A 72,089-nucleotide genomic window follows, 5' to 3' on the forward strand; every position below is an offset into this window, starting at 1 on the left:
TTTGTGATCTGTCCCAAGATACAGGGTTGCAGCAGAAGAGAAAGTTTTTAAAATGAGCCTCTGGTCTTTATACATTCTTGCTAATAATTTAATTGACTCTGGTACTCCTGTAATCAGACAGGGTTATAGGTGTTCTCCTCAGGGTTTCTATTTTAATTTCAACTTTTCCCACATGGATAATAGTTTGCTGAATTCTGTTGAGTTTCCTCCAATTTTTAAAAGCAAAGTGGGTGGAATATATTCTCTTCCAAAATAAGCCCTGTCAAGTTCATAAATGTTAAGGTTGTATTAGTAACTTGAAGCTCATTTGCCTGAAAATACGAATATTGAAAGCAAGAGGTAGCATATTTAGAAGTCTCTGTAGTTGAATCTGTGCAGTTGTTTACTGTGGGATATGAAACCACAGTCCACAGGAATTACCTTCTTTCGAAAATAATTTCATTAGTCTTTTGTTTTAGACACTGCTCAGTTTCTTGAAAGTCATTTCTGAACTTTAAGTAAAGCCATATTTTAAAATGACAAACACTTTATATTCAAGTTGTTTTTATATCCAGACACTGAAATTGTTGTTCTAAATATCATCCCCTTTAAACAATGCTATACTTCACTATGAAATGTGCAAAACATTGTTAAAACATTGTTGCTTTTTTTTTTTTTAATATTCAGGAAGACTGTTTTTTTTCCACTAAGAAAAGACTATTTCAAAAGGATACATCCTACATGTTTCATGTGTGTAACAGTTGTGAGATAACATAATTATAAAGATAGAGAACAGATTAGGGGTTGCCAGGAACTAGGGATGGGAGAAGAGATAGATTGGTTTTGAAGGGGTAACACACAGAAATCTTGCAGTAAGGGGACAGTTGAGTATCTTGATTTTGGTGGTTGTTAAGAAGGCATGTATGAGATAAAATTGTGAAGATACACACATGCATACAAACACACAAATGAATGCATGTATAACTGGTGACATATGAATAAATTCTATGGATTCTACCAATGTCCAGATTTTGATATCATACTATAGTTGTGTTAGAAGTTAATTTTGGCTGGGGAAGGGTGCACAGGGTGTCCTTATACATTTCTTTGCAACCTCTTATGAATCTACAAATTTTCAAAATCAAAAATTAAAAATGTTGAACCAATAAGAGGAAAAAAAATACCATGTCTGTCCTGAGAACTAATTAATTTCCTATCTTGGGTCTAGGATTGTGTATAAAGAAGACTCCAATTCCTCACTACACTTTGGGTTCTCTCTACTGCCTCCATATTCCCATTCCACTAGAAATGGTTGCTATTTCTAATTTGTATAAGATTATTAGGAATCACGACATTTCTTTTAATGGGCCAAAAGACCATTTAGACCACAATTAAGGCTCAAGTGGATTCTTTCCGAAGAAAGGGTAGCCTTCTCTTTCAAGATGTGCTCAGTTTTGAACACATAATGAAGACCTTTGGAGATGACTATTCTTGCTGACCTTCAGTCATGGTTATAGGATATAGAAACGTATGGACCTTTTAGTTTTTCCAAAAAGATTGCATTTAATGCAGGAAACTGGATACATACAAAATCATTTGAAGGGCAGAAGCAGCAGAAATAAGGGGATATTACTGAATGTATAGATCCAAATACCAGAAAACTGTTGATGTTACTTCCATTGCTGCCACCGCCACTGCCAGTAGAGTGTGACTGGGCAGTAGAATGTGTGACCCAACACTTACAAACATCAACGTCTATGGGAAATTTCTGTTCCCTACCACAGATGCAGGTATGTGGTCTCTGGCTCCCCTCTGCCTTCCAAACTTCCTGAAGTGCATCTCATTATTGGTACCTAGTTCTCATTCAGAATCCAAGCTTCTAGGGACTCAGACAGATAGTGTTTGGGCTTCCTGTGAAACAAGCACAAACACAGAAGCAGATGGAAACGGGTGTCTAAGGCAGTAATAATATCTCAACCTTAGGACAACTTTTCTTCAAGAGCACAGTCTATCTAAATAAGACTCCTGGGAATATTGCCTAGGAAACCTAGTGTTTTAGTAGTTTTTGGTCATTATGCAAACAAAAGTCTTCCATTATCCATCCTATCTTTAATTTCACACATTGCTCTGTGTTCTCTTTTTTCGCCCAAGTCACATTTTTCTCCTTTCTCCCTAAATTATTCGTCTGCCTCCTGCAATTAAACTTTACCCCATTCCATTGTAATCAAATTGCATTATAATTTTACCTTCTCCTGCTAATCTGAACTTTGAGCCTTATTCATGTTGGTTCTTCTAATTTGTACTCATACTCATGACCATCACTGACTTCCTGAATACCTCCTATTGGTTGAAAACTTTGTTACAGGTACCAAATTTCTATTCTTCCTATATCCTTCCTAATTATTAGAGATTCATAGTTCCTTCTACATTGACCGCTCCACTTAGTTATCCAGCATCCTGATTATACCCCTTACCGATTCAACTTAAAATCTTTTTTTAAAAAAGATTTTATTTATTTATTAGAAAGAGAGAGAGCAGGAGAAAGGGGGAGGGACAGAGGCAGAGGGAGAAGCAGATTCCCCACTGAAAAGGGCCCAATGCGGGGCTTAATCCCAGGACCCTGAGATCATGACCTGAGCCAAAGGCAGATGCTTAACCAACTGAGCCACCCAGGCGCCCCCTCAACTTAAAATCTTAAATTCAACATTGGGCTTAAATATGATAACATCTAAGTTAAGTTCCTTTACTTAGGAATGTTTAGTAATTTTTTCCCCTGTGATGTTTATTTCTCTGGTTCCTAGACCTTATCTTCTTTACCTATTAGTCCCTTTTTGTCTTTATCTTGCACTCTATTCCACTTAGAACTCATGGCCCATCATGAAAATAAGTTTATAACAAAAATCCCCAACTCATTTGTCTTGTTCTTCTTCTGTTGTATTCGTTTAACAAAGCCCAAACTGAGAATTACTCTGCAGGTCCATACGTTTGGGATTGGGATTGTTCAGCACTGAAACATGCTAATTGGTGCCTTTAGGAAATCATGGTCTACAGCTTCAAATGCCTCCCCATTGCTTAGCAATTACTCATGCTTTCCAAGCCTGCCTTCGTTTCCAGTTTTCTCAGAAGCTATTTCAAGCATTCTTTGCTATTCTCAAGCCTCCTGCACCATTCTATTGTGTAGCTTCACTTTATTTTTAGAATAAGTATAAAAATCATTAGATGGGAGGTTCTTAACTTTATAACCTCTATCTTCATACTTACCTATCTCCTCATTCTTTCTTGTTTGCAATATTCCTGAAATTCAGATTCTTTTTTTTTCCCCAGCTGATTCAGGGGCATCAATTTAATCATTTCCCTCTCTGAAAATGTATTTTCAGCTTCTACTTTTATTCCAGAACCTCTGTCTGATCAAGTCTATTCAGCGTTTAAAGAAAAAAAAAAAAAAAGAACAAATAAATCTTTTCTTATTCCACTTTCTTCTCCAAACATTGTTTTCTTCTCTCTTTTACAGCCCTCTTCTTTAAAATCTATGTAGACATATAATCGTAAGTTGTACTAAATAAATATCTTAATTGGGAAATGTATTTCTCAGAGAATCTCTAAAGGGACTAAGTAGAGTTTATTTATTTCTGGATTCCCAACAGTTTGCTCTGCTAGCTGCTTTGGAAACTTGGTGCTAATTATTGTCTCAGAGACAATACAGCTCAATGACTTTTGTCCACTTTGAGTCTCCTTACAGCCAGGTCAACTCCCCCAAAGTCTACTGCGGTCTAATATGGGAAGCTCAACCCGAACTTCATTCTATCTTAATCTCTTCAAACATAAATCATCAAAAAAAGACCTAACTCAAGTTCTTATTTACAAAATATTTATTATTACCACAGTTCATAATATTTTTAAAAGGCCTAGCTATAACATGACATTGACAAAAACTTTTTTTTTTCTGTTGGGAAAAAATAATCAAACCATTAAAAAAAAGATGAGTGACAGCAAGGGAGTACCTAAATAAGAGAAGAGAATGTGACCCCAGATGGAATCTGTTTAATTGTAAATGTGCTATTTTCCTATAATTTATGACATAGCAGCTGATTCTCAGAGAGTCAACAATTTTATGAGAACTGGAAAACCACTTCTACTCAAAAAGAAAAATAAATAAATAAAAACTATCTCAAAGGCAATTGGTAAGTTTATCTGGGAGAACAAAACATGTCTGTAATCAAAAAGGGATGCTCTCAACCAATTAGTTTTATTTTATTTATTTGAGAAAGAGAGTAAGAGAAGAGACAGAGAGAGATTGCACAAGCAGGGGTCGGGGAGAGGCAGAAGGATAGGGAGAGGCAGGCTTCCCACTGAGCAGGGAGCCCAAGGTCAGCTCAATCCCAGGACCCTGAGATCATGACCTGAGCTGAAGGCAGACACTAAAAAGACTGTGGCACCCAGGCGCCCCTCAACCAGTTAGTTTTATTAAAAATGCTTTTGTAGGGGCGCCTGGGTGGTATAGCGGTTAAGCGTCTGCCTTTGGCTCAGGGCATGATCCCGGCGTTATGGGATCGAGCCCCACATCAGGCTCCTCCACTATGAGCCTGCTTCTTCCTCTCCCACTCCCCCTGCTTGTGTTCCCTCTCTCGCTGGCTGTCTCTATCTCTGTCGAATAAATAAATAAAATCTTAAAAAAAAATGCTTTTGTAGTGTTTCTTTAAACTCTGTACATGTTTTCATTGTATATGGAACCATCTTTATGTTTTATCTCTGCACAGCAACAATTATTGCTGGTCAGAACCACCTTTCGCATCTACAATCCTGTACTTTCCTCTAGTGTTGAATTTTTGCAAGTTGAGAATTATTGAAATTATTATAAAAAACATGTTTCTTTTCTTTTTGCCTTGAGGTATTAATTAATTAATTAATTAATTTTTTATGATAATTTTTTATTATGTTATGTTAGTCACCATACAGTACATCCTTAGTTTTTGATATTGTGTTCCATGATTCATTACCTGCGTATAACACCCAGTGCACCATGCAATACGTGCCCTCCTTACTACCCATCACCAGCCTATCCCATTCCCCCATTCCCGCCTCTCTGAAGCCCTCAGTTTGTTTCCCAGAGTCCACAGTCTGTCATGGTTCATTCCCCCTTCTTTTTACCCCCCCTTCCTTCTTCTTTTTCTTCTCCTAAGAAGTAGGAAGATTGGTAGGAGAAAACATATCTGTTTCTTAAAGACATGCTATATTTTGTTGATTATTCCTGTTCAGGGGTTGATATTTGATCATCTTTAAACCTGGAGCCTCTGACCCAGAGCACAGAACTAAGTGGACAGTTTTCACATATCCATCAAATTCAATTAAATTGCTCAATACCTAATTCCCATTCATTTGGGAATTACTACTCACATAGCTTTCAGGTTCTTTTCATACAACCTACTTCCATCTAAACTACTCTTGCCCAACAAAGATTTGTGAGGAATATTTTCATTTAAACTTTTAAACTAACTGAATATTAAAGAATTTTCAGTGTACCTTGAAATATTTTGGGTAGGGTGACCAACTCATTTTGGTTTACCCAGGACTTTCCTAGTTTTAAAGGTTTTATTTATTTATTTTGTCAGAGAGAGAGATCGAGAGAGATTGAGAGAGAGAGAGAGAGAGAGCGAGAGTGCACAAACAGGAGGAACAGCAAGCAGAGGGAGAAACTGTCTCTCTGCCAAGCAAGAAGTCCCATGCTGTACTCAGTACTCAATCCTGGGACTCTGAGATGATGACCTGAGTCCAAGGCAGATGCTTAACTGACTGAGTTGCCCAGGCACCCCACTTTCCTGGTTTTTAAAACTGAAAGTCCCATACACCAGGAACCCACTCGGTCCTGGGTAAACTTAAATTTGGTCACCCTAACCTTGGAACATCCTACATTTTTTAAAAACTATTGAAAAATCCATGTTCCATATATTTATTTCATATGTGCATGTGGAAATGATCAAATCTTAATAAAACTACACTGATTATTTTATCATCACAGTTGACTATTGTCATTATCATAAAACCATTCAGTCAAATCTGGTAAGATGTTACATAGTCCAGAAAACAGGCTTATTATGGATGGCTCCTTGGTTTTTCCCTCAGTCAAGATATTTTCAGTTGTTTAGCCTTGGTTAATTATGCCACATAGGTGATGGATAGCGCTTCTAGTATCAGTGAAGTAATGAGATATTCACTGCTTGTTTTTGTGAGTCAGGAGGAAATATAATATGATCATAGTGATGTGACTACTTTACATCTAGCTCCATATTCATGCTATCCTTCATTTTTCTCTAAGTAAATTTGTGTTGTATTAGTGCCTTTGGGGTGAATAAAATTGCTACAAAGAAATGCAGCATTCTTTGTTCATTCTTTGAAAAGGTGATTTGATTAGTCATTTTGGTCAAATTGGTTGAACTGGTTGTGTGTAAAAATATAGGCAGCTTTGATAAAAATTACTGTTATGTGTAAACAAATTAAGCATGACTAAAATATGAGATCTCTTCAATGCCATGATGTGCATTAAGCCTTGGTGTAAATAATTGGACAGGTAATTTTAGGTTCCAGCTGCTCTAACAGATGCCTGTTGCAAATTGGAATGACTGCTCACAATTGCTTCTGATTCAATATGTCCAACTCTTTGCTTTTGAAATATTTTTAATAAGTACCACATTGCCCTAAGACCTCAAGAAAACTACTGCAATTAGTAGCCCTAGTAAGACCTTTCTTTGTTGGAGACTTTCTTTAATTGACCCAATTTAATTCTGATAGTTACTTTATTTCTTCTACTGTTTTAGAGTTACATCATGCATGAATTTGACAAGCAACTTTATGTTCTTTTCCAGGTATTCTACTTTCTCTTTCATTAGTATACATCGTATATGATATCCAGCCTGAATTAAATCAGAAAATAGTTACTGAATGTTCATTAAATGTATGCTAATATTGGATTCCAAACAATTGGATACCTGCCTTGCCATCAAATAATTTATAATCTAGTTGGAGAGAGAAAATAGACACCTGAATAGATATATAATAAAGTAGTATCTGTATGGTAAAATCTAGATTTCAGAAAATCATATTTTGGCCTGAGTCTGTGATTAATTTACCATGTAACACTGAGAAAGCCTGTAGCCTGTCTGGACTCTTTTGCAAACAAGGCAGAAATGGAGGCTTGTTAAACTAAAGCAATCTGTTTGTTTAATTAGAGTTCTGAGGATAAAGAGATCGATGTGTACTAGTTAATCCGAGATGACTACAATAAAAAGATTTTTATTTGGATCCTGAAGTGGAAGGAAGAATAAAGAAGGAGAGAAGGAAACTAGCATCTACTAAGTACAATATTAAGTTGGCTTCTTTGTATACATTATCCATCAATCTTTACAATAATTCTGTGAGTTTGGTATTAGATTGAACCATATAAATATGGTTTTTGTAAATTACTAATAGTCAAAATGGGCAATTTCATATGGTCTAAGCAAATCTTGTTATACTTATTAAATAGAGACATTTAGTCTCAGAAAAGTTAAAGTTTGCTCAGGGTCAGATAATTGCATCTGACTCCAAAGTCCCTACTGAATCACGTCTTTCCATGTTTCCTATGTGTAGTGCATGAGCCAAGTCCTGAAAGCTCTACTCATAAGATATCCAGAATCTACTGACTTCTCTCAATCTCCACCAATGTCATCTTAGTCCAAGTACATTAATTTCTCCCAAATAATATAGTAGCTGCCCTACTTCTGTGCGGCTTCCTGAGAATCCACTCTCCACAGTGTCCAGAGTGAAACTTTAAAGACTCAACGCAGAAGTAGATCATGTCAGTCCCTATTTAAGAATAAAATTAAACAAGACTAAAAACAAACCAAAACCTCTGATGGTTTCTTACCATGCTCTGAAAAAAATTCAATTATTTTTAACATAGTTTTTTTTTTTTCTTTTCCTTACCATGGCTCCAACATACAACCTAAATAGTACTTGGGACGTGAGCTTTCATATTTTTTGTTCAATGAGTGAAAAGTAGGATTATTTGTTAAAGAGAGTTTTGGAAACTGAAGTAGGAGTGATAGGTTTGGAAACAACAGCAATAGTTTTTGAACTTTATTCTCTTGTTCACTGGACCCGTTACAAGTCTATAACTAGGGTGGTAAAGAAAAAAAAAGTAGTGTCATAAAAAGATTAGTTTGAAAGCAGAGAATAAAGAGAGAGTCAGAGAGAAGAATGAGAAGAGGCAAGAAAACAAAAGGAGAAGTTATTTCAGTAGTCTTCACTGGCTAATGATGGTTTGAACAGAAGAGAAAGCTGCTCGGAAAGAATAAGTAAACTATGGCTTTGAGTTTCTAGGCAGCTGATAAAGAAGAAAGGGCAACGGACACTGTGGACTCAAGATTATAATTATTTTTTTGCCTCTGAGTGACCAGATGATGCTCCTACTAGTGATGAATCAAGTCAGGAAGGGAAAAGGTATTTTTCTGAGAAAAAATACTTTAGTTTTAGATGCTTTGAGTATGCAGTAAAGTGTGAAAGTAAAAAAAAAAAAAATAGAGATATGGAATCAAATCCACTATCTCTTAAAAAGAGCTAGAATACACCCCATCCTCCTCTCCATCCTCCATGCTGGTGTTAGGATAGTCCACACTTTCATTGCTTTCATTCTCTCGCCTGGGCTAAAGGAATGATCTCCACTGTCTCTGGATCTTTACATTGCCTCCACAGTGCTTTCTTAAATGCACATATGTTCCTGCATTTCCTGACTTAAAACTTCCAGTGGCCTCTCTTGTGACCCCTACCCCTTAGTCTACGTTTCCCATAACTTTATGTCCAAAATCCTTAGCATGACCTCTTTCTCTGTCTCTAGTTTAATTCTCTAGGCTGTTCCATCTTTCAACGCTCCATGCCACACCCTCTCCCATGCCCATGAGAAGCCGTCAGTAATTGGTGTGAGTAGGTTTTCCACTCTACTCTCCAGCCCCTACTCTCTAAGAGACACCGGACAGTACCTTTCCCCCAACGAGAGATGTCATGGCCACTCTCTCTGTATCAACTGTATTGTCAGAAACTTTAAGTTATTAAAAAAAAAATTCAAACAGAGCCTCCAAGAAGGAGTGCAAATGTAAGAGTCCAGAAATGAGGTTTTAAGGAAGTTAGAATATTTTAGAACATGAATGCTTCATCCCTGTTACATGTTCCATTTCTATCCAGAAAGCTGCACAATGTCCGAACTCTTCTTGCCCCACAGGGGCAAGGTGGGGGTGGGATTGGGAAAGACGTGAGTCACCCTACAACAGTGGCTTTCATTTTTTTTAATCTTGATTTAGGGAAAAAAGAATATGAGCCCAATATATATGTTATATATGCATATACAAATACATGCTGTATATATACATAGATAAATACACATATATATATGCATATATAAAACTAAAAGTGGAGTTTCACAGAATAATACTTATTCTTAAGTTTGTAACATACACATATTTTCCTTTCCATTTTAGTCCCTTCTATTTAAAACATAATTATTGATGTTTTACTAATGGATTGAGACCAGCATAGTGAAAACCATTACTTAGAGCTTGTTTAACCAATAAATGACTAGGTAATTTACACCCTTTGGGCAATGCTAACTGTGAAATGATGGCTGCCCTTATTTTCAGCATCGTCTGTACAAACATATTTTCCATCATTGTGTGTAAAATAGCCAATACAAGGAAATTATTTTGCCACTTCTAGGCTATTTGTACTCAATTCACAAGGATTACATGGTAAAAGGGTGTTTTAGTTATAAAGCACTGTGTTGCTTTTGCGATACAGAGGTCTAGCTTACATTTAAAAATCACATTTTTGGTAGTAGAGCTTTAATCCAGAGTTCTTCCATAATTCTCCAGTATCCCTTCTTCTTATTTAATTTAATTTAATTTAATTTAATTTAATTTAATTTATTTGACAAAGAGAGAGAGACAGCCAGCGAGAGAGGGACCACAAGCAGGGGGAGTGGGAGAGGAAGAAGCAGGCTCCCAGCAGAGGAGCCTGATGTGGGGCTCGATCCCATAACGCCAGGATCACGCCCTGAGCTGAAGGCAGATGCTTAATCACTGAGCCACCCAGGGACCCCTGCAGTATCTGTTCTTTTACTGCTTTAAAAGAAGTGGGGATCTTAGAGGTTATTTCATCCAATCCATCATTTTATAGATGTTGAAATAGAAACATTAAAGGTTAAATGACTTGCCCCAAGTTACAGATTGTTGGTATCAAGGGCAGTCTTGGATCCCAGTCTTTTGCTGGGAGTTTCTTGCTGCACTGTTTTCGTCGTGTGATATTGCCTCTCCTTGGGTTATCAAAATATATGAGTTAACTGAACTGCCAATGAGCAGGAAAGGAGCACATAAAGGGAAATATTTCCACTCTCATTTATCATGTTTTTCTCTAAGGAACTCAAGGTACTAAATGACTGGCAGGTTTTGTTTAAACATACTTATTATTTGGGGCGGCTGGGTGGCTCAGCTGGTTAAGTTTTTGCCTTCGGCTCAGGTCATAACCCCAGGGTCCTGGGATCCAGCTCTGCTCAGTAGGGAGCCTGCTTCTCCCGCTCTTCCTGCTGTTCCCCCCACTTGTGCTCTTTGGCTCTCTCTCTGTCAAATAAATATATAAAATCCTTTAAAAAAACAAAAATATATATTTATTACTTGTATAAATAAGGTAAACTGATGCAGGTTGCCTGGAAAACATTTACATATTAAGTCTCCAGTGAAGCTTTTATCTTCTTTGAGCTTCCATGATTACTCCATATCTTTGGGCTTCCTTATTTTAAGGCTTGAATCTCTGATTTCTCCTACTAGCCAGTTTACCCAGGACACAAGGCTAATTGGATGGTGGAGGTTTCTAGGCTGGAGGCAGTGGTCACTGGCCACTTCCCCACCCCATCAAGGGACTAATCACTGGAACAGAGGAACAGATCAATGAGAGGGATGGAGAATGTCTCCTGGTGGCAAAGGGTATAGGGAAGGAAAAGAGCCCTATCTCTATAGAAACCCTGAACTCAAGGGCTGATGGAGAACCCTGTAGTGCCATGATGGTAAAGAGTCACCATTTAGATGTCAGGCACACAGTGTGAACAAGAAGCTTCTACTCTTCACCGGTGCTGTCATGGATGAAGAGTAAGAACACCTGTCACCACTGAGGTATTACTGAAGTAAACAGAAACTCTTCCAGCCTGCCTTCAGTGAAAGCACAGGACAGGGAGAGTGAGGGAAACAAGACGGGGAGAGAAAGATAGAGAGAGAGACAGAGAAAGAGAGAGAGAGAGAGAGAGAGAGGGAGAGAACAGTCCTCACACCTCTTAACTACAAACTGTTTCCTACACACTTCCACTAAGGTTAGTGTTAGGGAATAAATTATATCCTCCCTTCCCCAAAAAATGTTACGTTTAAAAGTTCTAAACTGCCAGTACATCAGAATTTGACTATATTTAGAGACAGAGTCTTTAAAGAAGTAATTAAGTTAAAATGCAGTCATTCGGATGGCCCCTAATTCAGCAAGAATGGTGTCCTAATTTGGGCACAGATATGACGAGAGGGAAGATCATGTGAACACAGGAGAACATGACCATCTACAAGCCATGGAGAGAGGCTTCAGAAGAAACTGATCCTGTCAATACCTTGATCCAGCTTCCAGAACTGAGCGAAAATAAAGTTCTGTTTTTTAAGGCAGTGAGTCTGTAGTGCTTTGTTATGGCAGCCTGAGCTGAATAATATAAATGGCCTGACCTGAGACGGGTCGACTGCTATCTGGCCTATGTCAATATGGTCATGCATAGTATTTTGGGGAGATATTTGGGACAGTTGAGCTAGGTGAAGACTTTAGGACCCCTCTATCACATCCTCCTTACTAAGTTACAAGGAAAGTAAACCTCAGACCAAAGTCTCCCACTGTTCAAGAACTCATTAAAAAATAGCACGAAACAATCCTTCAACTTTGTTTTATGATTTCTCTGTCTTTTAGGAAACTCATCACTATTGTGTATGGACAGGTCACTCAGGGATGCACTATTCTAGACAGTATTTAGTGAGCTTATACTCCTCAACAGGCAACTGGAATCTTCTGGTTCAAGGTCTATTCCAAGGAGAGATAGTAAAAAGCTCAAACAATATTACATGCTGTTCACTTAAGGTCAGGGACCATTTCTACAAATTTTAGCAAATATATTTACATATCTTGAATATTAGTAATTTCTCCAATGACCACGCAATTCTAAAAAATAGAGAAAATAATTTTCTTACGGATCCAGATCTAACAACTTTTCTCTGTCAACATTAGCTCTCCATAAAAAACAAAAGACAAAAGTGGGGGAGGAGTCTTTATTCAGAGATTCATAGAAAAAAGTCTTTCTATAACCATAGACATACTGCAACAATGGATTTCGAATTTAGAATGTAAAAGCGGTTGTAAATGATAATGGCTTCTCAATTTCCCTGACAGTCACCAACATACTTTAACACATTGATTTTTCAATGTGATTTCATAGGCCATCAATATCAAGGGCATTAAACCAAACCTTATTGTGTTTTTCTTCTGATAGAATTAATGCCAAATATATAATTGCTAATGCAAAATGTGTAAATCATCACTTTTGGCATCCTACCATTTTCCCTTTAGCATATTTTCAAAAGGAAAATCTGGAGAAAATAAATCCATGGTTCACTTGGAAACGGACTCTTCTTTAAATCAATATTATCAGTGGATGCAGTTAATTTTATGTCTCTTGTCCCCCTATGGATGGGACAGATCCAGACATTATGTGAATTTTATTTTTTAAACTTCTTTATTTCCTAGTGTAAATTTGTGGAGCTTACTTTTGCCAAGTGGTGAAGTTGAGCATTGTCATCTAATGGCTGAAAAATGGAAGTGCCTGTGTTCTGCCATGGCCCTTTTGCCTGATTTTACAAGTTACCAACACAGCAGACAGGAAAGTAGGTGATACATACACCCTGCACTCACTCAGCACCTTTTCTTCAACAGAGAAATGTCTTATAATGGAAGTGTTTACATGATTGTGTGATTACAAATATAGATATTTGAATTGAATTTTATTAGGAAGATAATCATGTCGAGCCAGGTTATTTGGTGCCTCCGTGTTTCTATCCACCAATATGGATGATAACATCTTTATTTACTTCAACATTATATTCAGAGCCTGGAGACTTCTTAAATTTGATTTATGTCTCATAGCTTGCTCTGTATCTGTCTAGAGGCAAGGTATTGCAAAGTAATCTTAGAAGGCCAAAGTGTCGTAGGAACTTTTTTGTATAAAAGTATGACTAAAATGTTATTAGTTCTCTAAATTTGAAATTAACAAGCAAGCATTTATATAAAAGCACAAATAAAAGAAATTGTTAGTGATTCAAAATACAAATTGAGTCAAATTACTTCTTACTTGGCACATCCTTCCCAACTTTTCACTTGCATGCTGTTTTATTTTGTCTATTAAGACCCAACTCCAGAAATGCCATCTACTCTATGAAGTCCCCTTTTCCTCTCTGCCAACTACCTCAGGCAGAACTGACAGCTGAGTTTTCTGGTTTTCTTCAGTATCTTGTCATTCCTCGTTTACAACATATGCAATGTATATTTTAATTTTTCTATTTATCATATACCATCTGTCCATCAATATTCTATGAAGTCCTTGAAGGCAGCAGTTGCATTGTAATTCTTTTTTTGGACAAGAATTGACCAAGAATCTTGGTCTGCAGTAAAGTCTCCATAAGGAGATGAAAGTTTAATGTAGCACTTGGAAGGTTAAATAATAATACCAGAGAAGTTCTATAAGTTCACAAAGGGTTGGCTTTGAAAGATCAGAGAAAGCTTTATTGAGAAACTGGGGAGTGGTGAATGACATGGGATTAGAATACTAGAGAAGAAAGGAAATTGTTCCAATCCAGAATTATTGAGATTTTCACAGTAACACATTTCTTAAGCCAAATAAAGTATCTTTCCCAGAATAAATTGAAAATTACAGAGTACTTCGTAACTTTTACAAAATTGACATATCTTAATCATGGGGACATTTTGGAACTTTCAAAACCAGGAATTCAATCAAAAGAATTTTAAAAAATGGAAGGCGACATTCACTGATTTTCTGATATATATTTTGAACATCTTTTATTTCAGCTTTTCCTTTGCAGAATGGGGCAAGAACCACATTTTTTCCCATCATTGAATTGTTATGGTGGTCATCAATGTGTGGGTTTTACTGGGTGAGGGTTTCGGGCATTTACATTGTACTCCATATACATATACATAGCACAATGTGAGTTGTGCCGGACTTTTGCAATATTGTCAGTTTTGGGTCCCTGCCTCACCTGGTGCTGACAAATTTGGCAGATCATCACTTAATTTCCTTTGCCAATCTTCTCCTTTCCCCTTAAAAGCAGGCACGTGGTGATATATAAGAGGCACAAATCAACGAGCTAATTAGGTAAACTTATGTTGAATGCGAAGAAGGAAAACGATAATTTGGAAAATGAAAAGAATACAGATAACTACAAAAACTGTTTTCATGCTTCAGTGTGATGGTAGACCTACTAAAGTAGTCAGGAATAAGTGGTTCCTTGGAAGCTTTCATTAATGCTTGGAGCCAGAGGTTAAGGAATGATTAATTTATCCTATTATGTGTTGATATTGGCATTGATATTGACATCGATCTATGGCAGGAGTGTCCATTTGCCTTGGGCACCACACTGCTAAGAATGTAAGATTCCTGAGTCCTACTGAATGAAGAAAATCTTGAAAAGCTAGCATATTTTTTATTTGCTGTTAGCCAATATTTCGGCCTTGGCTGGCTCATAAAGTTGAAAAGTAGTCAAGCTTTTTAATTTAAAATTTTTTTTGAATTTATCTTTTCCCCTGTTGGTAGTACTTTTTATACATCCCAACGAAAAGCCTCCATAGAAAAATATGCTCTAATGTTCTAATAATTGCCAATATTTATTGAGCCCTTATTATGTGCCTGCCATAAGTATATATTTAGTATATATTTATAAAATAAGTATATATATTTTCCACAATAATGCTCATAATGCTCATAATCACTCTTATCATCTCTTTAGACAAGTAAGAGAAATTAAGATGAAGGGAAGTAAACTAACTAGTTGGGATTACGGTTGACCCTTGAATTTATATCCAAATATTTTTTGGTGAATACAGAATAGTACTGTAAATGTATTTTCCCTTCCTTATGATTTTCTTAATCATGTTTTCTTTTCTCTAACTTACTTTATTATAAGAATACAGTATTTAATACATATGTAAAATATGCATTAACTGACCTTGTATGTTATTGGTAAATATTCCTTCCATTCAACAGTAGTCTATCAATAGTTATGTTTTTGGGGAGTCAAAAGTTATACATGGCTTTCTAGCTGCATGGGGGTCCAATGCCCTTAACTTTCATGTTGTTCAAGGGTCGACTGTAGTCTGTAATGGAATACCCCACATGAATACTCCTGCCTGAGCTCCGTGATAAAATATCTTCAGAGAAAATAATTTATATAATAGGCTCTGTAAAACAATAATTCTACATTGGTTGGTATTGGAGGATTCAAGGGGATATTTTTTATTTTCTTTTTGATTTCTTCTTTCATCTATTAGTTGTTTAGGAGTATATTGTTTAATTTCTATGTATTTTGCTTACCTCTTGTTATTGATTTCCAGTTTCATACCACTGTAGTTTAAAAAGATACTTGATATGATCTCAATTTTCTTAAATTTGCTAAGACACGTTTTGTAGCCTAATATATGACTTATCCTAGGGAACGTTCAAATGAGCCTGAGAAGAATGCTTATCCTGCTGCTGTGGGATGGAATGTCCTGCAGATGTCTGTTAATTCCACTGGGTCTAAAGTGAGTACCAGTTCAATGTTTTTTTATTTATCTTCTGTTTGGGTGGTCTATTCATTGTTGAAAGTGGGGTATGAAGTCCTTTGCTGTTATTATATTGCTGTCTCTTCCTTCAGGTCAGTTAATATTTGCTTTGTATATTTAGGTGCTCTAATGTTAGGTGTATGTATATTTACAATTTTTATAACCTTTTATGAATTGACCCTTTTATCATTATATAAAGACCTTCTTTGTCTTTTGTTACAGTGTCTGACTTAAAGTCTATTTTTTCTGATATAGGTATAGCTAGTCTTTCTCTCTGATTTCCATTTGCATGCACTATCTTTTTCTATCCCTTCACTTTTAGCCTATGTGTATTCTTAAATTTGTGGTGGGTCTCTTGTCGGTAGCATGTAGTTGGGTCTTATTTTTTTAATCCATTCAATTACTCTATGTCTTTGTAGAATTTAATCCATTTACATTTAAAGTATGTCTTTCTAGGATCCACACCCCTTGTGGGGTTTTTGGAGGAAAAGCCTAGGAAAGTGTGCCCCCCCCCCCAGATTGTGGCCCCAGGAGTTTCTCACTTTCATGCTAGTTTAAACTCAGCTTTCAATAATTCATCAAAATTATGAATTTTCCTGCCAGTTAATGGCTCCAGTTTCTCCTCTTCTAGTAAGAAAATCTCAGCTGCTGCATCTGGGTCTGAATACTCTTTTCTTCTCTGATTAGGGATTGGTGGTTTGTCCTTTGTCTTCAGTTCTCTGATATATCCAAAAAAAGTCATTGCTTTTTAGGTTGCCTAGCTTTTTCTGTTGTAAGGATAGTATTGAAAACTCTGAGCTCTCTATGTGTGACAGCTGAAAGAAGAAGTTTGTGGACTTCAGGTTTAAATAGAAGGAATTTGAATAGGAGTTTGAGGTTAGGTATGACTAAGACCTATGGAAGTCATGATACTGTCTAACCTGACATATGGGTTTGTGCTGTAGCCCATGGAATAGGACATAGCCATATTCCACTCCTTGCTCAAGAATCTCTTCAAAGGATGTTTTATGAATCTCATCCAAAAGGAAGAATTGTTCTGGATCAATAATCTTTCTATGAAAACCAATATTAGTCATTTGTGGAAAAAAATCCCAAAATGAAATCTTTCCTTGTTAGACAATTTCCTAACTCATGCCCTAAATTTCTGCTCAAAGCCTATAGTGATGTGGTTGTAGTAAAGAGTGCTTGGGAGTTTAAAAGTGCTATTTCATTAATAGCTTTGTTGATCCTGGTAACACAGGATATCCCTTCTTTGGGTCATTATAACTGAAAGGAGAGGTGGGCCCAGATACAAAAGGACATTGAAAACCAATGGAATAATGTAGAGGTAAGGTAGGGATAAAAAACAAACATGCCACTGGACACTTTTGAGTCAGAGACTGATAAGATATTCACATTTGGTTAGTATCAACTTCTGAGTCTGGTTGCATAACAGGTCATAAGGATGTCTTTGTTCAAAGGTTATGCAGCATAATGGAGAGATCCTGTCCTTGGAGCCAGACATTAAAGAGGTTGAATTTTGGTTCTAATACTTAATATCTGAGCCATTTGGCAAATTTCTTTGCAGACAATTTTGTAAATTACCTTTCTTGACCATATTTTCCTCTCCTGTAAAATGAGGATAATGATATCTATTCAAAGAGTTTTCAAGATTATATCAGATAACACAGAGATGTAGAACAAGCATATAGGACAAGGGTATAGAACATTCTCAATAAATAATTGTTATCTTAATGTTATGTTAATATTATTATGTTAATGTGTTTGACCTTCATTTTAATAAGCTAGTGCTAGTGGAAAACAAAGGGGGGATCTGGGGCGCCTGGGTGGCTCAGTTGTTAAGCGTGTGCCTTCGGCTCAGGGCATCATCCCAGAGTCCCTGTATCGAGCCCCACATTAGGCTCCTCCACTGGGAGCTTGCTTCTTCCTCTCCCACTCCCCCTGCTTGTGTTCCCTCTCTCGCTGGCTGTCTCTCTCTCTCTGTCAAATAAATAAATAAATAAAATCTTTAAAAAACAAAAAACAAGACAAAACAAAACAAAACAAAACAAAAAACAAAGGGGAGGATCTCTTTGGTTTCATAGGTTAACAAAATAAGTATCAGTCTCTTTGAATGTATTGAAAATGGGCCCCCAACCTCTGCATGGGAAACACACAAAGGTTAGGAAAAAGAGAAGTCCATTTCCATATTAAAGAAAAGCTGGGGAATGAGAGAGAAAGGCAAACTGGAGAAGTCAGAGAACTACAGCCATGCTCAATCCATGAAGACTCCAGAATTTTCCAGGAGGAATGTAAAACTCTCAAAAGTCATGAGATGGTAGTTTCTCTAGAACCATCTTTAGATATATCCTGGGGTTGGGAAAGAAAAAGCAAGATTTATCATGAGGAAAAGAGAGTGGAAGATGTGGAGTATAAAGCAATTTGAATAAAGCAATTTATCAAGTTTTCTCAAGATTCTATTTCTTTAAAGTCTAAGTTAAAATTATTTAAAATTTAAAATTAAATTACCCTTGCCCTTCAATTTTGGAGTCACAGCAAACCAGGCAGGGGATATCCAAGGCAGTAGGAAGTAAAGGAGAGGGCTTTGGAATTAGACAGGTTAAGTTTCAATTTCCAACTTTTGCTTGGATTGTGTGTGACTTTTGGCAAGCGATTTGGTCCCAAGGAAGCTCCTCTTCAAAAGCATTTCTTATTCCACAACCAAACGAAGCAAACACTGTGTCTTAAAATAATCAAAATTAACAGGATCATCCTGTCTGATTCTGTGATCCTAGTACCCTAAATATAAAACTTTGACTATTTCCCAGAATCCTGAACTTTCTAACAGGCACAATGTTATCCTGGATTTTTGCCATTGCTCTCTTAAGCTAGGTCATGACCTTTAGGAATATGATAAACATGTGAAAAATGATGTCTTTCTTTCCTACTTATAAACATATTAGCATAAACCTGGTATTTTGCATTTATTTTCTAACAGCTCTGTTGAGATATAATTGACAAAGATTAAAGAATACAATTTAATAAATTTTGACATATTTATACACCAGCAAAACCATCACCACAATCAATCCAGTGAACATATCCATCACCTGCAAATGTTTCCTCATACTTGTTTGTATTTCCTCACCTACCTCCACCCATGACACCTCTCCCATCACCACCGCTGATCTGCTGTTGAGATTGGTTTGTACTTTCTAGAATCTACCTGAATGAAATTATATAGTATATATTCCTTTTTCTTCTGGCTTTCTTTCAGTTAGCATAATTGTTCTGAGATTTAGCCATACTGTTACCTAGATCAATTGTTCATTCTTTTAAATTGTTACGTAACATTCCAGCATATGGGTATACCAGATTGGTTTATGTATTCATTCGTTGATACACATTTTGGTTGTTTGTTTCCTTTTTTTTTCTATTTCAAATAAAGTCTTTGTATAGATGTGCGCTTTCATTTCTTTGGGGTAAATACCTATGAGTGGAATAGAAGAATCATATGGTAAGTTTATGTAACTTTTAAAGAAAATACCAAAGTGTCTTCCAAAGTGTTTGTGCTATATCATAGTTGTCTATCACTGCTGTAACAAAGTACCACAGTCTTGGCCACTGAAAATGACACAAATATATTAACATTTAATTAATCAACTAGAGCCACTTAGTCTTGTTTTCCACAGTTTATTTCTGCTTTTAGGTTACACTTACCTAAAGGGTTCTGATATGAGCTAAAGATCCAAATGTAATTTGGTGAGGGGGTGGATTTTAATAAAATTCAATAAAGAACATTTTACATTGTCCTGACTATTAATACTGCAGGAAATATTTTCATGGGTAGAGTTTACATCAACATCATGGACATACCTTTTATACTAAATCAAGAAATGAAGTGAGAATTTTCAAAGCTATTTCTGTTCAGAAGATGACTTTTTAGATGTCAATTAGTTAATACAAGTTCAACAAGTTCAACACTTTGGACTACAACAATTAATTTGAAGCTTACATGGCAAGATTCTGGATTCTCTAACAAAAGCAATTTTATCCTTGAGTTTGACCATACTGATATTCGAATTTTGAATTTGTGAATATGATGAAAATTTCTGTTTGTCTACCACGAAAAGACTAATGCAAACATGGTAACCTTAGTAATTGAGTGTGTGTGTGTGTGTGTGTGTGCGTGTGTGTTCTTTCCCTTAGATATTTATTGAATGTATTTATTTATTTATTTAGGCAGCTAGACCTTCAAAAATCTTATTTCCTTTACATTCTTTGCAAGTAAACTTCTCTTCTCTTCTAAATATTTTTGGCCCTGAGTTTTTCTTTATGCCTCTTCCCTGAGCCTATTTTGGTTTTTTGTTTGGTTGGTTTTTTTTTTTTTTTTTTTGTTTTTTGTTTTTGTTTTTTACTGTTAAATGAGGATGAAAATACCCAGAATAGGCAGCATTGTTCTGAGGAAAAAACAATTATATTTATACAATTTGGTAGTTGTGTAAAATGGCATCATGCAGCGAAAATGAAACAAGTTTATTCAGCTTTGTCCTCCTCAGCACCTAACACAGAGCCTAGTACATAGGAGCTCAACCACTTGGTGGAATCAAAGAGATACTATACATTTAATCTCATAAAATAGGATTTCTGGACTTCAGCCATACTGCATTAGAATTAAAATTAAAAACCATGAGGACCGGAGAGAACTTTGTAAAGAAGCCTATCATGCTAAAAAAAGAAAGTGAAGCCAAAAGACATACTCATGGGTGCTGCTATTTGCTCAAGCCAGCTAGTAACTCCCTGTGAATGTAAAACATACTTTCCACGTTAGCCCTTATCATTAACATAAGATAGTAATTTCAACCCAGCCCAGCCTGTCACATAAAGTTTTTCTTAAAAACCAAGTTAGAAAACACTTGAAGGGATTTGCAAATTATGTGATGGCTTACATACATGAAATGGTATTTTCTAGTCCAACCTTCTTTTACAGATGAAGAATTTGTAGTTCTAACAAGTTAACTGATTTATCTAAGGCTATAATCTGTCAGTGGTGTCTGAATGGGTGGTCATCTTCTATTTCCTCTGTCCCTGATTCAAGCACTAATTTTTAACCCTCAAGAAGCCTGGGCTCCACATTGAGTATCTGAAATTAAGAGTGTGGTCTTACTTAGAACCCATCTGGGGAGTTGGAAGAGAGGCTGTATGTGGGAGAATCCAAGCAGGTCCAGAGGAATGCCTCCTCAAGATTGCGCCCAAGGGACTTAAAAGGGATTTGGGTTATCCCAGTACTTGCATGAGGAACAACACTATTCACACAATGGTGATTTTTGCTTAAAAGGTGAATTACAATCTATTCTGTCTTCCTAAAATAAAATATAAAATCCATTAAATAGGACAGGCATCAAATATATCTATATTTTTGTTCACTTATTGCTTTTGCAATTTATGTAATGTACTCCCAGGTGATCTGATTCAGCAAGAAAACTAACTTACATTTCCTTTTATCAAGAGCTTTCTGGATCACCAGTACTTGGTCGATATCTAAATCTTAAGTGTTGCTGCTTTGGTCTTTAAGGGATGCTAGTAGACCTTGAAACAGCATTGAGTTCCTTCAGACCCTTTCCATGAAGTTACTGACAGGAAAATTGGTCATCTGAGTTGTCATGGTGGTTCTCCCAAACTGCGGGAGTTCCTAAGAATCTATATTTAGAGTTCAGGAAATTTAAGGCGTGGGGATAGAAAGCCAAATTGCCATTTTTTAAATTGCTCTGTCCACAAATATGGGTGTGTCAGTTGAAGATTACTTCACACTACTGAAGATGAAAGTGTTTGCTATGTATTTATAAAATCTAAAGAAAGTAAAGATTAAACTTAATATAGAAAGAAGGGGGAGGGGCGCCTGGGTGGCACAGCGGTTGAGCGTCTTGCCTTAGGCTCAGGGCGTGATCCTGGCGTTGCGGGATCGAGCCCCACATCAGGCTCTTCCGCTATGAGCCTGCTTCTTCCTCTCCCACTCCCCCTGCTTGTGTTCCCTCTCTCACTGGCTGTCTCTCTCTGTTGAATAAATAAATGAAATCTTAAAAAAAAAAAAAAAGAAAGAAAGAAAGAAGGGGGAATAATTTGAAAGAGTTGAGAAATCTGGGATCAGGAAAAATCTGTGGAAAAGTGAAACAAGTCAAGTAGCTATTATTTGCTGTTCTATTTGGTTATTCATGACCTAATGAACCCCTGTTTTCTTACTCATGGGCCTGTCTAATTTTCCTCAGAGATTCAGCACCCACATTAAGGTAAATGAATTATTACACCTGTATGATGTAAGGAGCAGCCCTGGAAAATAACACTTTGAGGGTGAACCAGAGCCATGAATTTGGAAGGGAGTCTCAGAAATGGAGTTTCTGCTCATGGAGAAGGGAGGATTTTGTTACAAGTTAACCCCTCTTTCTCCTTTCAAGAATGTAACAAATACACCCACAGAGTATTGGGAACTATATTAAATGTTCAACAGGGAAACTAGTAAAAACACAAGGATGTAATCTGGGACTCACAGCCTTTGTTAGGTCATAGTTCTTAGTCAGCTCCTGACTTTTCTGTCAGAGTAAGGGACAGAGCAGGGCTGTACATAGGTAATACTCCAGCATTTTGCTCAGTTGCCTGAGAAACTTAGATGGGCATGAATTTTAAAAGGCCAAAGAGATACACATAAACAATTATAATAAGTGAGTGTGAAATAGTGATAAGTAGGTGATAAGAACACAGTTGCTCTGGGAGCCTGTTAGAGAGGGACATAAAAGACATCACAGGTGAGGGTACCATTGAGATGAGAGTTAAAGGACACAAAAGGGGTAGGCCCTCTGAGTAATGGACCCTAATGTTATTCCTAGTGAAGGAACAGGCAAGAAAACACAGAGAAGAAAGTGTGTGGTATGTTTGTGGCATCTAGGGGACTCCAGCCACTAGGTGGCAAAGGGTGCACTAGGTAAGGGGAAGGAGTTAGGAGGGGACCATCAGGAAAACTGGATCAAAAGAGGGCTTAAAAAAAAAAAAAAAAAAAAAAAGAGGGAGCCTTTTAAGTTTTGCCAAAATGATACTTGTTTTTCTTCAAGGGAAAAGATTTTTTAGAAAGCTAGTGTAAGTTATTCAATTTGAATTCAGGAATATGATCCCAATAGGATTGTTGTGTATTGATTCTTCACCAAAAATGCTAGAGGCAAGGAGGAGTCAGGCCCCTGTTGTAGTAATGCAGAGGATAATCAGGGCCCCACGATGGAATCAGTAAGAGTGGGGAGGAAAAGTGGTTTGAATTGTATCTGGTAGATAGAATTGCTTGCACTTGAGGATGGAGGGGTAAGGAAGAAAAGGAGTGGGTGAGTTGGGGCTGGGGTTGGGGATGTAAGTTCTGTTTAGAATGAACATAGTGAAATGCATATCACACACTTTTATTTCCAGTGAACATTCTGGAGCTTTGGTCTGATTCAGTATTCCCTGGGTAAATTTCCTCATTCACAATATAGGTAACCCCCACCATTATTTCAAGCAATTTTAGGGGCCCTGGGAACATTCTAGAATATTTATCATTTTTCAAAAATGTCCAAGTACATGTTGAATGTGTACACATAAATCCTGTATCAGTCGACATGCCTTATCTCTTTCCCCAATTTTACTTTTTGTTTTACCACATATACTACAGCAAACGTTGTTGTTGGCTAACCCAGTCCCTGTTGCCAACCTCCTACCTCCTTTGCTGACTCCACAGAGGATGAAAAAGCTACCTGCACAGTTTATTGTGTTCTGGACAGTGGTTACCATGTGGTACAATCTTAGTCAACTGCGCAAAACAAAATTTTCTGGGGGCTTATTTTTAATTAAAAAAAATAACTCTGGTGTTATCTTTCCACCTCTTCTTCCTGCCCTGATAAAACACTTGGAGCTGAGATAGTTATCTTAGGTTCACAAGAATCCCAGACACTCTGGGACTGATACTGTTGATCTGTGAAGCCAGTTCCAGTGACTCCAGAATTTTCACTGTGTGAGGGGGATAAAAGTCTCCTTTGTTGAAGTCATGGTAATTAGGTGTTCTGTTGATTGTAGCTGCATGCTTTCCTAATTGATACACAGCGCCACACAAAGCCTTAGATACAACATATAATCATTTCTACAATTGAAATATAGATCCCCTAAAAGTACCAAATTTACCAATAAGAAATCCCCACACCTCAGAAATTGTCCTTGAAACTGAGGAGCATAGGCAATAAAATATGTTCCAAATGCATTGATCAAATTCTCTAATTGTACTAAAAATATAGGTAGACTAAAAATATAATGGAATTAGGAAAAAATCAGTCCTAATATCTTAACTGGAAATGTTCTGAAATAGAATAAACAGGAAAACAACAGTAGGAGAGGGGACGTATAGTACAGATGTCACTGAGTATTGAGGTCCACGATAAACAATAGCCGTATCATCTGATTTTATTTTTACCTTAAGAAACAAGAAGAAAATTAAATCTTATCAACTTCCAATCAATTATTTAACTCCCGGTCACTGGTATAATCCAAGCAGAAGGTGGGTGGGTGCTCAATTACAAAGGTAATCGCGGAAGATGCGTGTATCTTTATCATGATGATGTTGCATAATAAACCATCCCAAAACTCACTGGCTTAAAAAATGTTTATTCTTGCTCCTGAGTCTCCAGGTCAGGCTGATAGTTTGTTTAGGGCCAGGGAGGCCTCTTAGCTGTAGATCAGCCATACTCATCCTGGCTGGGTTTTTTCACAGTTCTGAGACCTTTGCTGGGCAACTAGAGTGACGTCGTTCTGTCTCATGTGATCTCTCATTTTCTGGCAGATGACCTTAATCTTGTTCTCTTGTAGAGGCAGAAGACCAAGAGAAAAAGTAGAAATATACGAGGTTTCTTAGGGTCTAAGCTTGGAACTGGCTCCGTGTCCTTTCCATCACATTCTGTTGTCCAAAGCAAGTTGCGAGGCCAGTCTAAGTACACAGGGTAGGGATTGGATAGTTTTCACCTCCTGACTGGAGGAGCTGCAAAGTTACACTGCAAAAGATGTGTATTCAGGGAGGGGTGGAGAATGAGACCTTTTTTTTTTGTAAGCAATCTACTTCAGTAATCACACATCAGGATATGAGGTTGAATTGATGACCTTTAAAATCCTCTTCAACCCTGGAACAGAAACCTAATTAAACTTCAAAGGAATCCTTGATTCTTTTGTCTCAGAATAGTGTTCCCCGAAAGATTTTTATCCTCCAATGACCCTGATAGGAAAAACTGGTGATTTTAATTCCTACGGAGACATGTCTAGGTGTATGAATGTGGTCCTCTGAGAAGGAGAGAGCAAGGTGGAGTTAGGTATACAAGAGATTCACAGGAAATGCCTGGGAAGGCAGGGGCAGCTTTCCAGCTGTTACGCTGATTATATACCTGTGCAAATGAAGTGCGAAGGAGGAGTCCAGAAGGAAGAGACTCAGACCTCAGCGCAGTTCGGAGAAGTTGGGGCCGTTCCAATATGCAAAAATAATTATCAAGTTCAAGTATCTTTGCTGTGCTCAGTTATCGGCTGGGAGCAGCCTAGGCAAAGTGTGCCCTGGTGTGAAGAAGATGTATCTCAAAGTGTGGCAGCTGGAGGTTGTCAATCACCTATGCTCCAGACCTCAGGTTCCTTTGAAGGGAGATCTGAGTGCATCAGCTCCATCCTGCCACAAAAAGAGAGTATAAAATAGAGTGTTCAAAAATTGGGGGTGACAAATGGTTTCTGGGTCAGCCGTGTTAATATAATCAGAGCCAGGGCTAGCTGTAGGAAGAACCACTGCACTAGGATCCTGGGGCTGCATGTCCAAATTGTGAATGAAGGGCACTACTCAAAACCAAAAAGCGTTCTTATTTGTTATGGATGGTACTAAACATCTCCTCAGCCAGGCTCTTCTACTCTCTGCGTACCAAACATGAAAATCAGGTCTTCCCTATTTTTTATGCTGTGCTCTCTGCAATGCCTCTCATGTACTCACCACCGACAAAACACCCATACTTCAAGGTCCTGTCCAAGTCCCCACTTCCACGGCCACTCTAACGGCAAACTCTCTCTCCAAACACCTAAGGAATATGATCATACCACCGTCTACCACTGGATGGATTTATACTCATAATATTAGTTAGATTGCCGTGTCATTTAGAATTTAGGTTGAGGGCAAGACTGTGAACTACTGTTTAGATCACCAACTTTTGTGATTTCTCTTTCCTTATTCTGTTGGGTAATGTGGAAAGGGAAAGGGAAATGGGTGGAAAGCGACCCTGTGATAAAGATACGTTTAGCCAAGAGTATATGTATGTGATGTAGGGATAGAAAAGTAAAGGTTACTTGGCGTCCTGAGAAGAATTCCAAATCTCCAGACCATGTGTACCTGCAGATACAGTCTGTGGACCACTTCTCGTCGAAATGACACTATAGAAGGAGGACCTATGGGGGCGCCTGGGTGGCGCAGTCCTTAAGCGTCTGCCTTCGTCTCAGGGCGTGATCCCAGCATTCTGGGATCGAGCCCCACATCAGGCTTCTCTGGAGGGAGCCCGCTTCTTCCTCTCCCACTCCCCCTGTTTGTGTTCCCTCTCTCGCTGGCTGTCTCTGTCAAATAAATAAATAAAATCTTAGAAAAAAAAAAAAAAGGAGGATCTATGGATTTTGGCAACTGGTAAGTCTCCCTCCCCTCAAATTCCTTACTTTCACATTCCTTTTGATTCTATCTCGGATTTATGACAACTCTCCATCCTCCTCTTCATTATATTGGTTGGATGGTTGTGAGAGCCTCTTAACTGGCCTCCCTGCTTTCATTTCTTTCAATGCATTCTTTATGAGATCCAGTCATTTTATAAAATCATAAATACGATGATGCCATTTCTCTGTGTGACACGATAGTTGGTTGGAAGTCTGAAAGCATGCTAATCCCATATATTCTGTGTATGATTTTATTTCTCTTGGAAGCTATCAGAATTTTCTTCATGTGTTGTGTAGTAACTCAGCAGTTCTTTTAAGTCTGGAAGCTCATTACTTCAGATCCGGAAATTGTATTGTTTTTATGACATTCTTTTCCCTTTTCTTTGTTCTTAAATTCTTCCAGATTGAGCCTCTAGGTTTGTTTGTTTGTTTATTTAATCCTGATTTCTATCTTGCAATATCTTCACCAGGAGATAGAAATAATTCATTAGAATGTGACTCCTCAAACTTGCTTATGAGGATTATGGTCTATTTTGATATACTTAACCTTTCAGTTAAGTGACAAACTATTGTAAGTTGTAACTTTTTTTCTCTTGCTATCTTTTTAGTGGTTTCACGTGTCTCATCTTGAAGTGATGGGCTTGCTAAGAGTTTAACTTAAAAATTCACCAAGAAATGTGTTCACATCATTTTTCTTTTCTTCAAAGCAGTGAGATAAATTGGGTTGTTGGAAGTAAGGGTAAAGTGCAATGTAATATAAATTTAGAAAGTAGGTCAGGTCCTACTTCTGTGTCAGGGATAAGAAATGAAGCTAAGATTCAGAAAGGGAATATTCAGTAATTGACATGAAGAGAGAGAGCTCCCTGAAGTCAAAGTCATTTGTCATTTGGTTATGGAATTCAGGAACCCTAATCAACAGCATAAACTCCAGGGAAGGTAACACCTCTTTCACTGTGGAATTTACCAAGTATAATAAGATTTTGGAGTATATTCAGTAACAGGAAGAAAGAGAGAGAGAGGAAGTGAGGGAGACCAGTGAGTCAGGCAGCATGGGGTAATGGGAAAATCACTGGATTAGAAACGGATTTTAATTCTGGTTCAGCACTTATGACCAAGAGCCAGGAAGACACAGTGTCTGTCTGTGGTTCAGGATCTGTCATAAAATGTAAGAATAAAATAAACCATGTGACATCTTTGAGAAGTACACATTTTTATAAAAGCTTAACAATTCTTATGACTGAAAAACTATTTCAATTTACACTTGGATCTGTAAGATAGAAATGACAATTATATTATTTTACTTATCTTTTTTTTCAGGTTAGGCAGCTGTCACTAAATGAAAGTACAAGAAGATAAAATAAAAGCTTGTACATTTTGTTCTAATAAATATAACACACATTTAGCCGAAAATTTATGATGACCTGCTCCAAGTGGAGAGAAATCAATGTCCTCAAAGATTGTAGTGACTTTTTCAGGAATAGTTGGTAAAATATATGATGAATTTAACAAACTGAAACATTGGTATGTTATTCTTTGTGCTCTCACTTGTCTATGATGGGATAATCTTACCCAAGGGAGTATATGAGCTCTGAAGCTCATTCCTTGAAATAATTCAGAAATAAAAGAAGTGTTAGCAAATGGAAAATATTATTAAAGAGGTTGTAAAGGTTTCTTTTATGGACTGATGCCCACTTGGCTGCTATCATAAAGATGCTGTGTGGCTGCTTAACAAGTAGATTGGCTAGGCAGACTCTGGGGAACAATTCTAGCTCTAAGAATCTTTAATAGACTACAGGTTAATCATTACCTTCTGAACCATTCCCCAAGTGAAATATTGTTTTTAGAATATTAGAACATTTCTGATTTACACCTCTGCGTCTTTCCACTTACTGTTGCCTCTGAAACACGTTCTTTATTCTTCACCCAGTATTTGCACCTTGAAAACCCAGCACAAATGTCATTTCTCAGATAAGCCTTTAACTAATCTGTTCTTTTCTATTTCAGTGGAAGACTGTATGTCCCCATGCTATCATCTGGATAGTACGATATATATTATACTGTCTGACAGTTGTGGGTCATTAGTCTACATCCTCCCATGGATTGTGTAGACATCCGGGCAAGACATGATATGATCATATCTTCCCAGTTCCTAGCACAATACTTGTTATGCTCGCTAAAACAATAAAGTAAAGGGATGCAGTATGGATATCATAATTGAAAGACCTATATTTCAGCTCCAGTTCAGCTCATTTCTAGCGATCTTAGTTTGGGGAATCAATCACTCTCTCAGATTTTTAGTTTTCTCAGTTTTCAGATGGAAATGATAATAACTTTGTTACATGCTTATTGAGATGTAAATGTGATATTATGGAAAGCTATCTTGCAAGCAGAAAATGTTATACTAATATTGCCACTGTTATTGTCCTACAGAAGCAAAGAGGTATCAGAACTTCTTGATACCAGGCAAATGCTGATACCAAATGCCTGTATATTTTTGAAGATTCAAATCCTTCCACAAATATGTTTCCCAACTAAAATTACATTACAAAGCACAAAAGCGGACTCCTTATGAACAACACTGAGGAACAAGGAAAGACATGTTTAGATATTTGGAGTAGAGGCATGGCACACGAGCAGTTAATCTGCAACCAGTGTCACTGAAGGGAGGACAGGAGACAGAAAAGACATGAGTGTGTAGCCAGATTTTACCAATCCATGGGTGAGTAATTAGAAAATGTTCTTCTATAAAACTTTTGAGTAAAGAAATTCCTATTCAGAAATCATAAATACAGATATCATGTTGTCTAAAAGCTGGCATTTGTAGAAAACTGGTTTTGATGGCTTCTCTTACTTTAGGTTATAGGTTAAAACCAACCAGCAACTTTTGGAAAAGATGAAATAAATTATGGTATATGGATTTTCCTTTGCTTTGACATAAAATTATTTTGTCAGCCTTCATTTATGTGCTGAGAAGTTCTGAATAAAAGCTACTGGATATGTATTCAGATGGCCTGAAAGCAACTCCCATGTAGAAGGAAAAAGATGAAGAATGACATTTATTTTATTTATTTAAAAAATCAACTCAGGACTTCTGTTTTGGGGTACGGTGGAGAATTTCATAGCAGACCAACTCTCCTACTGAAATCAACTAGAAAAGTCATAATTTTTGGAAGTTTAATAACAAGTGTCAGAGAACCATAAAACTATTAGGACTACAGAGTAGGGAAAACAAAACTTTTAAATAAAAAGGTGTGGGGTGCTTGGATGGCTCAGTTGGTTGAATGACCAACTCTTGATTTCGGGTCAGGTCATGATCTGAGGGTCCTGAGATTGAGCCCAGTGTATTGGGTTCCAGGCTTAGCAGGGAGTCTGAGATTCTCTCCCTCTCTTTCTACTCCCCCCCCCCCACACACACTCTCTCTCTCTCTGAAATAAATAAATCTTTAAATAAATAAATAGATGGATAAATAAAAAGGTGAAATCAGGCTTTCAGCTCTCCCTGTGGACATTATGTGATTCTGGGCACAGGCTGAGAGTCTGGGCTCAGCCCAGGCTTGCACTACTTCTGGGATGAAGAATGAGCAGTGGTAATTGCAGCAGTCATGAAGGGTTTGAGTGACAGACTGAGAGATGGGAATGGCCTCAAACGATGGCCAATTCACCCTTTAATACGTTTCCTGAACTCTAAACCTGCATAGGATAGGAGACAAAGCCCCAATCTCAGCAAAGCTGAGTGGAATTTTCCACAGCTTCCTGCTACTTAGAAAATAAATACTTACCAGAGACGGGAAACCTAAAAGTGAGAGATGAGAATTGAAATTTCCCCCAAGCATTGGTGAATCGACATGGCTGCAGAGTTCCTGTCTCCTTTATCCTGGAGGCACTTGCAGATCTGGGAACAGCTACAATCTAAGAGTGCCATTGCTGTAGACAGAGACACCAGCAGAGCTTTTGTCACTTTCTCAGGATTAGAGTGATAAAATCGGAAACTTGAGGGACTTTAAACACAGCTGGTCTCCTCCTCAAGACTATTGTCAAACTGTGATGTTGTGTGGGATGAGAACCTAAAGACCTAGGCTGAAAACTCAAAATCAGAGCAGAAATTCGTTTTTCATTTCTGAGAACACAGAGACTCACAATGATTTCAACTGGGAGCCCTGAAGGGCCATACCTCCACCCTAGGAACCAGTAAAAAAAAGTGGACAGTCTTAACATAACCGCCACACAGTGTGGGCGTAGAGCAGTCTTGACTGGATTAGTGATCAGTCTCCCAACCATTTGGCAAAAAAGGGGGAACCCTCCTAACCCGAATATAAAACAATTCAAACCACCTATAATTTTCCCCCCAATAGGTGTCATTCAATAAAAATGACTAGGCATGTAAAGAGAGAATCATGGGGCCATACCCTAAAACACAACATAGACACTAGAAGTTGACTGGCAAGTTGTCCAGACATCAGAGTTGCCAGACAAGTTCTTAAGAATGAGTCCAATTAGGATATGCAAGAAAATAGAGGAAAAGAGGAAAATTAGGAAGCATGCAGAATTTAACATGGAACTGAAATTTATATTCTAAGGAAATCAAATGAATATTATTGAACTAAAATACATAATTTCTGAATCAGTGATTTTTAACAGCAAATTGTCTGTTCACAGACAGAACAGTGAATAGGAAGAACAGTCAGTAGAAAATATCCAAAATAAAGCACAGAGAGAAAAGCGAGTTTATAAAAACAGAATAGAGTATAACAGACATGCAGGTCATGCTCAGTGTAATGTATATGTAACTGGAGATCAAGAGGGAGTGGAAAGGAAATCACAATCAGGCTTTTTTTTTTTTTTTTTTTTTTTTTATGTGACAGAGAGACAGCCAGCGAGAGAGGGAACACAGCAGGGGAGAGGCAGAGGAAGAAGCAGGCTCCCAGCCGAGGAGCCCGATGTGGGACTCGATTCCGGAACGCCGGGATCATGCCCTGAGCCGAAGGCAGACGCTTAAGGACTGCGCCACCCAGGCGCCCCAACACAATTAGGCATTTTTAGAAGAGATGACGGCTGAACATTTTCCTAAAGTGATGAAAAACAGCCCATGGTTTCAGATAACTCAAGAAAAGCTAGATTAATAAGCATAAATTTAGAAATATCTAGGCACCTCATGGTCAAATTGCAGAAAACCAAAGAGAAAAAGAAAATCTTAAAAGAAGTTAGAGAAAAAGAGACATATTACCTTTACAGAATCAACTGGCAGCTCAGTTTTCTACAGAACTTGTGGAAGTCCGAAGAAATCCTAATGATACCTTCAAAGTGCTGACACACACATAGAATTCTATATCCAGCAGATACCTCCTTCAAAGATGAAGGTAAAAATAAAAGCACATTTGGAATAAAACTGAGTGGATTCATTACCAGCAGTCTTATATTTTTAAGAAATACAAAAGAGTTCTATAGGAAGAATTATTGATTCCAGTGAAATCATGGATGTGCATGAAAAAATAAAAATCACTGGAAAGGGTAAATATGTGGATAAATGTGAAAGCAGATTGACTGCAGAAAAGACTATCTGTAATGTCTTACGGACTTAAAAATATATGTAGAATTGAAATGTGTGACAAAAATAACCGGAAAGGCATGAGGGATAAATGGAGTTAAAGTGTTGTAAGTTCTAGTGTTATTGGGAAATGATAAAAGTAATATTTATGCTGTATTGTACTAATTCAGGAATGCCTGCTACAGTGTATGTAGTAACCACTAAAAGTAATAAAAACCGTGAACAATGAATAAGTAAATAGGGTGAAAGTGAATAGTAAAAATCACATTTGAAAAATGAAAGGTATAAAAATTTAAAAAAAGAAAAGAAAATGTGTCAAATAGAAAACCAAGTGGTCAATATAAGGACAGGTAAATAATAATTAAATTAAATGTTAAAAAAACACTTACATTTAAATACATAAAACATAAAGGTAATGAATGAATGAAACAACCATATTCCGTGCAAATATTTAGTAAAAAAAGTTGTCATAGTTTTGTTATTATGAAAAAAATATAGACTACAAGGTAAATATTACTAAAAATAGAGAGGTACATCTTATAATGATAAAGGGGAAAAATCTGTCAGAAAGATATAAAAAGGTTTGTATGCCCCAATCACATATCTTTCTAACATATAAAGCAAAACAAAAATTAACATAATTTAAAGGCAAAATAGACAAATTCAAAGTACTAGATGGAGACCTCAGCAAACCCCTCTCTATAGCTTATGGAACAATTAGAACCCAATCAGGTTATAGAAGGTCTGAACAACACAATGAATACACTGTTCTGACTGACCTATGTAGAATACACCACCCATTAATACCGGACTTCACATGACTTTCCAGTGCACACAAGACATTTACTAAAATGATCAAATGCTGGGCCATGAAAAAAGCTTTAATAGATCTCAAAGGACTAATATCATTGACAGTACAATGTCTGATCCCCAATGGAATTAAGCTAGAAATAAATAAAAAAAAGATAATTTGAAAATATTCAACTTTTGGAAATTCAGGAATGCACTCCCAAGGAATGTGTAAGTCAAAGAAGAAATTATAACTGAAATAGAATATTTTGAACTGAATTACAGCAAAGCTACATTTTTTCCTTTTTCTTTCTTTTTTCTTTTTTTAAAGTTAACATACAGTGCAAAATTGGTTGGTTTCAGGAGTAGAAATCAGAGATTCATCACTTATATACAACACCCCATGCTCATCATAACAAGTGCCCTCCTGAATACCCACACCCATTCAGCCCATCCCACACACACCTCCCCTCCATCAACCCTTAGTTTCTTCTCTATCCTTAAGAGACTCTTGTGGTTTGCTCCCTTTCATGGACCCCGGCTAAAGTAGAACTCAGAGGTAAATGCTCAGTTTTACGGGCAGATACTGACAAAAAAGAACCTAGCCCAAAACACCAGCAAAACTAAATTAAATAAAATGGAATAAAATAGTAAACAGTGGATAGTAATAAAAATATATGTGAGAGTTCAATAGAGAGAAGCAACAAAGATGACAGTTGGTTCTTTTAAAAAATTGTCATTGATGGGGTGCCTGGGTGGCTCAGTCAGTTAAGCACCCAGCACATGGTTTCAGTTCAGGTCATGATATCAGGGCTGTGAGATGGAGCCCGACCTCAGACTCCATGCTCAACGGGGAGTCTGCTTGAAGATTCTCTCCCTCTGTCTCTCCCCCCACGCATGATCTTTCTCTCAAATAAATATATAAATCGTTGAAAAATTTTATCATTGATAAAAACCTAGAAAGAGTGATCAGCAAAATGGAAGGAGGAAGGAAGGAAAGAAGAAAAGAAGAAAGGAGGGAAGGAAGGGAGAGGAAAGAAAAATTACCCACAGAAAGAATGAACATCACCACATATCCTACACACATAAAAGTGACAAGAAAATATTAGGGATAATTTTTTGCTGAAAAAATTAGACAGTTTGGACAAAATAGATCGGTTCCTTATGAAAAAACTTACTCAGGGTACCTGGGTGGCTCAGTCAGTTAATTGTCTGACTCTTGATTTCAGCTCAGGTCATGATCTCATGGTCGTGGGATCGAGCCCCATGTTGGGCTCTGCGCTCAGCATGGAGTCCGCTTGAGATTTCTCTCTCCCTCCCTCTTTGCCCCTCCCTCAGCTTTTCTCTCTCTCTCTTTCTCTGAAATAAATACATAAATAATAAATAAATAAATAAATAAATAAATAAATAAATAAATAAAATCTTAAAAAAAAGAAAAAACTTAAACAAACAGAAAAAAAACTCTAGCATAGTAGTTAGTAAAGAAATTAAATCTGCTGCTAAATAACTTGCAAATACAAAACAAAAATAACCACGACAAGAAAACACAAAAACACACTTACATAACTTCACCAATAAATTTTTTCCGAATATTTAAGGAAAAAAGGTAGCACAAATCTTACAAAATTCTTCCAAGGAATAGAAACAAAGAGAAAACTATCCTATTCTTTTTATGAGGCCAGTATAACCTTGATCACAAAACCTGCTAAGCAAAGGGAATTTTGAACAAAATTTTAGCTCAGTAAGTCCAGCAAAATATATATAAAAGATAATACATCTTGGCTAAACTAATATTACTCCAGAAATGTAAGAGTAAGCTAATATTTGAAAATCAATCAATGTAATTCTCATAGGAGGAAGAAAGTGGGAAGTGAGGACAATGGGGAAAAATTGTATTATCTTTTTCCTAGATGCAGAAAAACGTTTGAGAAAATTCAACACCGTTCATGGTAAAAGAAAAAAAAACTCTCAGCAAACTGGAAATAGAAAAAACATTTTTTTATTCTAGTAAATATGGATGAATTTCTCATTATATTGAAGTAGAGAAGCCAAAGAACACACACAGTGTAATTCTGGTTATATAAAATTCAGAACCAAGGGAAAGTAATCTGTGCTGTTTGAAGTCAGAACAATGCTTACCATTTGTCTTAGTCGGCCTAGGCTGTCATAACAAATACTGTAAATTGGGTGGCTTGAATGATAGCAATGCATTCTGTTCTGGATGCTGGGAGGTCCAAGATCAAGGTATCATCAAAATTTTCTCATTTGAAGGTTCTTCTCATAGTCTGTAGGTGGCCAGCATCTCACTGTGTGCTCACATGACTTCTTCTTTATGCACGTACGGGGAGAGAGAGAAAGGTCTCTGGTGTCTCTTCTTCCAAGGACACTAATCATGAGAGCTCCACACTCACCATCTCATTGAACACTGATTACATCTCAAGGCCCTCTCCAAATACCATCACATTGGAGGTTAGAATTTCAATATATGAATTTTGAGAGGACCCAACATTCAGTCCAATAACATCATTGTTCAGAAGCAAGTAGTGGCTAGAAGTGGGCACAAAAGAGCTTCCAGAATGCTTGCCAAGTTCTGATTCTTGAACTGGTCACTAGTTACATGGAAGAAAACACTGTAAAAAAAAAAAAATCAGCTTATACACTTAAAATCTGTGCACGTTTTGGTATATATGTTATGTTTAAAAATAACCCACAAATTCCTCAGAAAACTCCGTATGATGTGCTTCTTATGTATATTATAACTTCATGACTTCTTGCTTCTTTATAGATTTAAGAAATATGCCAAGACAATCTACATGAGCTTTGATCACTTCCCATTTTAAGAAGGTTTGTCTTGGGTTTCTCAAAAACTTATTCAGCCTTTCAAATAGGAAGGTTTCATCTGAACATGACTGATGAAAATTCAACACAAGCTATAAATCTATTTACAGGTTATAATAAAAACAAATAACAAAAAAGAAGACTTAGCAGAACTTTCTAGTAGCCCTTCCGCAAAATACTGCATCATTCTGTTTCATGCCCTGAATCCTGACAATGTTGCTCATATTATTAGGGGGAAAAGTACTCTGGAGTCAGGTGATCTGAGTTCAAGTTCTGCCACTTCTCTGGTCCTGCCCTGTCTGGAAAATTGGAAGTAGCCACTGCTTCCTTTTCCTTTCAGAGGGAAAGCCATGACCAGTATAAATTGTCCTTGACCAGTTTTCATGGACATATGAGAGAGAGAGAGGGAAACTGTATCTGGGGCTGCTGACCAAATGTTTTTTAAAACTGAACTCCCCATAGCAATGTGTTTGTCACTTTTATTCTCTCCTAAACGCATGAGACAAGAGGTGGAGATAGAGACTAGGCCTTCATCTGTAGAAGCTGTTGGTCCAGGACTTGTAGAAATTTGTCCTATTTTGTGGAGGCTGACTCATGCAGTGTCAAAGTGATATTCTGTTTATATTGTCCCATTTTTCAAACTGTTGTTTATAAGCTTTGGAACAAAGGCTGCTAAATAAATCTCCCTGTTTGGAATTAAAATATAATGCAACAAGTGAGACAATTTTCTTTTTCTTAATGACTGTGGCCAATGAGTTTAAAATAACTTGGTCTATTAATCACAAATCAGATTTTCCAGATTTCCAAGTAAATATTTACCATGGTATAAATACTATATAATTGCGCAGATCCCCATCATCCTTTGGGGAATGTGAAATAATAAGACATTTTCAGTGTCTGCTTTAGTTCATTGCTTTAACTCTTGAACTGCCTGTGATGGTCCACTGTGCTTCGTTTACACCTGTCAGGTGGAGTTTCTCACCAGCTGCTCATCTTGTGCCTCAATATTTACCCCCGATATTGGCTAAAACTTTCTCATTGGTCCTAGATTGCTTTCCTGTGCCTGTGGTCCCCCCTTTCCTCCTCCACCCCCAGCTCCAGGTCTATCTTTACAAAATACAGATGTAATCATGCCACTCTTTTAGTTAAAATCCATCCACATTTCTTCATTGATTTCGGGGGAGATTCAAAGTCTGGCTTGTAATATAAGACCCTTCATTGCTTGGCCTTTGCCCTGTTACTGAACTGAACGAGTCTGTCCAATCCATTGTAATCCTTGCATCTTGGTTCCCTCCTTTACAAAACTGGGATGATAAATTTCCTACCGCATGAGGCCCTGATGAAGATTAAAGGACATAAGGCTTAACTCAGTGCCCAGCTTGGAATAAGTGAACAGAACACTGGCTTTATGATTATTATTCTCATCTCCTGCCACCTCCACCACATACTGTCCCTGCAATCTCACTGAGCCTTACTGTGTGCCATGTCAAGGTGACTTTCATTCTCCCATACCCACTCTCCAATAGCCTATTTGCCAGGGACCATTCTGACACTAATTCCAGTGTATGTTTTTTTCTTTAACACACCAAGCAATTAACTCAATTCCCTGAGGACACTGACAAGATGTCCCACAAATTTAACTCAATCTTGACATATCTACCTGGAGATAGCATCAGGTTCCACAGGTTAAGGGCTCAGTCCCACAAGACTGCCCCACTTCAGATGCCAATCACAACTCCAACTTGTTACTCGTGCTTCTGACTGACTGACTATAAATCAGAGGTTTCTATGACCTTTTCTTTTGGTTCAATTAATGTGCTAGAATGACTCACAGAATTTCAAAGGAAATGTTTCCTCACTAGATTACCAGTTTATTACAAAGGATATTAAAGGCGACAGCCAGATGAAAAGCCACATAGGCCTGGGTCTGGGAGGGCCCTGAGGGCAGGAGTTTCTGTCTCTGTGGAGTTAGGGTGCATAGCACTCCAAACCTTGTCCTTTCGGGTGTTTTTACTGAGCCTTCATTACATCGGCCTGACTCATTAAATCATTGGTCACTGGTGATTGGTTAAGACCCTCTCTCCTCTCCAGAGGTCAGAAAGTTCCAACCCTCTAATTACACATGGTTGGCTACAGACAACCAACTCCCATCCTTAAGTGCTTTCCTAAAGCAAACTCATTTAACATAACAAAAGGCAGCTTTATCTCTAGCTCTCATTACAGGAAATTCCAAGGGTTCTTAGAAGCTTTGTTCTGGGGACAACAGGACAAAGACCAAATGTATGTTTCCTATTATAAACCTCAGTATCACACCTGGCTAACTCCTTTGAGTTTTATCTGAAGAATGCTCTGCTCCAGCAACGTTGGGCAAAGCCTGGCTGTACTGCCTGTGTCTTTCATTTGACTTCCTTTGTCTTTCTGCACGGTTCCTGTGTGTCTGCAGTCTTCAATGAAATAAAGTATTATGTTAAATTAAGTCTGTGGATTTCTTAAGCGGAATTCTGGCATTATTGCCTTCTTTTTGTGTGTGTTTACGAAGTTTACTTTTTTGGTTTGTATTCTCTGTATTTTGCATCCTTTAGGTGCATAAAATATTCCAAGATGATTCTTTTCTCCAGTGGCTGACAGAGCCCTGCTTCACTGTTAACTCTTCTGGGGCACAGAGATTAACAAGAACACCCTAAAATGGAGTCATCTTTCTGTCTGGCTACAAAGACAGGGGTGAAGGTACGATCTGGTTTTGATTCTAATGGATGGATGTAAGCTGCACCTCGCTGTTACAGCTGAGGAGCTTTTTCCCATAGCTGGCAGGTGAAAATTTGAAATGGCCACAGCAGGGGTTGGGATGTCCCTGGGTAACCCAACAGTGACAATATCTTCCATGGGCCCCAGAGCACCTGACATTTTAAGTCATTGCTGCAAGGAAAGGCAAGTTTAATTACTGCAGATGAAATAAATCAGAATGATCTCATTGGAAATGCAGGCATGCCAGACAGCCTTAGCCGCAGTAGTCGCAGCCATCTGCCAATAAGGGTAATTTGCTTTAGCTTCTGAAGGAATAGACTGCACAGTCTAAGGGGAAGCAGGAGCTAATGGCAGAGACTCCAAATGCCTGCACACTCTCCACCTTTAAGAAAGGAATTGAGAAAGTGCAGATGAGCACATGGGGAAACATAATTCAGTTCTAGTACCTGGCTGTCCATTCTGACCCTCCTCATCTCCACTCACAGTTTAGTTTCCAGCCACTGGAAACTTCAGTTTTCACTGGGCCTAAATATGCTCATCACACCTTCACACAAACTGCACAAAATATGACTGATTCTACCCTCCACCTGGAATGCTGTTCCCCAACTTACTTGCCACCTCTGTAGTCTCCACTGGGCAGGATAAGGTCTTGCTGTCTCAGCTGCATTGTATCATTATATATGTCGGTCTCCTTAGTGAACTATCAGCAATCGGACACACAGTTATTTTAATTTTCATTCTTACGTACCTACATTTAACCATATCTAAAAATTTTTAAATCCTTATATCTCTACACTTAGCACAGTGTAGAATGAAAACAAATATTAACAACAGACTTTTGGAGTATCTACTACTCCCTATGCATTTTCTCATTTATTCCTCCCAATATCCAAACGATATTGATATTTTCATCACTGGAATTCTAGAGAGGAGGTGAGTAATGCCCAGGAACTTAGGTGACAAGTTCCATGTCACAGAGCTTGTAGGTGGCAGAGGTCATTGGTGAATCCAAATCAAATAATTCCAGGACCGTAAAGCTTAACTGTTGTACATTCTGCTTAGCTGGCATTGAATTGTCATGTGTAACTTGTTATAAAACCATATGGCGGGGGTACCTGGGTGGCTGGGTCGTTAAGCGTCTGCCTTCGGCTCAGGGCGTGATCCCAGAGTCCTGGGATCGAGCCCCACATCGGGCTCCCTGCTCCACTGGGAGCCTGCTTCTTCCTCTCCCACTCCCCCTGCTTATGTTCCCTCTCTCACTGGCTGTCTCTCTCTCTCTGTCAAATAAACAAATCTTTTAAAAAAATTAAAAAAATAAAACCATATGGCTATAAATAGCACAATCATAAAAGCGTTAACATCCTTTATAACAGTAATCTTAACCCCTGGCAATATAGCTGACGGAAATAATTTTAGAGGAAAGAAGCCACATGATAAATAACAAAAATTCAACTGAGTGAAGTTTTAAGATCTGATGTCTTTATTTGTAACAATTCATGAATTGGGCAGCATCCTATCTAGCAAAGAGGTCCAAAGGAATATGGAAAGGGAAAGGGTTTTAAAGGCAGAACAAAGGGGTGCCTGGACGGCTCAGCTGGTTAGGCATCCAAACCTTGATTTCAGTTCAGGTCATGACTTCAGGGTTGTGAGACTGAGCCCCACGTGTAGCTCCACATTGAGCATGGAGCCTGCTTAAGATTCTCTCTCTTCCCCTCTCCCTCTCCTTTTGCCCCTCCCATGCCCACCCTCTAAAAAAAAAAAAAAAAAAAGACAGATTAAGGAAGTCATAAATGAAAAAAAGGATTGTTTAGATGAAGTCACCTTCCTTTGGGGGGCAAACAGGTCTATTAGGGGATTACCTCATCTTTCTTTAGGGAATTCAAAGGGCCTATGTGGGCAGATTACCTCATTGGTGCTGACCAGAAAATTCTAGACTCAATAGTTAGGATTACATTCCTGGGCAAGGTTGAGACTTCAGTGAGGTTAAGTCTGTGGGCTTAGCACAGTGACTTCATTTTGGCAATTTGTCTCTTTTTAACACAATATGCATATATAAGGACAAATCTTGAATGTCAACATCCAAAAGAAAGACAGATAAGGCTTGTGACATCAAGATTTATATCTCTTTATCTTATTATTGCTGATGGTTACTTTTTAAACTTTTCTACAAATTTTCATATATTTATTTAGAAATTTTATTTTGATGTTTATTTTAATGTTCTACAAGACTAGGCTATCTTTGCTAGCCACGGAGGAACTTCACTTTCCTAAATGAGCTAAATAATTTCACCTTCAATTCTGTGATATGTTCCTTGGAATTTTAGCCTTCAAATAATATAATCATAATAATAATAGCTAACATTTGTTGCACTCTCAGTTATATACTATTTTAAGCTATTTTTATGTATTAAACCAATATTCAACCAACCTACTATTATCCCTATCTTCCAGGTGAGAGATAGAGGCAGGGAAATGAACTTGCCCACTTCAACAGAGATAAGAAGTAGTAGGTATAAACTCAAATATCTTGCTCAAAGCTATACTCTCAACTTCCCTGATGGGCTGCTCTGAATTTTTCTGGGTCAATCCACAGTTGGATGGGGTCTGTTTCTTGGGTATAATGATTTCGGCATTCAGCTTCCACTCTAAGTATAGAGTAATAGATGTGAAATCCAGAATTCAAGGTATTCCTCTAGCTATACCTCAGACTTCCTTTGTAACCTTTTCCAAACTTTAAGTTTAAGTAACCCTAAAAGCACTCAGCAAGCATTTATTAAAGGTTTTTGATGTTCTCAATAATTGTGTCAGGGATCCCATGAATATCTTCAGGTTCAATGATTTGCTAGAAGGATTCACAGAACTCAGGAAAGTTGTCATACTCATGGGTTATTACAAAATGAATGGTTCAGATTAAAATGATCAAAGGGAAAAGTACATAGGGCAGTGTCCAGGAGAAACCAGGCATAAGTTTCCAATTGTGCTCTACCAGTGGAATCATTGAACAGCACTTAATTTCTCCCAGCAATGATATGGGACAATACATCAGAAGCATTGACAATGGGGAAGTTCTCCTGTGCTTTTGGAGTCCAGGGTTCTTGTTGGAAGTCAGTCACTTAAGCATAGCATGCCTGCATAACTCACCTTAACTGTTTGGCCTTTAGCCCTCTTGCCCCTGTGCAGAGTTCAAACTGATACAGTGTGGCCCAGGTACCCAAGGGAACAAAAAAGGCTTCATCATAAATCACATTGTTAACATAAATCTGGCTTTTCTCAAGTTCTCAGGTATACAAAGATACTCTTATTAGGAAGATTTTTACAGGGGCTTAGAGGTTATTTTGCAGAAGCTGTTAAGTGCTTCTTACTGCAATCCTTTGGAATATGCAGGGTTTGAGAATTGAAAACCACTGGAGTAACCATCATTGCATAGCAGTAAAATTGCATCTACCTCAAACAACAGAAAAATCTCATAGTTCTAGCACTTACAAATGTGCTCTACAAAAGCACGTGTTGGGGGCACCTGGGTGGCTCAGTCCTTAAGCGTCTGCCTTCGGCTCAGGGCGTCATCCCAGAGTCCTGGGATCGAGCCCCACATCACGCTCCTCTGCTGGGAGCGTATGTCTCATCATGAATGCCCTGAAAACCAATTTTTACATTTTGAAAGTGAGTAAAATCATTTGCCACTTAGACTAGTGCATTCTTTATTTCTCCTGCCTGTGTTTTGCCCTACTTCTCCCTTTCTTTTTATTATCAGAGTTTAGAATCATTTCTTACTACTCTCTATGAGACTTCTACATTCAATGCCCTTCCTACTTTCTAATCTTAGTGAATCAGGAACTCTGTGACCTAGGTCACGGGAATATGTAAGTTCTAAGTGAGAGGCTGAGATTTGATGTATGCTCTTTGTTTTGTGCAAAGTGGGTGCTTAGAGGCCTCTTCTCCTGCAGCAGTTCCTTGGCTGTATTCTAGAGACTGACATCATTACATAGATGCTACTAAACAATCTAAATTATTGAAGGAGATATAACTGTTCATCTGTAGTCTTAAGCATGTTCTTCTCATCTCTGAAGGGTATGTAAGCACGGTGTACAACTCCTTTTGTAAAACGTTGGGATCGTAGACATCTCCTGTGCAGGTACATTTCGGGATGGCTTTCCAAATCAGTAAGTAAAGAACTGATTGATCAATAAATTATATTTGGGCAAATGGTTAGGCATCTCAACAAAATAAAGTTGATTTCCTCATTCTCAACTTAAAATAAATCCAAGATTGATTAAAAATGTCCTTAAAAACCTAAGGATGAAATAGTAGCAAATATTAAGTGACTATCACAATTTCTCAGTGTGATAGTACGGGAAAAGCGCTGCAGAAAAATGATAGTTTTGACCATAGGAAAAAAGTAATCACCATTTTAGCAAATAAATGATAAATGAAATGAAAAAGCATAAACTGGAGAAGTCATTCTCAAATTACATGATAGGGAAAGAGTCAATATCCTTGACATATGAAATATTTTACAGATGAAGGATTTCAATGGTACAGTAAATGTGTTATATGTTGTAAACTCTTAGAATAGCATCTGTCTTAAAAATGTGTTATATGTTGTAAGTTCTTAGAATGTAGCAGGTTCTACTTTTTATTTTTAAGTAAATGAATAGTGCACAGAAGTTTTCAGTAGGTAAGTTAAGAAATTCAGGGCACCTGACTGGCTCAGTCAGTAGAGCGTTTGACTCCTGATCTTGGGGTTATGAGTTTGAGCCCCATGTTGAGTGTAGAGATTACTTAAAAATAAATTCTTAAAAATAAAAATAAAAATACATTCATACAGGGGCACCTGGCTGGCTCAGTTGATGAGAGCATGTGACTCTGTATCTCAGGGTTGTGAGTTCAAGACTCATCTTGGGTATAATGATTACTTAAAAAAAATTTTAAGAAATTCAAATAGAAAATTATTGTATGAATATGTTCAACTGTCTAATGAATAAAAACATAAAGTAAAACAGAAAGAACTTGGCTTTTATCTCCCAGATGATCAGTGATTAAAAGAATTACCAACAGTCAACACAGCAATCTTATCACCATTGTCGGGGTTCCAAATTAGTACAGTTTTTTAGAGGGAAGTTTGTTGATATTTATTAAATCATGTTAGGTCAGTTGTAGAAGAGTGTTCATCACAGCACTGTTTATAAAGTGCAAAATTGGAAATAAAAAACTAAATACCTCCAATAGAGTATCAGTTAAATTATAGTACATCTCCACAATGAAATATGCAGTTATTTAAAATGATACCGTAAAGGTATACTTGTTGACATAAAATTTTGATAAGAGATTATTAGCTGTAAAAAGTTCACTAAACATAGATAATATTCTTTTTAGATAAAATATCTGTATTGTGTGTGTTTAGAAAATAAATCTAGAAATCCATAGACCAAAATTTTATTAGTGGGTATTTCTTTGTGGCCAGATTAGGGGGAATTGTAGTTCCTTTGTATCATGATATATTTATGTATTGTTTGAAAATATTATAATAAAGAAATATTTTGTAACCATAAAATCTATAGGGCTATTGGTGTGTTGAAAATAAACAAAAACTTTCTTCCCTTTTTTCTGCCTCCTTTCATGGTATCTAAAATGATCAATGAAATATAAAGAGCAAAAATCATCATCAATGCTTTAGTCAGAGATAGGAGTCATCCATAGTCCATAAAAATTAAGAAATCTACAATATAGAGCACAAAAGGGGCTGAGCTTAAGGGAAGACAAAGCTAACTCTCAATATTCACTCCTGAGAATATCCTTTTATAGGCAATACATAGAGCCCACAACAGGAACTCACCGTCAGTCTCTTACCTGGAGCCATCAAACCTGGCAGCAAAGATGGGTCACAGGTTAAATAGTGGACACACTACTATTAACTAACACAAATCAGTTTTATTTGAAAGCTGGCTGCCAGGAGGTGACTTTGTTCATATAGTGTTTATAAATGGAAAGACGCAGGATAATAGTTTTTTTGGTCACCCACCAAAAACACGGATAAGACCTTAATATCTCTTATTATCTCCTGCTCAATTTGGGAGCAAAAGTTAGAGTTAATGGAAGGTTTTGCAGAAGACTGGAACCATTTGACTTCATTTCACATCTATAAATCCAAAGCACTAAAAAGCAGGTTATGAGGACCCTGCTAGTCAAATATGGGGGCTGTAGGTCAGCAATAGCAGCATTATGAGAGCTCATTAGACATGCAGAATCTCAGGTTCCACCTACTCCACTGAATTATAATCTGCCTTTTAACAAGATCCCTAGTGATTCATACACATGGTAAAGTTTAAGCAACACTGAACAAGAAGTCCCTAAATTAAAGAATAGGAGTTAAGTAGCACCCAGGTAAGCTGAGAGAAGAACCAAGGATTTCTTACCCACTCTCTTACAGACAAACACATTTGGATAGAACTTTACTCATCTGGGAATAAGCAAACAAAACCAAAACAGATCAAAACAAACACAACCCCAAAGTTGAACGATTCTGCAATAATTCTGTGCCTTTAAAAAAAGAATATATTTTTGAGGGGCGCCTGGGTGGCTTAGCCAGTTAAGCATCTGCCTTCGGCTCAGGTCATGATCCCAGGGTTCTGGGATCAAGTCCTGCATTGGGCTCCTTTCTTAGTGGGGAATCTGCTTCCTCCACTGTCCCTCCTCCTGCTTGTTCTCTCTCTCACTCTCTCTCTCCCTCGCAAAAATAATCTTAAAAAAAAGAAGAATATATTTTTGAGAATAGCCTATTATTGAAAACAGGACATAAAACAAAGCAAAATAAAATAAACACATCTCAATAAATTCTAAAAAAAAGTGTAAGCAAATCAAAAAGAAAAAAGGAAGTGAATTATGAATTAAAATCATCAGATTCAGAAGAACAAATCATGAGGCAGAAATTCAAATCACTAATTTGTGGCCATGGTGGATGAAAACTTTCACAGTTAAAAGTGAAAACATTCAAAATGGCTAAAAGGTGAAAGTTTTGACACAAAACTGAGTATGCAATCTACAAATGAATAGCATACATACCGAAGAATGCAAAGAAAAGCAAATGTAGCAGTAATAATAGATACATAACATAGGAAAGACTCTTGAATTGAACAAAATTGCAGTTTGCAGAGAAAAGGATCCATTAAGTAAAAACAATGAAAATAAGCTCCTAACTCCTTTAAAAAAAAAAGTAACTCAAAGGCACCCCTCAAGTACGTTTTGAAAATACGAATTCCCAGGTCCACTCCTGGATAATATGATTCAGTAAGTTTGGATGGAACCAAGAAATCCAGGTTTGTAGCAAAACCCCAAGTGATTGCTACCGTGAGGTAAGCTTGGGAAACCCTAATCCAGTAGCAAAGAGAAGGCCAGCAAACAACCAGCAAATGCAGTAGGTCTAAAAACCAAAACAGCAAAATAAGCAGCAAGTATAGGAAATAGAAAATAATTTATTCTCCTTTTCATAGAAGACAGTTAAGATTTTCCTAGTCCTTATACTACTTATTAAAGACATAAATTTCTAGTATAGTTTTAAAACAGAGCTAACCACACATGAAATGTAAAAATGGACATAAGTTCTCCAAATTGGAGAAAACCAAAGCTGAATAAAAAACCTTAGCTCAAAGAGCAAAGAGGAAACTACAAATCACTCTTGAAAGACATTGAGGAAGACACAAAAAGATGGAAAAATATTCCATGCTCATGGATCGAAAGAATAAACATAGTTAAAATGTCCATGCTATCCAGAGCAATCTACACTTTCAATGCCATCCCGATCAAAATACCAATGATATTTTTCAAAGAACTGGAACAAACAGCCCTTAAATTTGTGTGGAATCAGAAAAGGCCCCAAATCGCCAAGGAACTGTTGAAAAGGAAAAACAAAGCTGGGGGCATCACAATGCCGGATTTCAAGCTATACTACAAAGCTGTGATCACAAAGACAGCATGGTACTGGCACAAAAACAGACACATAGACCAATGGAAGAGAAGAGAGAACCCAGAAATGGACCCTCGGCTCTTTGGGCAACTAATCTTTGACAAAGCAGGAAAAACATCCAGTGGAAAAAAGACAGTCTCTTCAATAAATGGTGCTGGGAAAATTGGACAGCTACATGAAAAAGAATGAAACTTGACCACTCTCTCACACCATACACAAAGATAAACTCCAAATGGGTGAACGACCTCGATGTGAGACAGGAATCCATCAAAATCCTAGAGGAGAACATAGGCAGCAACCTCTATGACATTGGCCACAGCAACTTTTTTCATGACACGTCTCCAAAGGCAAGAGAAACAAAAGAAAAAATGAACTTGTGGGACTTCATCAAGATAAAGAGCTTCTGCACAGCCAAGGAAACAGTCAAAAAAACTAAGAGGCAGACCACGGAATGGGAGAATATATTTGCAAATGACACTACAGATAAAAGACTAGTATCCAAGATCTACAAAGAACTTCTCAAACTCAATATGCGAGAAACAAATAAACAAATCAAAAAATGGGCAGAAGATATGAACAGACACTTTTCCAATGAAGACATACAAATGGCTAACAGACACATGAAAAAATGTTCAAAATCATTAGCCAGCAGGGAAATTCAAATCAAAACCACACTAAGATACCACCTTACGCCAGTTAGAATGGCAAAAATTGACAAGGCAAGAAACTACAATTGCTGGAGAGGATGTGGAGAAAGGGGATCCCTCCTACATTGTTGGTGGGAATGCAAGTTGGTACAGCCACTCTGGAAAACAGTGTGGAGGTCCCTTAAAAAGTTAAAAATTGAGGGGCGCCTGGGTGGCTCAGTCATTAAGCTTCTGCCTTTGGCTCAGGGTCCTGGGATCAAGCCCCACATCAGGCTCCTCTGCTGGGAGCCTGCTTCTTCCTCTCCCGCTGCCCCTGCTTCTGTTCCCTCTCTCACTGGCTGTCTCTCTCTCTGTCAAATAAATAAATAAAATCTTAAAAAAAAAAAGAAAAAAAAGTTAAAAATTGAGCCACCCTATGATCCAGCAATTGCACTACTGGGTATTTACCCCAAAGATACAGATGTAGTGAAGAGAAGGGCCATATGCACCCCAATGTTCATAGCAGCATTGTCCACAATAGCTAAATTGTGGATGGAGCCGAGATGCCCTTCAATAGACAAATGGATAAAGAAGATGTGGTCCATATATACAATGGAATATTACTCAGCCATCAGAAAGAACGATTACACAGCATTTGCAGTGGCATGGAAGGGACTGGAGGAGATTATGCGAAGTGAAATATGTCAAGCAGAGAAAGATAATTATCATATGGTTTCACTCATTTGTGGAACATAAGAAATAGGAAGATCAGTAGGAGAAGGAAGGGAAGAATGAAGGGGGCGTAAACAGAAGGGGGAATGAACCATGAGAGACTGTGGACTCTGGGAAACAAACTGAGGGCTTCAGAGGGGAGGGGGGTGGGGGACTGGGATAGGCTGGTGATGGGTATTAAGGAGGGCACATATTGCATGGAGCACTGGGTGTTATACGCAAATAATGAATCATGGAACATTGCATCAAAAACTGGGGATGTACTGTATGGTGACTAATATAACAAAATAAAAATTATAAAAAAAAAAAAAAGAGCGAAGAGGAAAAACAAATGGAAAAAAAATGGACCAAACTCTAGTGATGGTAAAACTTTTCATCAAGATCAATACTCTGATTACCCCTGTATCCTAGATAACAAAAGCCAAGAGCAGCTCCATTATCCAGTATGCTTTTCTAAAACAAGGTGAGAAAAAATTTTTATCAGTAAAATGATGGAATATTTTAGACCAATAATAATTTACAAAATCCTAAAGCAAAATATACACAACATCAGCTAACAGATAAAGGAGTCCAGGACAAAAACTTTAAATGGAAAAAAGAAGACTATTTATAAATTAAGGAAATTACAACTACCCAGAAAACGAAGTACAGGTCTTTTGGAAAGACTACTTAACTAGATCAAACTTTTATTATCTATTTTAAAAAGAGATTGAAAAAAAATCTGCAAAGTTATGAATAAAAAAGTATATGTATCTAATGAAACAAAAGGAATTTTTAATAAATAGTCTAATATGTAGAACTCTGACAATAAATTTTATTTCCTTTGAAATCTTGAAAGAAGTGTCCAATTGTCTCGAATAATTTTATGACTTCAACTGGCTTATGAAAAACTAAAGTATGTGGGTTGACCATGGATAGGACAGAAATGGAATTTTAAAAAATATATCTGAAGGGGCGCCTGGGTGGCTCAGCCATTAAGCGTCCACCTTCGGCTCAAAGCGTGATCCCAGGTCCGTGGGATCGAGCCCCGCATCGGGCTCCATGCTCCGCTGGAAGCCTGCTTCCTCCTCTCCCACTTCCCCTGCTTGCGTTCCCTCTCTCACTGGCTGTCTCTCTCTCTGCCAAATAAATAAATAAATAAAATCTTTAAAAAAAAAAATATATATATCTACATATATACATATATATATGTAGATATATATATATGAAAAGTGCTGTAGTCCCAACTAATACCTCTAAGTCCACTTCTACTTTGTACTTCCAAGAAGATTGAACATACATAAAAAAAAAATGTCAGTTTATAAGAAAAAAAGATGAAAAGTTTTCCATTTCATTTAACAAAATTTGCATATTTCTAGAACCTATCTTTTAATAAGGTGAGTGGGAAGCAGAGCTAGAGCGAGAGAGAGACTTATTTAAGAATACAGACCCCAAAATTCTAAATACTATAAAAACTGCTTTAGCACTATTAAAAGGCCAATGATATAATATGACCATTACCAAAATATAGAAAAAGAAAAAGAAGAAAGGAAGAAAGGAAGGAAAGGGGAGGAAATAATCATTAAAAAAATGTCTGCCTTCCTTAGTAATTAGAAAATGAAGATTAAAGGTTTTTTTGCTATCATGGCCATGATCATAATCATCATCATTAGTGCCACTGAGTATGTGGGGAAATAAATACCCATTTATGACCAAAAATTCTGATAAATTTTCCAAAATTTTGTGAATGTTCTCCTGGCTAATTCTAATCAAGAACTTTATTCATGGGAAACCATCAAAGATGGTCACAAAGACATATGCAAGGGTGTTCATTATATTTTTATTTACGATGGCAAAAATTGGAAACTATTTAATATCCAATGATTAAAATTTGCTTAAATATATGTTAGTATATTGATAATGTGGAATTTCGAGATCCTGCCTAAGGATTTGGTAAAATGATCTTTGTATACCATGAAAAGAAATAACAGTATATAGTAAGATACTAAAGTTTTTAAATATATACATTTGAAAATATTGTGCTGGGAGAGCTCACCCAATATTGAGAGAGAGGAACAAAGTTGGAGGACTGATGCTGCCTGATTTCAAGACTTACTATAAGCCTACTGTAATCAAGACAGTGTGATATTGGCAAAAGACTGAACAAATAGATCAATGGAGCACAATAGAGAGCCCAGAAATAGAACCACAGAAATATACTCAACCTATCTGACAAAGGAGCATAGGTCATATAACAGGACAAAGAATGGTCTGCAAATGGTAGCAAAACAACTGTATTCCACCTATAGAAGAATGAGTCTAGACACAGAACTTACACTCTTCACAAAAGTTGACTTAAAAAGTGTCGAGGAAGGGATGTGATAGCCATTCTGTAAGGCACATAGAGAAGTGTTTAAAGACACATGGAATAAAGTTGGCTATAAAAGTGCAAGAAATTAAATAATTTAAAATGGAGCACAAAACTAACCGTAAAATGTAAAAGTACAAAACTCCTAGAATATAACATAGGAGATGACTGACCTTGGGTATGTGGAGATTTTTCAGGTGCAACACCAAAGAAAGAATCCATATAAGAAATAATTAATAAGCTGGACTTCGTTAAAATTAAAAACTTCCACTATGGCAAAGACAAGGTTAGAACGATAAGAAAAGTCACAGACTAGGAAGAAATACTTGCCGGAAACACATCTGATAGAGGGCTATTATCCAAAATTTGCAAAGAGCTCTTTAAATAAGAAAACCCAATTTAAAAATTGGCCAACAATCTCAACAGACACCTCACAAAAGAAGATGTACAGATGGAAAATGATCATATGAGATGTTCCGCGTCATATCTTATTAGGGAAATGCAGATTAAAACAACGAGATACCACCACACATCTATTAGAATAGCCAAAATCTGGAACGCTGACACCACCAAACGCCGGTGAGGATGTGGAGCAATAGGAACTCTTATTCATTGCTGGTGGGAATGCAAATGGTACAGCCATTCTATAAAACGGTTCGGTCGTTTTCATAAAACTAAGCATACTCTCACCATATGATCCAGCGAATCGCACTCCTTGGTATTTACCCAAGAAGTTGAAACTTATGTCCACACAAAACCTACACACAGATGTTTATAGCAGCTTTATTCACAATTGCCAGAACTTAGTGGCAACGAAAATGTTCTTCAGGAGGTAAATGGATAAAAGAACAATCCAGACAATGGAATATTATTTAGTACTAAAAAGAAATTAGGTATCAAGGATGAAGAGATGCAAAGTAACCTTAGATGCATATTACTAAGTGAACAAGCCGGTCTGTAAAGGCTACGTACCATATGATTCCAACTATATGGCATTCAGGACAAAGTGCAATTTTGTAGATGTAAAAAGATCAGTGTTGTCAAGTGGTGGGAGGAGAAAGGATGTTTTAGGTCAGTGAAAATACTCTGTATGATACCATAATGAGGGATGCATGTCATTCATTAAGCAGTTATCCAAACCCATAGAATGTAGAACACCAGGAATGAACCCCAATGTAAATTTTGATGTATCAAGATAGGTTCATCAATTTTAACAAATGTAGCACTTGGTTGTGCAATGTGGATGTTGGGGGAGGCTATTCATGAGTAAGAGCAGGACATGTAAGTGAAATCTCTCTACCTTTCTCTGAATTTTGCTATGAATCTAAAACTGCTCTAAAAAAGAGTTTTAAAAATATTGTGAATACATTCCTGTGTATGTACATTAGGTAAAGTAGATAGATGGTTAGGTAGATAAATTTGCATTTTGGAATTTATCTATGATAAATAAATAATAGTCTATTGTAGTAACAGTATTTATAAATTTGGGCATTTAAAGCTTTTTGCCTTTCTTTACACAGCTTTGTATTTTTTCCAATTTGTACAAAGATCAACTCATGATTAGGGAAAAAAAAATGACACGTTTAGGTCAAAATAAATACTATGTAAAATATGTTTGAGACTATCTGAGTTTTGGAACTCTTCCTAGGGATCTAGAAATATCCAATTACGGACACTATTTTAAGAAAAAAATGTGATTCCATTATTTTGTAGCTGTCTGAATTGTGCTTCTTACTTCTTACCAATTCGTTTCAAGTCACATGCCCCCATAATTCAGAGGAGGCTGATCAAAGGACTTGCTCTGTGGTCAACAACACTTTGGAGTGAGGTTCTGTATGCTTTATTTTCAAAGAAGTCAGCATCCTTCCTTAACTGATTGTATCTGGTAAGCTCAAAATTTACTGTTGCTATTTTAACTGTTCCGAGAAAACCATTAGAAGGTTTTAGCTAGAGTGTGTCTATGAATATTCATAGAGAGTCAGCTTCTGTATTAGAAACCACACCCACATCTCTGCAGTATCTGCAGCATGAATAAGGGCTCTCACAGAGCAACATGAAAACTTGACACCAAGCTGCCTACAGAATGCACAGAAGGTCTGCTTTGCTGTTCTGACTTTTATATTTTATAGAAAAGCCTTTCTGCTTTATCTTTTTATATATGGAAATGTTTTTAAGCTTCTTTTATCTGTTTTGCATGATTTGCCTAATCGCAAAACTTTCATAAAATTAAAATTGTCATTTTCTAAAATCAGAGATTGATATGTAGCTTTAAAAAGAGTACATATACTATTCTTGTATTATTTTGGGATGTACAATGAAGCAACATTTTGCATATATACATAGTAATGAATGTAGAAACGCTGTTAAGTATATAGACAAATATAATGGTTCAAGCTAAGCATCTCAATAAGACTATCATTTTGAATTTGAATTTGATATGTGAAAATAGGGGCATATATAAATGAGTTGCTATATGGGTAAATATTAGCAACTTGCCTAAGATCACATAGCCAGCTAGCTAAATCTATTAAAATACATTTCATTCATATGCATAATTTATGTAAGTCTATACTGTATGACACAAAGGTCTCCTGGAAACTTCCTGTCTCTGTGGGAAGCAGGGAGCCCTTCACACAATTTTTGGTTTTCAGTTCTTATGGTCTAGTCTCCCATGGCCTCCTCTATCTTGTACATTGTCTTTTAATTGCACTAAGCAGGCAAAGTGGAAATCAATAGCTCTTTGAGAACTTACACCCCCTCTCCCCCAGCCCCCCCGCCCCCATGGCCGCGGAAGCACAGGTATAAAGACATCAGTGAACTGTGGACTTACGAAGTTTTCATTTGCGAACAGGGATTTAAAGCTGAGCATAGAAGTTCAAATCTCTTTATGGTGCGTTTCTCTGCTAATGTTCCTGCCAGGGTGTCTCTGATCTCATTAAGCATTTAGCCTTTCTTTTTTGTTCTCTTTCTCCCTATTTTTCTGTAAAGAATTCCAGTTCTTCTCCTTTCAATTTGCCGAGTAATTCAGCAAATTTACATATCCCAGATTTGCTTGTCCAAACCTATCAATGCATTCTCAACATAAGGCTTTTCTCATTAACAAGACACACATAAGAATAGTTGGGATTATATAATATAAACCTTGGTTGGTTTTTTTTCTTATTGGACACATAATGTTTTTTCTTCGACATTAGTGCATCCAGGGTTACATTTTTTATTGCCTCCTCACAGCGCTCTTCCTATATACCCTTTCCTTCTCCAGGGTTTCAAACGCCCATTCCTGCTATAGCGATCTGCAAATTCCTGTCTCAATTTCTCCCTCCTCCTGTGCTGCAGACCCACACACAGATCTGCACACTGGACGTCTAGATATGAAAGTCCCTCAAGCACCTGGAGTCCAACACAGTCAAAGCAAATCTCACTATATCCCACAAAACTCCTGCTATTTCTTTTTGCGCTCCTTGTATTTGTTAATACCGTTGCTATCTTCACAAACACCAGAGCCAGAAATCTAGGAGCCATTATTGAATCCTACCTTTTCCTTGTAATTAACATTGCATTCCTAATGGAACTCTGTCTCCTCTAAAAGCTATCGTTTCCTTTCCAGACCCATTAGACCACCGTGGGATCTTCATCATTTTTTTTCCTCCTCAACTGTGGAAACAACCAAATTAATTGACTTGCATTTGGTCTGTTCCGATTCCAATCCATACTCTTCTACCCGTGCCAGAGAGATTTTTCTAAACTACAAATCTGACTCTCATTCCTCCCCCTCGCTCAAAGGTCAAGCCCAAGTACATGGAGTATTAAATATTAAAGCACAATGCCCTTCACAATCTGGCTCTAGGTGACTACTGGTCTCGTGTATTTCCGTTTCCCTCCAGGCTGCTGGGGCTGGGTCCAGGCTGTGCGATGTTTCTCAGGGAGCCATCACATTTGATGTTTTGTTTCTGTACCCGCGCAAGTGTTGCTTTTGCATTGAAAGACCTTCCTTGATTTTTTTTTTTTTAAACTGGTAAATGCTTTCTCTTCCTTCAAAACCAAACCAAAAAAAATCTTCCTTCTGAGAAGCCCTACTTACTCCTGCTCTTTTCTCTCTTGCTTAGCATGAATTCCACCTCTACTCTTGTGTTCCATAGCACGTTTGTCATCACTTTATGACAGCATTTGTTGTTTTACATTTTATTTTTATTTTTTTTTAAATTTTATTTATTTATTTGACACAGAGGGAGACAGCCAGCGAGAGGGGAACACAAGCAGGGGGAGTGAGAGAGGAAGAAGCAGGCTCCCAGAGGAGGAGCCTGATGTGGGGCTCCATCCCAAGACCCTGGGATCATGACCTGAGCCAAAGGCAGACGCTTAAAGGCTGAGCCACCCAGGCGCCCCTTACATTTTAATTATTAACTTAACACCTTGGTCTCCCATTAGAGTGGTAACTCCCAAGTCAGGCTGGAATCATATTCAAATTGATTTCCTCCATATTTAGCACAGTGCCTACAGCAAGGTCAGTGGGTATGTATTGTCGAATTAAATAATGGGTGATTCTTACTGAACTATTGATATGTGTACACAAAGGGACTTCAGATGGGTTCTTAAGGTGACCTTTTATATGACAAAACTGTCTCCTTGACCAAACTTTAGCCAGGCTCCTCTGAAGGTTCCCCCCCCTTTTTTTCCCACTAGAACTTGTCCTTGGGCCTTGTCCTTGGCCGGCCTACTTCAGTTTTAGCAAGGATCTTGCTAGGTCAGTTTAGCAATAATCTCCCTAGCCTTGATATTTTATCACCCACAGTATCTGATCAAATTCCGTATCCACCTTTGATGTACAAGCCCTTGGCCTGTCTTCAACGGGAATCCTGTTAAGTCAGTATAGCAACGGTCTCGCTCCCCTTTATGTCTCCTTTTAGTACTTTGTCAACCCTGACCGGCTCACTCTGCTCCTGGGCTGTAAGTGCCTAGTTGTCTTTTCTGTATTCAGAACTGAGCGTGATCTCTCTCCCCTATTGCCATAGTCTGGACACCTTTTGCAGCAGTCCTGAATAAAGTCTTCTTTCTCTTTGACATATGCCATGTTGACCCCGAGGATGCTACTACTCTCTACACATAAATGAGGATCTCTGTGAGGTATGCTGATCCTTCCAGACCACTTTTTTTCTACATAACTGAGTTTAATTAAATATGTTCTTCTCAGCCTACATGATGCTTAACTTATGTTCAGAGAGTAACTTACTCATATGTCAGAATTTGTCCATATTTAGAATAATGGATACATTTTTAATTATCTCATTAGCACATATATGTGTTCATAATTAAACATGTGAAGGACTGGTTTTATAAAGAATTCAGAAGAATATGTCTAAATGATTATTGACCACTGGGATTCTCTAAATGAGACACAAATGCTAAAGAAAAAAAATCACCCATGTCCAAGTAATTGTAAGCATTCATTGTATGCTGCTTTCTCTTATTTCCCTAAACAACATAATATTCTTAAGCAACTGTATACTTATTTTAATGATTTTGACACTGATTGAATGCCAGTAGTCTCTTCTGGGGACATATAAATTACAATATTTTTAGAATCAATCTTAACATTTCATAATTATACTTTGGCTTTCTTTAAATATTAAAATACTTCATGCCCATCTCAGATCAGATATTAAAACAGCACCTTTCATAGATACTTGGTTAAATATTTTTTTAACACGTATGGCTAGATGCTGAGGATACAGGAGACAAATTCAGACCAGGTTTTTGTCCTCATGGAGTTTATTATATAGTGCAAGAGAATGACAGACAATAAGTAAGAAAATACAGAGTCCACCGGATAATGATAAGAAACATGGAGAAAAATAGAGCAATTAAAAGAGAGAGGGTTTGTTCAGAAGATGCTATTTTATATGGAGGAGTCTAAGACAACTCCTCAAAAGGTAATCATAAGGGAAAAATCTCGAGAAAGACAAACACACTAAGAGAGAGAGAGAGACAGAGACAGAGAGGAAGGGTTGGTTGGAGGGGAATCCCATATAGAAGAAACCCCCAGTGAAAAGGTGAGGTGGGAGGGCTGAATATACTCAAACAGCGGAAGCAGGCAATAGTAAAAGAAAAGGTAGGTAGATAGGTGGTGGTGGTTCTAGCTCATTGTAAAGCCTCTAGATTTTATTTCATTGAGATGGGACCACTGGAGGGTTTGGAGTGGAATGACAATCCTTCAGGTTGTGTGTGGACAATATACTGTATGAGGGCAAAGGTATGAGCAGGGAGAGTAGTCAAGAGTTTCTTGTTATTACTTGGGAGAAGATGACAGCAATTCCAACTGGAGTTGTAGCAAAAAGAAGCAGTAAAAGAGGGCTGAGGTGTTGACATATTTTGAAGGTTGGCCTACAGGGTTTGTTGATAGACTCATGACTGAGTGGAAAGAAAAAAAAGGAAACAAGGATGACTAGTGTTTTGTCTGAGCAACACAAAGAATGAGATTGCCATTAACTAAGATGGTAGCAGTGATGAGTTTAGAAGGTGGGAATTGGGTGGTAAGGACATCAAGAGCTCTGCCTTTCAATGTGCTACCTATAACTAGCACTATCTCCTAAGAAAGGAATGTGTTGCATTTTTTTCTTTCCAAGATAGCAAGGGACTGAAAGGTGTAGGTGTGCCTATGGAGAGGGTTGTATGCCTGAATGGTTCTACCTTGCAACATAAAATGGGGTGCTGTCATCAAAGCCTAGTGGGTTTGGAGAGGGAAATTACATCTCCTGATGTCATGATGACCTATATTTCACAAAGATAAGAACAATATTCTAATTAATTAGGCCTCATGGCAGTTTGGCTTAGATAGAACTGTGCCCAAAGAAAGCCTGCATCTTTCTGCCTAGCATTAAAGCACAGACTGCTTTCGTAGCCTCTGAGATCCTTCAACATATGGAAGTACACTTCTAGCCAAGGGGCTTTCTGTGCTTGCTTATAAAGGGTGCTAACATAGCCTCAAAATGAACTCGTCAATGTTGTCTTTCTTGAAATAATAGACAACTCTGGAGGTTGAGGTACACATTAACATCTCTCAGAACGTTGCACATACAGTATTTCATCAGATGCCCTTGCACGCAAAAATTCTACGAAATAGGTTGGACTACCACAATTATCACTGCTGGTTAAGAAATCCAAAAGTTAAAAAAAAAAAAAAAAAAAGAAACTAAATTCTAGAAGTAGTAAGTAGCAGCACAGAGTTGCAAAGGTGATTGCACAGGAGCCAGGATGAAGAACTATCTAAACTTCTAGTGCAGTATTCTTCACACAAGAGCACACAGACATAGCACTGAGCATTTAACTCTGTATTTATTAACCTCTTATGTAGGTTTTCTTTTGGAACCAGCAGCAACTCCTGCAGTCTACTTTATGTATGAGTGTTGTTGGGAAATAAGTCAGAGGAGGCTATTGGCAAGTTGAGGAGGGACCTGCTTTTATTGAGTGATCATAAAATATCTTACATAAGCAACTGGAGACTATCCAGTTCTTTCTGGTTGCAGAGAAACTTGTCCTCCAACTCCTGGAAACAGGAATTTTAGATTCAACCAATGAAGCTCAAGCAAATAGCATTACCTCATCAAAAGAGTATTTCATTGGCTCTTCACTTTCCAAGTAGCTTTAGAATAGTTTGCAATACTTTAACCCTTGTGTTTATAAATCTGACATAGTGCAGTGTTGGAGCTAACTCTTATACTAAAGACATTCTATGGGATATAAAATATGGTTAAATTAAAGAAGCAAATGCTGCTTATTTCCATTCAAAATGTATAACTATACTAACGGTTAATTTGATATAAAAAAAGAAATTGTAATTTTGTTTTTGCTGAATCATAATATCTCTATTTGCATGCTAGAAAAATATCAGTCTTTTAAAAAAAAGAGCAAAGAGAACCATAAACTGATGCTCTGCTGTATGAGCTGTGGCTTCTGAAATACCCAGTATTTTCCATGGACCTCCTCACCCATTCATCTTTGTCAAATTGGGAGTTAGTGTTGGATTTAAGTGCTGGAGGAGGGGGTCGAAACACAAGTATGTGGAAAAAAATGATGAGAGCAGCTAAGGAATTAGAACAGCGTTAAAGGAATTGAGGGATACAGGATTCATATAGTTTCTCACGAGCATATACTTGCTCTTCTTCTTACAGGAATACCTTTCCCATCACCTCTCTTCCTAATCTCATGGATCCTTTAGGCAGAAGTAAAATCTCATTTCTTCTATTTAAAGCAGTTCTAGTTGGTCTGACCCCTCACATTTGTTCTTCTGTCCTGTTCCATGACAGTTCTCTACTAGGACCTAGTATATTGTTATCTAATAATTATTTGTTTTCAATTAGATCGTAAATTCTATGAGGTGAAGATTTAGGAGTTTTAGTGTTCTACACCTCCCTCAGATCCTAGAACAATATATATCTGAAATTAGTTAATATGGTGATGATTTGAGTTAGAACTTGAGAGTAAGAATCCAAAAATAACCATTTGTCTTAATAGTTAACAGAATGAGGACATTTCACTCCAGAAAAGAAGACCTGCATCTCCTCCTCCCCCTCCTTCTTTTCTTCTTCTTCTTCTTCTTCTTCCTTCTTCCTTCTTCCTTCTTCCCCTCCTCCTCCTCCTCCTTCTTCTTCCTCTTCTTCTTCTTCTTCTTCTTCTTCTTCTTCTTCTTCTTCTTCTTCTCCTTTTTCCAGTTCACAGACCTATTTGCTCAGTCTTAAGGTTGCCGAAGGTGTAATGAGCTTAGAAAAGATCCAGATTTGACACCCAGCTCTGTCACTTTCTGTATTGTAATTTGGGAAAAGCTATTTAAATACCATGAGCTTCAGCTTCCTTATCTGTAAAACTGGGAGAAATGGAGCCTAGTTCACAAAATAGTTGTAGGGATTAAAGGAAGGTGCATAGATCCACCCACTTTGTCATCTTCTTTACCATCTCTCCTTTACTCTGGGTGAGATTTATTCATTCTGGATGGTGAGAAAGAAAATTTTGTACTTAACAGGAGCTTTCTGGGATCACTTCCTACTTTACTCATTCCTGATTAGCTATGAGATTCTAAAGCTCTTAACTTGAGGCTTAACTTCCTTCTAAGTCTCTAGCCAATCCCCATTAAGACAGAAAGAAGTACATTGGTGGTATCTGACTTGTGAATTAATGGATTTTGAATGACATTTGTTGTCACTGATCTGCTTTACCTCTGATGAACCTTGAGCATCTGAATGTCATGGGGGTACAGCCTTCAGCTTTACTTCTGAAGTGTAGACCTTTTTGTTCCAAATAGCTGTGTCTTGTTTTCCTACTCAACTTCTCAGCTTCATGATGAGATGAGGGTCTTGACCTCAGGTGTAGTTCACTTTATTAGGACCTAGACATTGTTGTTGACACCTGCCTTTCCTTTAGACTGAACTGTGCTATCTTCTCAGACTATGGGAACTATGCCATAAGTCACAGGTTTGATCTAGATTCTGTGTTACCACTAATCAGAACTGTTTGTCATGATCTTCTTGGGCATTACATTGGATTTCTGGGCAACCAGTAGGCAAATACATTCTACAAGATCAGTTAATTCTTTCACTTTTTATTTTTCCATCCATTCTTCCAATCATTTTCTGAGCATATTAACTCTATTTCACCCTTGCCTAGGCACTAAGATGCAGAGTTAAACATACTAGAGTTAGTTCCACTGGTTTTCATCTGACCGTGTCTCAGCTTTGCTGCATACTGCACTTATCCCAACATGACTCATAGCAGAGCCTGAATTATCCTTAAATGCTACCTTATACTGTTTATAGGAAATGATGTTCAAATGGGAAATGAAGTAAATGTCATTAACAGATCTGATGCATATTGAATAATTTGGAAATTTCCCGAAATATAACTCACCCCTAAGCAACAGTGAATGGTCTTTTCTAAGTAGAACCACTTACATTAAAAACAAAGAGATAAACAAAAGTAATAGGCTAGAAGAGACAAACCTTTAGAAATATAGTTAAGTAGCATACTGCACTTGCCTAGTGAAAGGCAGACCAGGGACGAAAGCAAATTTAATGCAGGACTCTATCTTCTCTACACAACTGTTCTAGCTTTAATAGATGGCTGATTTGTTATAGTCTTAATAAAGTTAATGGAAATGATCAAAATCTTTCCAAGTATTTTTTGCTTTTATTTTCAAAATCAATACCCTGCTTTCCATCAAATTCAATAAAGAATGAAGCCAATATGTAGACTTTCCAGAGACTGCCAGGGGTGTCTATTGAAAGTGACCTAATGTAAGGACAAATACCCTAGAGTCTTGGTGACTCTCCAGTGCTTGACCCACTGGCAACCAGACTATGTTCCCTGAGCCAGCTCTAATAAGAACTAGGGCCATAAATGGCAGTTGCTCCCCTCTGGTTCGACTTGAGATTAAGTCATTTGCTCCAGCCCACATTTCAGTGGTCCCATGGAATCTCTTTTTCTGCCAGGTAGACCGTGGATCTTGTAAGAGGAAGTGAGTCCACACCACAGCCAAATTTCAGTCTGGCCCATAGGACCCCAACTTGATTTCCATTTTAGAGATTTCTCTGCCTGATTCATTAGCTCCCTCCACAAGTGTTTTCTTCTTTTTTCTTATATCCTACCTAGCCGCCATGATTAGGATCCCATTTCTGTGTAGGTTGTTCACTCATTTATTTTTGCAACAAATATTTATTGAACAAATACAATGTGCCAGCTAGGTACCAGATCAGAGCAGGAACAAAATGAGATCCCCCTTCCTTCATGGAGTTTACAGTCTATTGAGGTGACAGATCTTTAACAAGACATTACTACAAGTATAACTAGTGTTACAAGAAGGATAACTCCAATCTCCTGTGGGGATTCAACCTTGAATTCTGTTCAAAGAGGAAATTTCCTAGAATCGTAATTGTGCAATCAGGATTTCCTTCCTCTTTGATTTCCCCACACTTTGCCATCCTTTCTTTAGTCTATTCCTCAGCACGACCACTCTGAAACTCATCATTGAGGCCCGTTTCCCTATTTCACTGCACTTGGAGCTGCTTGGCCATGTCTTCGGCTGACCTCTGTAGCAAGGTCAGTTACTTCCAGCAGGGCTCTGACGTGTGTGCCTCAAGCTACCACTGTGCTTTATTCTTCTTCAGTCCATGTGGCAAAAGTCCTAGGATTCTGCACCTATCAGTCTATTAGGCTACAAAGATCTCTGCAAATATATTTTCATGCAAACTTTGACTTGGAACGGACTTTCCCTGTGGCTAAACCATGTGGGTGCCTTCTTAAGATGCAATGCAATGTTTCTTTAAGGAACCGGATTCACCTGAAGTCCCCTGGTCTATGACAACCTTCCTGAATGAGGTATGCATTATTTTCTCATGCACAAAATGAGAATAGTGAGTGTTGATTTGAAGTATGTGTTGATAAGAGATAACGCGTAGGAAAATGCTTCTGACTGCAATGCATCATACACTTGTGTCAAATATTTTTACAATTACTCGCTAAGAGATACCCTATTGAGATGAAAGAAGTATTATGACCATCAAGATTGGCGTGCTTATGTCCAAGAGAGTAAAATTTGTTCTTCCTTGACTGTTGATTTTCTCTCCTATGAAATGAAGGGATTGAGTTGGGTGCCTTTCAAGAATTAACATGGATGATACTATTGGGTTTTGTGGATGCTTGTATTTCAGTAAGATCAAATAATAGACAAATCTACCATCAATAAATATTTATTACACAAAGAGCAAGTATAAGGAAGCACATCGAGTGCTTGGGACATCCAGTGATTTCACATCTCATCATGACCAGTAAGGGACTTTCCTAATTTGGAAGAGAAGCAGCATATATAGAAAGGTATAACTGTCAGCACACAGTTCAGTATTAAATAAGTGATACTAGAAAGGGAGATACAGGCCTCCAGTTAGGGAAAGAGTAAGTCACAGGACTAAAAGGCAAGCATAAGGAATATAGTCAACAATATTGTAATAGTGATGTAATGGGACAGATGGTAGCTACCCTTGTGGTGAGCACAGCATAAGGCATAAACTTGTCAAATCACTAAGCTGTATATCTGAAACTAATGCAACATTGCGTGTCAACTATACTCAAATTAAAAAAAAAAGTTATACAAGAAGTGAAGAATGGGAACAAAGTTTTACCGAGAGTCAATGCTTTTATGTCACTTCATCCTCTTAATAAATGTGTAGGATTTATTTTGGTATCTCTGTTTTGCAAATGAAAGGTAAGACCCGGAAATGACTTCCATAATTTAAGCAAACTAAGACAGCTGATAACAGACCACACTCATGTCAATTTTATAACAGATATATAGAATTTTTCCACTAAGTTACAGATTTTGGTAGTTCACAAACTATGAGTTCCTTAAGACATAATCTACTACCCAGATGGGGAAGATTTGAGAGTGGAAAGTGGTACTGTTAATAATGACTCTGAAACAACAGACATAACACATCAATGACCTGGGCAAACCTGGGTGTGTGATCACCCTACTTGCCATGTTTTATTTAAACAGGCACTAGAAGAGAAAAGGCTGTAGGAATAAGTTAGAGCGGGATGGAAGACCAGTGTTTCACTCAACAGCTTGGTGCAAGAGTCCTCTCTCTGCTCTCCCACCACCAGCAGCTCTGTTCTCAGACCTCCAGTCTTGCATCTCATACTCTTTAGCTTCCTGGTCTTGGTAGCTTCCAATGTTGCTTCTTGCACAGACCCAGAAGTTCTTTGAAACTTGCAGTGAGTTAATACTGTGGTAATGAACTTGGGAATCACAGGATGGGTCCCCAAATGAACCTGTGAGTTTTCAGAGTTACCACTGTATCTTACTTCTAGATAGTTGCCTTATACTCGTTACATCAAACTCAGGGGTGTTCCGAAGTCACCAACCGGCCTTGGTTTGAATGTTCCCTTCCCCTCTCAAGTGTGATATTTGGCAAGTCCCTTAAATTATCTGTGCCTGAGTTCTCTCATCAGTAAAAAGGGGATGATTGTAGTACCCATGGGATAGAACATTGCTTCTGAAAGCATTAGCTACTCTTGGTATTAGTATCAGATAATTAGAATTATTATTTCTTTCTACCAAGTACAGGATGGGATAAATAGCTCAATAAGCATGATTTCTGAGCACTTGACAAAGAGCGTTATTGGTAGCAGAGTAGTAGAGTTGAGGTTACAAATCTTGGGTTCAGGTCCTGGCTTTTCCATGGAATGCTTTTGGGAAGTCATGTTACCTCTCTGAGTCTCAGTTCCTCAACTGCATAAAAACTGGAGCAATGCTGACCTTCACACAGTGATGGCCATCTCACAGGGGCATTATAAACATCAAAATCAAGCATTTTTAAAAAAGATTTTATTTATTTACTTGACAGAGAAAGACACAGTGAGAGAGGGAACACAAGCAGGGGGAATGCATGAGGGAGAAGCAGGCTTCCCACTGAGCGTGGAGACCAATGTGGGGCTCAATCCCAGGACCCTGGGATCATGACCTGAGCCGAAGGCAGACAATTAATGACTAAGCCACCCAGGCGCCCCAAAATCAAGCATTTTACATTCTGAAAAGTACTACATTTAAACAAATGATTATAAGTTGTAATTCTAACATGTTTTATTACAAATGATTTAATAATTACTCTCAGTAAAATGTATATGGCACTTGGCAACACTGAAATATTTATAAGTCCAACAATACTCACAGCTCATGTATCACCTGTGATTTAACAGGTGAATTATTCATAAGATTGGATTAAGATCTTAAAAAGACCAATAACTATCAGTTTTTAGTGAGGTAAACTGTATCTGAAATTTGCTTATGAGACAAAAGAGTTGTCAGGAGAGCAATCGGATACAATCTGCTCATCATATCAGGCCTTCTTAAATACGTGCTCCATATTCCAGAATTGAAATATATCAGACCTTAAGAAATACAGGCATGAAAGCATTACCAGGATTAGGGCTAGCTCTGCTTGGAAAAGGTTTGTGGTGCATTGCAGAGAAATACAATGTTGAATTCAGTTATAGAAGTAAGCTTCGGTTCCCATTTGCAACTTCCGTCAAGCCGCCAAAGAAATCAAGAGAAACAGAGTTCAGCAGTTGGTCAGAAAGAGCTCCCGGGGCAATTTTTTCAGGGAGAAGTGACAGATCAGGTGAGAGAGAAAGGCCTCTATGCTACTTTAAGTTACTATAAAAATCAGATTAAATGCAGAAGTTCCCAAGTGAAAAACCTGATAAAGCAAACAATCAAAAAAATGTTATTTTGTGTAAAATCAGTATTGTAAAAGGACATACTGAGATTAATATTCACTGCCCTTGAAAGACGTGTGAGCATTTCAATCATCATTCCCAGGGCTTGTGTGGGCTCTGCTTCCTTGATGCCATAGTGGCATTATCCTGCTCATTATTCCCAGCAGGCAGGACAGTACCATTTCCAGTTGGAGAAATGGATTGAGTTAGCTGCCCCAAGCTCACCACTGGCCATTTTCAGGCTTGTTCTTTCTTGCTGGCAAACCCACCATCATTCAAGTATGTCAAGCAGAGAAATTTTATAAAATGCTTTTAAACTTAAGTGGTTGAAAGAGCTCATGGTTGCCTAGCAACAGAGCTTCCTGACGTCCCGATGTGACACACTGAAGAGGTCTCTAGAGAAGAGAGGAAACCTTCCTTCTAGCTGTATCTTTCTCACCATATTCAGTGGGAAAAGCATGTCAGCACTGGGGAGTGTTCACCCATAAAATGATGAGCTTGAACTAGAAGATAAGCAGAACTCCATTCTCCATTTTATCTGTGATCAGATGAACCATCAAGCTATTATTGTCTTAGCCTCTAAGACATGACACTTGGGTTTAGAACCTGCAAATTACAGCATCTTTGGTTATTCTTAATCAAATTCCTTAGTCACTGGCCACTATGTAAGATACCACACTGTCAATATATGGTTCTTTTGCATGATTTTCTTACAGAACAAATATTTCCGGAGCAAGCATAGCATGTCAGGACTATCCTTATGCTAAAGGAGTAAACATGAGTAAATCACCATCTCCATTTTCCAGGAGACTGTTGTCCTGCAGAGGGTGGACAAATCGTGTGTAAATATCTTTAAAACATGGAGACATTCATGAAACTTGAAGTGGTGTTAGACTCTTTTGTTTGGTTCCCAAAGCTCCCTCAAAACCTGGAAGGGTTCTTATTTTAAGATGAGGTTTATATTGCCATGAGTCTTAGAAAGTCTTATGCCTCTCTCATATTTTGACAAAAGAAAAAATCGAGGGTCAAATTAAATGACTTGCCCCAAATCACTCAGAGGTAAGGGGCAAAGGTGGGATTTAAAGTCATTCTTTGGGGGCACCGGGGTGGCTCAGTAGTTTAAGCCATCTGCCTTCAGCTCAGGTCATGATCCCGGGGTTTTGGGATTGAGCTCAGTGGAGAGCCTGCTTCTCCCTCTCCCTCTGCTTGCCCCTCCCCCTGCTTGTACCCTCTCTCTCTCTCTGTGTCAAATAAATCAATAAATCCAATCTTTAAAAAGTAAACTCATTCTTTGATTACACATTTAATATTTTGATGTAAATTAGGCCCTTGATATAAGGTGAAAATTGATAGATGCATGCAAGAGATATAAAAGTAAAGTGATGGTCTTTGAAAGGAGGGAAGAGTTCCATCAGGAAAAAATAGAAAAAAAATTGTCGAAGAAGTGGTATTTGATTTATACAATATAGGACACATAGACTTAGGTCTCTGAAAATGGTAGGAAAGAAATTTTTGGCCGAAGGAATATTATGAGCAAAGGAAGCAAAATATGCATATGGAGACCATACGGTTCACGGACTTTGATTTCATTCAGCAGGCAATTAAGAGATAGCTTTTTTTAAAATTATATTTTGTTAGTCACCATACAGTACTTTATTAGTTTTTCATGTAGAGTTTCATGATTCGTTATTTGCGTATAACACCCAGTGCTCAATGCAACACGTGCCAAGCAAAAGAGTGGCACCATTATATTTATGGTCTTGAAGATTTACAATAGGTATAAAATGCCTATGTAAAGACCAATGAGGGGGCTGCTGCAATTGTCCAGGAGAAGGCATGAGGGTGTCAAGCAGAATGAGAATGGTCAGGGCTGGGAGAAAGAATGGACTCAAGTGATTGTAGAGGCACAGAGAATGGTATTGTGGGATGAGGTGAGAAAATGCTCAAGTGATTGCATTGGAGGAGTCTGGTTGACAGGAGGGTAGCAATGTTGGGGCTGCAGCTATAGATTCTGGCATCATCTTCCCATGGGAAAATATTACTAGAATGAAGGTGGGTAAGTGGGCCAGGGAAAAATCGTGTAGTATTTATAAATCTGTAGTCTCCACATTAAGTAGCAGGGACCTCAATTGTAGGCACAATGTTTTTATGCTTTAATAATACTTAATTACAATATAGTATACATTCAGAAAAGTGAAAACGTCTTTTCAGAGAGCAATTGTAAGAGAACATGATCCACATCCCAAAAGGCACCCACATGTGCCCTTGGTCCTCCTCTTCTCCCCAGAGATAACCACTCCTCCTTCTTAGTTTTCCCTGGTTTTGCCCTTTACATAAAGACACCATTTAGTGTATGTTCTCTTATGTTTGGCTTCTTTTACTCAGAATTATGCCGGAAAATTCATCTATAATATTGCATGCAGCGGTAATTGATAATTTTTCATTCCTGCGTGGTATTCTATTATATAGATATACCACAATTTATTTATACAGTTTTTTGTTTAATGACTTGCAATTAAAAAGACACTCTTGTGCCTGTTATTCTCACACATTCTTGACATTCTTGTGCATCTCTTCATATGTGTGTATGCATGGGCAAAAACCTGGGAGCGTTATTTCTGTGTCTTCAAATAAGCACGCACACACACACACACACACACACACACACGGTTACATCTTTAGCACACTGCCAAAGAGTTTTGCAGAGCAATTACACCAATTTGCAGTCTCACCAGGAGTATATGTGAGAGCTCTGCTCTACCTCTTTGCCAGCATTTTATTTTATCAGCCTTTCAATATCAGTCATTCTGGAGAGTAAGTGGTATTTCCTTGTGGTTTCAGTCCATATTTCTTTGATGAAATGAAGTCGAACACTTTTGTGTGTGTTTGTTGTCCTTTGGTAATTTGGTTATCTCATTTTTGAATACCTGTTTAGCATTCTTGCCAAATACTCTATTGAGTTATCTGTTTTATACTTCTTCATAAACAGGAGTACTTTGTATATTTATGATGCAAACACTCATAAATTTTATATTTTGCAAGTATCTCCTCCTGTGCTGTGGCTTGCGTTTTGATGTACTTAATGATGTACTTAATGTACTTAATTTCTAGTTTTGACAACTAGAAATTGCTAATTTTGTTCCATTTATCTATCTTTTCCATTATCATTAATGGTTTTGTTAGTGTGTGTATGTCTAAGATATCTTTCTCTACCTCAATACTATAAAGAGATTTCTATACATTATTTTTTCTATTATTTCAAAATTAGGTCTACAAATCACCTGCAGTTGATTTCTGTATATCTTTTCCCAGATGGATATCAAAGGGCTCGGAAACGTGTGATGAAAGACTGCGATTGTCCCACTGCCCTAGCATGTGTCAACATATGTGCAACTCTGCTTGTGAACCCTTTTTTGTTTGTATTGCTCTTTTTCCCTATACCTCCATATTTATAGACTGTCTTAATTACTGTAGCTTCACAAAAAGCTTAATGTCTGCTAACACCATCTTAATTACTATAGATTTACAAAATTCTTAATATTGGGAAGTGTAAATTCTCTAATTCTGATCTTTAAGTTTATCTGGGCCATTTCCAGCTCTTTACATTTCCAGGTGCAAAGTAATTTTTAAAAATCAGCTTGCTATTTTACACACACACACACACATTCAAGCATTTTGTGTTGTATCAAATCCAGACCAGTTTAGAAAGAATGCAGATCTTTAAAAAATTGAGTCTTTAAGACCATAAATGTGATGTATCTCTTCATTTATCAGGTCTTTTATATTTCCGTCAAAAATGTTGTATGGTTTTCTGGGTAGAGGGTTTTATACATTTTTGTTTGATGTAGTCTTAATTATACAATTTTTGGTGGTTTGATAAATGGTATGTTTTCTTTTTTAACTTTCATTTCAGAGTAGTTATTGTAAGTATAATGAGATGCAATTTATATTTGCATATTGATGCAGTGTCTTGTGGCTTTATTAAAATAAATTTTTAACAATCTGTAGATTTTGTTGTTTATTCAACAATGAAAAGCCACATTATCAATGAAAATTACTGCCTCCTCTCCATCTTCATGCTTCTTTTCCTTTTACAAGCCTTAATGTACCAGCTAAGACATCTGATACAATGTTGAATAGAAGTAGCAGTTGGGTGGGTGCGTGTCTCATTTCTCATTGCAGAGGCATAGTTTCATATTTTTAACCATTAACTATAAATTTTGCTGTAGGTGTTTTTAGCTGCTTTACACCAGGTTAAGTAAGCATCCTTCTATTTACTAAGTTACTAAGAATTTTTGTCATAGATGGATGTTACATTTATCTAATGATGTTCTGTATATATCAAGATGGTTGTATAATTTTTCTTCTTTAGTCTGTTAGTATGGTGATTTATATTGATTAAATTTTAATGTAAAACCAACCTTTTCTTTCTGGAATAAACCCAAGTCGATTGTGATGTATTATCCTCTTTATTTTATTTGAACCTGTTTTGCTTTTGACCTTTTCAACCATATTCTTGATTGACCTGTAATTTTCCACTTGGAAATGTTCTTTTTCTGGTTTTGGCATCAGGGTCATTCTCATTTCACAAAATAAAATGGGGGAAAGTCTTCATCTTGCTACTTACTGGAAGAATTTGAGTAGAATTGAAACAGTTAATTACTTAAACGTGGTAGAATTCATTGGTTTGGCAGTTGGGCCTAGGGGTTACTTTGCGGGAACTTTTAAATTTTCATAAACTATGACTTTGATATTTTAAGACACATAAAATTATTCAAAATTTCCATTTCTTCTTGTATTGGACCATGTCTCCTTAATCTTTTATTCTTCCCCTGTTTTCCAATGCTTGGCATATTGTAGTTGCTCAAATAATTTTTGCTGAATGAGTAAATGAACAAATGAGTTAGAAGTGGATTGAGCAGATGAATACATGAGAAAATATCTCCTAGTAACCCAGATTGTATATGTGTATACCGACATCTACCTGTACCTACATATAGATGTGTGTGTGTGTAATTCTAATTTGTGTGTGTGTGTAAAAATTCTAATTTTTTAAAAAAAGATTTTATTAGTTTTTGTGACAGAGAGAGACAGCCAGCGAGAGAGGGAACACAGCAGGGGGAGTGGGAGAGGAAGAAGGAGGCTCATAGCGGAGGAGCCTGATGTGGGGCTCGATCCCATAATGTCGGGATCACGCCCAGTGCTGAAGGCAGACGCTTAACGACTGCGCCACCCAGCCACCCCTAAAAATTCTAATTTTTAAGGAAGCATGGTACAAGAGGCCCTGCTATGGGGTGTGATAAAGCATCTGTAGCTTCTTAGGGAGGGAGCTGCAGAGCAAGTAGACATAGGCTAGGTCAGAACTAACAAACCCAAATGCAGTCCTAATCTCAGAACATAAACAAACCTTAATGAGATTATCCGCAAGCAGCATTAAAATGAGATTATCCACAAGTAAAATTAATTATTTCTTGATCTGAGCTGTCATTTATACACAAAGGAGTCTGCTCTCATGGGTGGTGCAAATAAGGAGAACTTCTTGGTAATGGATATACACCTAATCAAACAAAATCAACGTCATGCTTGCAGGTGGTCTATTCAGTGTAAACAAAATAGAAACCAACAAACACAGTAGAGAAGACAGTTCCAGTCCCCAGATTAAATACCAATGATGCTTGAATTGTATGTCAGAGTCCTATCTAGTTCGGTTGGGCTTCACCCACAATTTCCAATGCCGTCAGGACCTGGAATGCCAATCAGGAAGTAGAGACAGAAGCCCACGCCAAGGTCTGGAAACTGATGGTTGAGGTTAGTGCAAAAGTGCCGCTCAGTTGCCAATTGAATGTGAATAACTACAGATAGAACCGTCCATGGACTTGGTGAAGTAAGACCAATTCTTGATCCTATCTGAGGGAGGCAGTCATTTTCCTTCTAGACTTCTTTGGTTTTGTCTAATTTGGTTCAGAGATGAGTCTTCACCTGATAGGTGAAGAGCTATAGCAAAGCCTGATGGCTAGGGCAGAAAATGGGCTCATAATCATGATATTGGAAAGTGTTGCAACCATATGTATTCAAGGAGGTTTAATTCTAAGTAAATTACCTGTTTCAAAGACAAAATTAGGAATTTTATTGCCTTATTCCTTTGGAAACAATTTCCTTTTCTCAGTGGAATGTGAAATTAAGACAGGTAAACCTCTAAGTTATACGTAAGATATGGAATCAGAAGTAGTGCTTCCCCAGCGGGACTCTAATGAGTGTGCATGAGGAAGAAGTGCGAGCAAATTAGTTGCAGTGGGTACGCACAGGGAGGAAGTACCAGCGAATTAATGGCATCAAAAACAGAGCTTATAATAAACATCTTATGATCAGGGTATTCTCAAAAAAGAATGCAAACTGCAATATGAATTCAAACAAGAGAATTAGGTAGCATACCTGCCCTCTAGTTCTCTTTCACAGTTATGAGAAGATGCCTTTCATTTTCAAATTTCTGAGTTAATGAATAAAGTCTTGTATCTTATGAAAGAGCTTCCTTAAAATGCTTTGATTTGTTTGTACTCTCGGACATGAGAGCAACCTGGGGGATCTGGGGATGTGTCACATATTTATTCCTGCTCTTTCATTATTAATCTTTGCCTTCAGTTTTCCCTGCTCTTCACTGGGCATTTCAGTATTCATAAATATATTTAATAGAATATTGTGGAAGAGAGTGAAAATAGGGAATCATACAGTTCAGGAGCTCTTTTTAACATTGTAGTATTTGCTGACATGTAGTAGTGTTTTCTATGGGCAGTCTTAATTGCTTTATTTATATTAACTCAATTATTAGAATAACCTTATGGGATGGGTACTATTATTACATTTACATTTGAGGAAAATGAGGCACAGACAGGCAATGACACTGGACCAGGTTAACATTTGTAAGTGGTGTAGTTAAGGTTCAAACACAGGCTTTCTAGCCCAGTCTATACATTTAACCACCATATATCCTGCCTCTTAATGATGTCTCAGTGCCACAGGCAATAAGTAGATCAAATTCTAATTTATTCAATAAACCTAACTTTACTATCTTCTATGACACTGAACTGTGCTCCAGATGTGATAAATATATAAGCAAGACAAGTTGTTAGTAGGATATAGAGATATATACCCCAAGTTCAGATTTTGATTCTAAGGTTGCTCAAAAAAGTCAGTGTTCAACTAGGGGCAAATTCAGATTTTTCTAAGCCCTCTGGTTTAGACTTCAGTTGTAACCCAGTAGATTTTAGCCACAGTGTTTCATAGAAGAATTTGTTCCTGCAACTTGTTCCAACCTGCTGGTGGAAGTCTTTTATCACTTTTCCATTTCTTGTTTTGTTTTCTGCTTCTGATCTAAGTAGATTTTTGCAGTCTATCTATTTCTATAGCTGGAGGGAGCTGAGAAGAAAAACTCCCACATCTTAGTTCAACCTGGCAGCACCTCTGTTGCTTAAATATACCATTTGCAAGTATTCAGTTCTGGGAACGAAGAGACTAGAGTCTCTGGAGAATTGGTGTTGCTAACCAGAAGCCCCTGCAATATAAACCAGACTTGCGTCTATGCTACGTGTGAGCAAATTCACACAGCATAATCAAGACAGCCAAAGGAAAAGGATGTGAAAGCAG

This window comes from Ursus maritimus, unplaced genomic scaffold (genome assembly GCF_017311325.1).
Source record: "Ursus maritimus isolate PB19 unplaced genomic scaffold, ASM1731132v1 scaffold_11, whole genome shotgun sequence".
Taxonomy (NCBI): Eukaryota; Metazoa; Chordata; class Mammalia; order Carnivora; family Ursidae; genus Ursus; species Ursus maritimus.